At 44.0% G+C, this 61,356-nt stretch overlaps 1 protein-coding gene across 1 annotated transcript; it reads left to right on the top strand.

Annotated features, from left to right (window-relative positions):
- Positions 1 to 25,323: 25,323 nt before the first annotated feature.
- LOC112227074 lies at positions 25,324 to 47,790 on the top strand. Its single transcript, XM_024391895.2, has 3 exons — positions 25,324 to 25,462; positions 25,786 to 26,295; positions 45,461 to 47,790. The coding sequence occupies exons 2-3, from the start codon at positions 25,786 to 25,788 to the stop codon at positions 45,632 to 45,634; spliced, it is 684 nt and encodes a 227-aa protein (XP_024247663.2). The 5' UTR covers positions 25,324 to 25,462; the 3' UTR covers positions 45,635 to 47,790.
- The last annotated feature ends 13,566 nt before the right edge of the window (positions 47,791 to 61,356 follow it).

The raw sequence follows: 61,356 nt of genomic DNA, 5'->3' as shown, positions 1-61,356 counted from the left end.
TGATGGCACTTCGTTCAGTTACGTATTGCTCCCCCTTATCTCAGCTCACTGGTCACCATAGCATCACCCACCTGCCAGCTCGCCAGCTCCATGCAGGTATATCTCTCTGGTCACCCCCAAAACCAATTCTTTCTTTGGCCGCCTCTCCTTCCAGTTCTCTGCTGCTCCTTTCTAGGGAGTTTTTTCCTAGCCACCGTGCTTCTACTTTCCTGCATTGCTTGCTGTTTGGGGTTTTAGGCTGGGGTTTCTGTACAGCACTTTGAGATATCAGCTGATGTACGAAGGGCTATATAAATAAATTTGATTTGATTTGAATGACTGGAACGAACTACAAAAATCTCTGAAACTGGAAACACTCATCTCCCTCACTAGCTTTAAGCACCAGCTGTCAGAGCAGCTCTGAATTACTGCACCTGTACATAGCCCATCTATAATTTAGCCCAAACAACTACCTCTTTCCCAACCCTATTTATTTTATTTTATTTATTTATTTATTTTGCTCCTTTGCACCCCATTATTTGTATTTCTACTTTGCACATTCTTCCACTGCAAATCTCTACCATTCCAGTGTTTTACTTGCTATATTGTATTTATTTTGCCACCATGGCCTTTTTTTGCATTTACCTCCCTTAACTCACCTCATTTGCTCACATCGTATATAGACTTTTTCTACTGTATTATTGACTGTATGTTTTGTTTTACTCCATGTGTAACTCTGTGTTGTTGTATGTAATCGAACTGCTTTGCTTTATCTTGGCCAGGTCGCAATTATGTAAATGAGAACTTATTTCTCAACTTGCCTACCTGGTTAAATATGTGAAATACAATTTTTTAAATGATGATATATACAGGTAAGATAGTCTAGCATTTCTAATTTTGACAGAAAGTGGTTTCATTTCAAGCTAAAGTGTACTGTTAGCTAGCTAGCTAACATTAGCTGACTGGCTCCCTAACTGATGTTATTTATTCGTATCTCACAGCTTTTTGCTTTGGTATTTAGAGCCTAATGTTAGCTAGCTAACATTGAACCTGGATAGTTGGCTCCCATATTCATGCAGGGTAGTAACAACATGATTTGGCACTATGTTCATTGTTGTTTAACGAGCTAAAGTTAACAGGCTGGCTCGTTAGCTAACATTACGTGTGTGATCTTATATGTTTGTTCATTGTTTACCTAGCTAGCTACATGTCCTAAGCTAAAGTCTACATCACTCGTTGAATATGGCCGGTGTCAGTAAGCGTCCGCAAAAATGGCGGAATGAAATTGTTGCCAGCAGAGCTAGTTAGGCTGTTTCATGTTATCAGAGGTAAACAAATCATCCACCAGAGCAGCAAGTGGGCGCTGTGTACGTCCGAGGCGAAACAAGATGGGTGGGGCTAAAGATTAAGAGAGGTGTGAACGATGCTGAATGGGTGTAGACAAAGAAAGAGCTCTTCACTAGATATACAAAACATTCAAAGACCATTTTCTCAAAAGTGAGTTTACAAGTTTATCAAATTTCAAAGTAGAAATACTGTGTATGATATACAATTTTGTAGCTGAGAGTCTCTAATTTTATCAATGTAAAACACTAATGCATGCAGAGCAGAATCAGGACGATACCCGCTAATAATCAAAATCCAGAAAAGTGCTGTTAAATTCTACAACCACCTACAGAGATGAATCTGGAGAAGAGTCCCTAAACAAGCTGGTCCTGTGGCTCTGCAGACAAACACAAACAGACCCCACTGAGCACCAGGACAGCAATACAATTAGACCCAACCAAATCATGAGAAAACAAAAAAGATCATTTATTGGGATCACACATTTAGGAATAATTGTTTTAAAAAGCAGGAGCCAACTAGAATGCTATTTGGCCCTAAACATAGAATACACAGTGGCAGAATTTTAAAAAAGACTGATCCAAAATTAAGGAAAGCTTTGACTCTGTACAGAGACTCTCGAAAGAGAAGACGGGCTATGTGCCACTGCCCACAAAATGAGGTGGAAACTGAGCTGCACTTCAACCTTGCAGTCATTTCCACTCCCTGCCAAACGTATGACAATATTGGAGACACATGTTCCCCTCAGATTACACAGACCCACAAAGAATTTGAAACCAAATCCAATTTTGATAAACTGCCATATCTATTAGGTGAAATACCACAGTGTGCCTCACAGCAGCAAGATGTGTGACCTGTTGCTACTAGAAAAAAGCAACCAGTGGAACACAAACACCATTGTAAATACAAACTATGTTTATCTGTTTATTTTTTTTCCCTTTCATACTTCAACTATTTGCACATTGTTACAACACTGTATAGAGACAGTAATATAACATTTGAAATGTCTATTCTTTTCAAACTTTTGTGTGTAATGTTTACTGTTCACTTCTGATTGATTATTTCTGTCATAATATAATAGAGACAGTAGATCTAGCTGGTCTGTCATAATATACAGAGACAGTTCTGTCATAATATACTAGAGACAGAAGATCTAGCTGGTCTGTCATATTACAGAGACAGTAGATCTAGCTGGTCTGTCATATTATAATAGAGAGAGTAGATCTAGCTGGTCTGTCATATTACAGAGACAGTAGATCTAGCTGGTCTGTCATATTACAATAGAGACAGTAGATCTAGCTGGTCTGTCATATTATAATAGAGACAGTAGATCTAGCTGGTCTGTCATAATATAATAGAGACAGTAGATCTAGCTGGTCTGTCATATTATAATAGAGACAGTAGATCTAGCTGGTCTGTCATATTATAATAGAGACAGTAGATCTAGCTGGTCTGTCATATTATAATAGAGACAGTAGATCTAGCTGGTCTGTCATAATATAATAGAGACAGTAGATCTCGCTAGTCTGTCAAAATATAATAGAGACAGTAGATCTAGCTGGTCTGTCATATTACAATAGAGACAGTAGATCTAGCTGGTCTGTCATATTATAATAGAGACAGTAGATCTAGCTGGTATGTCATAATATAATAGAGACATTAGATCTTGCTGATCTGTCATAATATAATAGAGAGAGTAGATCTAGCTGGTCTGTCATAATATACTAGAGACAGAAGATCTAGCTGGTCTGTCATATTATAATAGAGACAGTAGATCTAGCTGGTCTGTCATATTATAATAGAGACAGTAGATCTAGCTGGTCTGTCATATTACAGAGACAGTAGATCTAGCTGGTCTGTCATATTACAATAGAGACAGTAGATCTAGCTGGTCTGTCATATTATAATAGAGACAGTAGATCTAGCTGGTCTGTCATAATATAATAGAGACAGTAGATCTAGCTGGTCTGTCATATTATAATAGAGACAGTAGATCTAGCTGGTCTGTCATAATATAATATAGACAGTAGATCTAGCTGGTCTGTCAAAATATAATAGAGACAGTAGATCTAGCTGGTCTGTCAAAAAATAATAGAGACAGTAGATCTAGCTGGTCTAACATAATACAGAGACAGTAGATCTAGCTGGTCTGTCATATTATAATAGAGAGAGTAGATCTAGCTGGTCTGTCATAATATAATAGAGACAGTAGATCTAGCTGGTCTGTCATAATATAATAGAGACAGTAGATCTAGCTGGTCTGTCATAATATAATAGAGACAGTAGATCTAGCTGTTCAGTCATATTATAAAATAGAGACAGTAGATCTAGCTGGTCTGTCATAATATAATAGAGACAGTAGATCTCGCTAGTCTGTCAAAATATAATAGAGACAGTAGATCTAGCTGGTCTGTCATATTACAATAGAGACAGTAGATCTAGCTGGTCTGTCATATTATAATAGAGACAGTAGATCTAGCTGGTATGTCATAATATAATAGAGACATTAGATCTTGCTGATCTGTCATAATATAATAGAGACAGTAGATCTAGCTGGTCTGTCATAATATACTAGAGACAGAAGATCTAGCTGGTCTGTCATATTACAGAGACAGTAGATCTAGCTGGTCTGTCATATTACAATAGAGACAGTAGATCTAGCTGGTCTGTCATATTATAATAGAGACAGTAGATCTAGCTGGTCTGTCATAATATAATAGAGACAGTAGATCTAGCTGGTCTGTCATATTATAATAGAGACAGTAGATCTAGCTGGTCTGTCATATTATAATAGAGACAGTAGATCTAGCTGGTCTGTCATATTATAATAGAGACAGTAGATCTAGCTGGTCTGTCATAATATAATAGAGACAGTAGATCTCGCTAGTCTGTCAAAATATAATAGAGACAGTAGATCTAGCTGGTCTGTCATATTACAATAGAGACAGTAGATCTAGCTGGTCTGTCATATTATAATAGAGACAGTAGATCTAGCTGGTATGTCATAATATAATAGAGACATTAGATCTTGCTGATCTGTCATAATATAATAGAGAGAGTAGATCTAGCTGGTCTGTCATAATATACTAGAGACAGAAGATCTAGCTGGTCTGTCATATTACAGAGACAGTAGATCTAGCTGGTCTGTCATATTATAATAGAGAGAGTAGATCTAGCTGGTCTGTCATATTACAGAGACAGTAGATCTAGCTGGTCTGTCATATTACAATAGAGACAGTAGATCTAGCTGGTCTGTCATATTATAATAGAGACAGTAGATCTAGCTGGTCTGTCATAATATAATAGAGACAGTAGATCTAGCTGGTCTGTCATATTATAATAGAGACAGTAGATCTAGCTGGTCTGTCATAATATAATAGAGACAGTAGATCTAGCTGGTCTGTCAAAATATAATAGAGACAGTAGATCTAGCTGGTCTGTCAAAAAATAATAGAGACAGTAGATCTAGCTGGTCTAACATAATACAGAGACAGTAGATCTAGCTGGTCTGTCATATTATAATAGAGAGAGTAGATCTAGCTGGTCTGTCATATTACAGAGACAGTAGATCTAGCTGGTCTGTCATAATATAATATAGACAGTAGATCTAGCTGGTCTGTCAAAATATAATAGAGACAGTAGATCTAGCTGGTCTGTCAAAAAATAATAGAGACAGTAGATCTAGCTGGTCTAACATAATACAGAGACAGTAGATCTAGCTGGTCTGTCATATTATAATAGAGAGAGTAGATCTAGCTGGTCTGTCATATTACAGAGACAGTAGATCTAGCTGGTCTGTCATATTACAATAGAGACAGTAGATCTAGCTGGTCTGTCATATTATAATAGAGACAGTAGATCTAGCTGGTCTGTCATAATATAATAGAGACAGTAGATCTAGCTGGTCTGTCATATTATAATAGAGACAGTAGATCTAGCTGGTCTGTCATAATATAATATAGACAGTAGATCTAGCTGGTCTGTCAAAATATAATAGAGACAGTAGATCTAGCTGGTCTGTCATAATATAATAGAGAGAGTAGATCTAGCTGGTCTGTCATAATGAAATAGAGACAGTAGATCTAGCTGGTTTGTCATATTACAGAGACAGTAGATCTAGCTGGTCTGTCATATTATAATAGAGACAGTAGATCTAGCTGGTCTGTCAACGTATAACAGTGACAGTAGATCTAGCTGGTCTGTCATATTACAGAGACAGTAGATCTAGATGGTCTGTCATATTATAAGAGAGAGTAGATCTAGCTGGTCTGTCATATTATAATAGAGACAGTAGATCTAGCTGGTCTGTCATATTATAATAGAGACAGTAGATCTAGCTGGTCTGTCATATTATAAGAGAGTGTAGATCTAGCTGGTCTGTCATAATATAATTGTGACAGTAGATCTAGCTGGTCTGTCAGAAGATAACAGAGACAGTAGATCTAGCTGGTCTGTCATAATATACTAGAGACAGTAGATCTAGCTGGTCTGTCATATTATAATAGAGACAGTAGATCTAGCTGGTCTGTCATAATATAATAGAGACAGTAGATCTAGCTGCTCTGTCGTAATATAGTAGAGACAGTAAATCTAGCTGGTATGTCATAATATAATAGAGACAGTAGATCTAGCTGGTTTGTCATATTACAGAGACAGTAGATCTAGCTGGTCTGTCATATTATAATATAGAGAGTAGATCTAGCTGGTCTGTCATAATATAATAGAGACAGTAGATCTAGCTGGTCTGTCATAATATAATAGAGACAGTAGATCTAGCTGGTCTGTCATAATATAATTGTGACAGTAGGTCTAGCTGGTCTGTCATATTATAATAGAGACAGTGGATCTAGCTGGTCTGTCATAAAATAATATAGACAGTAGATCTAGCTGGTCTGTCATAATGGACCTGGTATAAAAAAAATCCTTCACCAGGAGACTTCACCAGGTGACTATCCCATGAAATATATAGAAAAAGGAGCACTATGTGTCTGCATTGATGAGTGAGTTTATTCATGGGACAAACAAGTCATATATGAGGCTTTCATCTAAGTCATTAATAGGACCATAGATACAGAACACAGTAACATAAACAGTGCATTCGGAAAGTAATTAGACCCCATGACTTTTTACACATTTTGTTACGTTGCGGCCTTTTTCTAAAATGGATTAAAAACTAAAAAAAGCTCATCAATCTACACACAATGACCTATAATGACAAAGTGAAAACAGGCTTTTAAAAATGTTATCCAATTTATATAAACTCCCCAGAAATACCTTATTTACATCAGTATTCAGACCCTTTGCTATGAGACTCGAAATTGAGTTCATGTGCATCCTGTTTCCATTGATCATCCTTGAGATGTTTCTACAACTTCATTGTAGTCCACCTGTGGTCAATCCAATTGATTGGACATGATTTAGAAAGGCACACACCTGTCTATGTAAGGTCCCACAGTTGACAATGCATGTCACAACAAAAACCAAGCTATGAGGTCGAAGGAATTGTTCGTAGAGCTCCAAGACAGTATTGTGTCAATGCACAGATCTGGGGAAGGGTACAAAAACATTTCTGCAGCATTGACGGTCCCCAAGGACACAGTGTCCTCAATCATTCTTAAATGGAAGAAGTTTGGAACCACCAAGACTCTTCCTAGAGTAATTTGGGGAGAAGGGCCTTGGTCAAAGAGGTGACCAAGAGCCTGATGCTCAATCTGACAGAGCTCCAGAGTTCCTCTGTGGAGATGGGAGAACCTTCCAGAAGGGCAACCATCTCTGCAGCACTCCACCAATCAGGCCTTTATGGTAGAGTGGCCAGATGGAAGCCACTCCTCAGTAAAAGGTACATGACAGCTTGCTTGGAGCTTGCCAAAAGGCACCTAAAAGACTCTCAGACCATGAGAAACAAGATTCTCTGGTCTGATGAAACCAAGATTGAAAAACTTTGGCCTAAATGCCAAGCGTCACACCAGGAGGACACCTGTCACCATCCCTATGGTGATGCATGGTAGTGGTAGCATCATGCTGTGGGGATGTTTTTCAGCAGCAGGGACTGGGAGACTAGTCAGGTTCAAGGAAAAAATGATCAGAGCAAAGTACAGAGAGATCCTTGATGAAAACCTGCTCAAGAGCGATCAGGACCTCAGACTGGGATGAAGGTTCACCTTCCAACAGGAATACGACCCTAAGCACACAGCCAAGACAATGCAGGAGTGGTTTCAGGACAAGTCTCTCAATGTCCTTGAGTGGCTCAGCCAGAGCCCGGATCTGCAGAGAAGAATGAGAGAAACTCCCCAAATACAGGTGTGCCAAACTTGTAGTGTCATACCCAAGAAGACTTGAGGCTGTAATGTGGTCACTGTCAAAGGTGCTTCAACAAAGTAAAGGGTCAGAAAAGCTCATGGAAATGTGATATTTAAAAAACATGTATTTTTATACATTTGCAAATAATTCTAAAAATCTGATTTTGCTTTGTCATTATGGGGTATTGTGTGTAGATTGACGAGGAATAAAAACAATTTAATCCATTTTAGAATAAGGCTGTAATGTAACAAAATGTGGAAAAAGTCAAGGGGTCTGAATACTTCATATATATGGTATATCTCTATGTGTAGGACCCTGTCATGAGGCACCTATACAGCCTCAAAGGGGTGTGTTGTGTACCTATTGAGGAGGTGGTGTTGGTTTCACTGACCAGGCCACAACGCAGCACACTAGGGGGCTCAATTGTCCAACATCAAGCCACACCCAACCAGTGTCAAGATAGAAGGTGGACATCCTACCCATAATGCCCTCTGAGAGGAGTTGTAAAAGTCAGCAGTACTGGAGCTAGACAGCCCGTCGTGCCACTTTGTGGACAACGACTCCCACTGCTAGGGCGGAGAGACATGTATCTTGGCAGTATATCCATAATCTTTGGTTTCCTAAAGTTTGGTAGGATGTTGCATCAAGGTGGTCACTGGTCATGGAGGCTCGTTTGAGACATTCATCCCTCCCTCTGGGGTTGTGTTTTGGACCCTTCCACTTTGAGGTGGTGCCAGAGTGGTGTGGTCGTTGTGACGCCTGAGCGTACAGGTCCTGCCTCCATCTCAGGTCCAGCCAGACACACCTGCTGGCCCAAGCCTCAGAATACCAGGAAGTGCCGTCGCTTAGGTGGCACTGGAGGAGGAGGTGGTGGAGTGGGAGGAGGTGGTTCACTGCCGGCCCGTCTGGGTTTCAGGCAGACCACCACCACAGAGTTCCAACCAGATGCCATGTTGTCCCCCGGGAAGGGCCACAGGGGAGAGGGGATCCCCAGGGCCGAGAGGAGAGAGGGGACATCCAGGTAGACTAAAGAATATACATTGTGTTTACTTCAGTATAGGTTGACTAAAAGTATACATAGTACAGTAGTGGCTTGTGACCATGACTGTAGGTTGTGTGTGGTGTGCTTGCAGTTATATTCCCTCATACCTTTGCTCTTCCCCTCCTTCCCCCTGTTTTCTTTCAGGTGTACCTGGAGTGACAGGGGATGTTGACTCATGAGACCTCCTGGACTGGATGGAATGGCTGGAGCTACTGGACTGGAAGGAGATAAAGGTAAGCTTGTCAATTCTCATGTACAACTTTTAAAGGATGTAATCTGGGTTTATACATTTACAGTCCAAAGTGTGAGCTGCTATGCTATCTGTTATCTCATTTTCTGAATACATCGTTATCTGGTGCTGTTTTTAATCAAATCGCAAATTTGGATCTAAAATAGAATATTCATGCTTGAGACTGATATCTATCCTCATATGTTGACATGTTTCAGCTTTATCTGACAACTTATGCTGACTGGATCGCCTCCAAACTCTTTTCACTACTCTGATAAATCATCCCTTTCAATATAGCTACTGCTGCTAACTTTGTTCCTGCTAATTGCTATCAAAATAATCTGACCAAATGCTTGCTGTATTTTGATGGTAAAGGCTGTAACACCGTATCCAGTGGTTCCCAAACAGTGGAAAAACTTTTCAGTGTAAACTTAAATGACTAAAACCAAATAGAATGTATAATGTATAAAATGTATAAAAGATAATGGACCTATATATTTTTCGATAATAGCCTATAATATTTGAGAATTTACAATCAAGAAAATAGCGCTAGACAATCAGGCCCCCATTGATTTAGTTAAAATGCTTGAGCATAAGAACACCAGCCATGTCAAAATGTGGATATTAGCTTAAAAACAGAAAACAAAATATCTCAGCTCCGTGGCAAAATGCATAGAATTGCAGGGAATTGACTTTAAAATTGCAAAATGTTCTTTCAGCTCCATGGCAGGATGTGAGGAATTTCCGGAGATTAGCTTTGAAACTTCTTCATTTTCTTATCTAGATGCCAAGATAATATTTGTTACTTATTCTTTGGTCTGTGTATGTTTTTTCTTTTTTAACAGCTCAACCCTTATGTTGACTCAAAAGACACCTCAATCGGTGGGTCAGTTTGGGAACCCCTGCTTTATACAACGCTTACAGTTCCTATCAATGCAATAAAACACGGCTAATGCTTGAAGTTAAAATTGCTTGAATTTTGTGAGTTTAGGTCTGAACCTATCTAGACTTTACTACGACTGATTTTAGTTTTGTCAACTGCCCAATCCCAGCTCTGCTTAGGGACAATCTCACCCATTACTACTTGAATGTGCTCCTAAGAGTAAAAAGCCATCATCATTGTTGTGCCATAGAAATATAGCTCCAAGGTCTGTGGGTGATGGTGAGTGATGTATGAATGCATTATATTTTACAGCCTACTGATGTACTAGTCACTAGTGACTGTCATGCTTCCTCCCTGTGACCTGTGATGTTGCCTCCCAGCACTCAAGCCATTGTTTGATGCTACCAAGACAAATAGCTTCAGCTCCATCCCTGACTTCCTGATTTACTGTTTTTGTTTCATTGTTTAATGACTTGTATGTGTTGTATACGTAATTCAGGTTTTAGCTGCCATCTACCACGGCCTACATGTAAATGTATCAAAACTACTACTACTACAAAGTATGTGATATTCATAAAAAACTAAGAGCAGGCCTTCTACAGTTAGAAAATGTAAAGTCACAAAGCAGCACTGTGATGTCACTGGCCCTCTTTTAGAAGTTTAAATCTCCATGGAAACTACAAGTTATACAACATTCTAGAATTCAGTAGCAATCACAGTGGCAGACAGAAACATTTGATTTCTATCAGTTTTCTCTACTGTGAGACCTTTGAGAAGTAAACATAATGTTTATATAAATATTGTCTAATCTTCACTCCATAGAGATGGTAAGGACAGGTGGATGGGGGGAATCCTGCCCCTGAAGAGTCCCAAGAGGGGAGCAGGATCATGACAAACATCCTATAAGAGACCACCATGAAGATGTCAGTGAATCACCATCTCCTGCAATAACATCTTGCCAAGATGATCAGCTGGACAACCAATATGACACCCAGTCAGTCAGCCTGCATCTAGACCTCCAAAAAGGTGGCAGGTCTAATCACCAGCAAGACATGCACGTTATGAGCTATTCTGCCCCACTGATGCCAAAGAGTGAGGATGGTACAATTGATTTGGCCCCACTTCTACAAAAGAGCTAGGGTGGTATTAGTGAAGACTCCACAACCAATTCTGCTTCCATAATGCCTAAGAGCAAAAGAGATCTCAGCAAATTGGATTTCTCGTCATCGGAGAGTGAGGTGGACATGATTGAAGCTGCCACCCAAACTGTCAGCAGAGATGCTTTTCCACTGGATTCTGATGGCTCTCTCAACCAGGGACCAAGAACCCTCCTGGAAGTGGTGTCTTCTGGAGACCCTAGCCCCAGCCTGGAGAAGTCCCAACCTGGCTGTGAGGCTCTGGACGACGGGGGCGGTGTCTATAGCCTCTGTGGAAGCACCGAGACCCTCAATCTGGATCCCAGTCTGACTGTGGATGATGCCCCACCAGTGGCCCCAAGCACTGCTGCTGACTCACCCCAGGATGGGACTGCTCTACCTGGGCAAGCAGGAAGCAGTAGTATCCCCCGGCATGGTGTAAGTGCAGGTAAATGCACCATCAGATGCTGCCCGAAGTGTCTTGAATTGCTTCAAGAGGAAGGCCGACATCCAGCAAGAGACAAAGCCAGAAGAGACCCTCTCAGAACTCTGAGCCGAGCACAGAGCAGGGAGGAGAAGCGAGCTCCGAGCAGGAGAATGGACAGAGCTCTGAGGAGGCTGACACTCCTCCCCAAAACAAGAGGAGGAAGTCGTTATCAGAGTGAAAAAATAAATGGAAACAGTTATCAGGTGTGGTCTATGACCTTCCAAGACCTTCATGATGTTATCTCCTTGGAGTTGGATGGAGGGAGAGCAGGCTATTATTAGATTAACTATTTAAAAAGATATGGCAAAAAGCCAAACATCGATGTGTGGAATAAAAACTCAGCACCGTGATTATTTTTTATTTTTTATTTTTAAGGGGTGGATCAGCATAATATTGTGGAAAGAATGTTGCTTCCATCAATGTAATTGTCTGCATCATTTCCAATCCCCCATATATTTTTGGGGTAAATATATATATCCACATACATACACGCATGCATGCATATACACATATATACATACACATACCTATATAGACATACCTACCTTTTTTTAGAATATACCTTTATTATTCCCTCCCAAACCCTACCAACCATCCCTCAGTTGGAGTAAACCAACAAACACTTAGGCTTCTACCTTCAGTTTATATATCTTATACACATTTTACAGACACAATCTATTTTACAATAGTTCTATTTGGTTTGTTTTTATTCCTTCCTCTATTTCTGATGTCCGTCCAGTTTGATTTCTATTTGTAACTGTGCTATTTCACAAAGTTCTGAACCTATGATAATAGTGATAATAGTGTTGTGTTATCTCATTCAGAATGACTCGCCAACAGCCAATGAAAGTTCAGGGTGCCAAATACAAATCAACAGAAATCTCATAAATCAAATTTCTCAAACATACAAGTATCAGGCACTATTTTAAAGATACAATTCTTGTTAATCCAGCTACAGTGTCTGATTCCAAAAATACTTTACAGCGAAAGCACCACAAACAATTATGTTAGGTCACCACCAAGTTACAGAAAAACCCAGCCATTTTTCCAGCCAAAGAGAGGAGTCACAAAAAGCACAAATAGAGATAAAATGAATCACTAACCTCTGATGATCTTCATCAGCTGACACTCATAGGACTTCACATTACACAATACATGTATGTTTTGTTCGATAAAGTGCATATTTATATCCAAAAATCTCATTTTACATTGGCGTGTTATGTTCAGTAGTTCCAAAACATGCGGTGATTTTGCAGCGAGCCACATCAATTCACAGAAATACTAATTATAAATGTTGATGAAAATACAAGTATTATGCATGGAACTTTAGAGAAACTTCTCCTTAATGCAACCGCTTAGTCAGATTTAGAAAAAACCTTACGGAAAAAGCATACCATGCAATAATCTGAGTACGGAGCTCAGAGCCCAAACCAGCCAAAAGAAATATCCGCCATGTTGCGCAGTCAACTTTAGTCAGAAATAGCATTATAAAAATGCACGTTCCTTTGAGGACCTTCATCAGAATTCACTCCCAAATCAAATCAAATCAAATCAAATTTTATTTGTCACATACACATGGTTAGCAGATGTTAATGCGAGTGTAGCGAAATGCTTGTGCTTCTAGTTCCGACAATGCAGTAATAACGAGCAAGTAATCTAACTAACAATTCCAAAAAAAAAACTACTGTCTTATACACAGTGTAAGGGGATAAAGAATATGTACATAAGGATATATGAATGAGTGATGGTACAGAGCAGCATAGGCAAGATACAGTAGATGATATCGAGTACAGTATATACATATGAGATAAGTATGTAAACCAAGTGGCATAGTTAAAGTGGCTAGTGATACATGTATTACATAAGGATGCAGTCAATGATATAGAGTACAGTATCAACGTATGCATATGAGATGAACAATGTAGGGTAAGTAACATTATATAAGGTAGCATTGTTTAAAGTGGCTAGTGATATATTTACATAATTTCCCATCAATTCCCATGATTAAAGTGGCTGGAGTAGAGTCAGTGTCATTGACAGTGTGTTGGCAGTAGCCACTCAATGTTAGTGGTGGCTGTTTAACAGTCTGATGGCCTTGAGATAGAAGCTGTTTTTCAGTCTCTCGGTCCCAGCTTTGATGCACCTGTACTGACCTCGCCTTCTGGATGACAGCGGGGTGAACAGGCAGTGGCTCGGGTGGTTGATGTCCTTGATGATCTTTATGGCCTTCCTGTAGCATCGGGTGGTGTAGGTGTCCTGGAGGGCAGGTAGTTTGCCCCCGGTGATGCGTTGTGCAGACCTCACTACCCTCTGGAGAGCCTTACGGTTGAGGGCGGTGCAGTTGCCATACCAGGCGGTGATACAGCCCGCCAGGATGCTCTCGATTGTGCATCTGTAGAAGTTTGTGAGTGCTTTTGGTGACAAGCCGAATTTCTTCAGCCTCCTGAGGTTGAAGAGGCGCTGCTGCGCCTTCCTCACGATGCTGTCTGTGTGAGTGGACCAATTCAGTTTGTCTGTGATGTGTATGCCGAGGAACTTAAAACTTGCTACCCTCTCCACTACTGTTCCATCGATGTGGATGGGGGTGTTCCCTCTGCTGTTTCCTGAAGTCCACAATCATCTCCTTAGTTTTGTTGACGTTGAGTGTGAGGTTATTTTCCTGACACCACACTCCGAGGGCCCTCACCTCCTCCCTGTAGGCCGTCTCGTCGTTGTTGGTAATCAAGCCTACCACTGTTGTGTCGTCCGCAAACTTGATGATTGAGTTGGAGGCGTGCATGGCCACGCAGTCGTGGGTGAACAGGGAGTACAGGAGGGGGCTCAGAACGCACCCTTGTGGGGCCCCAGTGTTGAGGATCAGCGGGGAGGAGATGTTGTTGCCTACCCTCACCACCTGGGGCGGCCCGTCAGGAAGTCCAGTACCCAGTTGCACAGGGCGGGGTCGAGACCCAGGGTCTCGAGCTTGATGACGAGCTTGGAGGGTACTATGGTGTTGAATGCCGAGCTGTAGTCGATGAACAGCATTCTCACATAGGTATTCCTCTTGTCCAGATGGGTTAGGGCAGTGTGCAGTGTGGTTGAGATTGCATCGTCTGTGGACCTATTTGGGCGGTAAGCAAATTGGAGTGGGTCAAGGGTGTCAGGTAGGGTGGAGGTGATATGGTCCTTGACTAGTCTCTCAAAGCACTTCATGATGACGGATGTGAGTGCTACGGGGCGGTAGTCGTTTAGCTCAGTTACCTTAGCTTTCTTGGGAACAGGAACAATGGTGGCCCTCTTGAAGCATGTGGGAACAGCAGACTGGTATAGGGATTGGTTGAATATGTCCGTAAACACACCGGCCAGCTGGTCTGCGCATGCTCTGAGGGCGTGGCTGGGGATGCCGTCTGGGCCTGCAGCCTTGCGAGGGTTAACACGTTTAAATGTCTTACTCACTTCGGCTGCAGTGAAGGAGAGACCGCATGATTCCGTTGCAGGCCGTGTCAGTGGCACTGTGTTGTCCTCAAAGCGGGCAAAAAAGTTATTTAGTCTGCCTGGGAGCAAGACATCCTGGTCCGTGACTGGGCTGGGTTTCTTCCTGTAGTCCGTGATTGACTGTAGACCCTGCCACATACCTCTTGTGTCTGAGCCGTTGAATTGAGATTCTACTTTGTCTCTGTACTGGCGCTTAGCTTGTTTGATAGCCTTGCGGAGGGAATAGCTGCACTGTTTGTATTCAGTCATGTTACCAGACACCTTGCCCTGATTAAAAGCAGTGGTTCGTGCCTTCAGTTTCACACGAATGCTGCCATCAATCCACGGTTTCTGGTTAGGGAATGTTTTAATCGTTGCTATGGGAACGACATCTTCAACGCACGTTCTAATGAACTCGCACACCGTATCAGCGTATTCGTCAATGTTGTTGTCTGACGCAATACGAAACATCTCCCAGTCCACGTGATGGAAGCAGTCTTGGAGTGTGGAGTCAGCTTGGTCGGACCAGCGTTGGACAGACCTCAGCGTGGGAGCTTCTTGTTTTAGTTTCTGTCTGTAGGCAGGGATCAACAAAATGGAGTCGTGGTCAGCTTTTCCGAAAGGGGGCGGGGCAGGGCCTTATATGCGTCGCGGAAGTTAGAGTAACAATGATCCAGGGTCTTTCCACCCCTGGTTGCGCAATCAATATGCTGATAAAATTTAGGGAGTCTTGTTTTCAGATTAGCCTTGTTAAAATCCCCAGCTACAATGAATGCAGCCTCCGGATAAATCGTTTCCAGTTTGCAGAGAGTTAAATAAAGTTCGTTCAGAGCCATCGATGTGTCTGCTTGGGGGATATATACGGCTGTGATTATAATCGAAGAGAATTCTCTTGGTAGATAATGCGGTCTACATTTGATTGTGAGGAATTCTAAATCAGGTGAACAGAAGGATTTGAGTTCCTGTATGTTTCCTTCATCACACCATGTCACGTTGGCCATAAGGCATACGCCCCCGCCCGTCTTCTTACCAGAGAGATGTTTGTTTCTGTCGGCGCGATGCGTGGAGAAACCCGCTGGCTGCACCGCTTCGGATTGCGTCTCTCCAGTGAGCCATGTTTCCGTGAAGCAGAGAACGTTACAGTCTCTGATGTCCCTCTGGAATGCTACCCTTGCTCGGATTTCATCAACCTTGTTGTCAAGAGACTGGACATTGGCAAGAAGAATGCTGGGGAGTGGTGCACGATGTGCCCGTCTCCGGAGTCTGACCAGAAGACCGCTTCGTTTCCCTCTTTTTCTGAGTCGTTTTTTTTTTTTTTGGTCGCTGCATGTGATCCACTCGGTTACACTGGTTGTAAGGCAGAACTCAGGATCCGCATCGCGAAAAACATATTCTTGGTCGTACTGATGGTGAGTTGACGCTGATCTTATATTCAGTAGTTCTTGTCGGCTGTATGTAAAGAAACCTAAGATGACCTGGGGTACTAGTGTAAGAAATAACACGTAAAAAAACAAAAAACTGCATAGTTTCCTAGGAACGCGAAGCGAGGCGGCCATCTCTGTCGGCGCCGGAAGTCATCTCAGTTCCACAATAAATGTTTGATTTGTTCGATAAAGTTCATCATTTATGTCCATATACCTGTTAGGGCATTTGGTAAACAAATCGAAACACGAGTGCAACTTCCAGCGGAAAGGTCAGACGAAAATTCCAAAAAGTTATATTACTGGTCATGGAAGCATATCAAACGATGTATAGAATCAATCTTTAGGATGTTTTTATCATAAATGTTCAATAACCGGAGAATTCCATTGTCTGTAGAAAAGCAATGAAACGAGAGCTAATTATCTCATGACCGCACGTCACGAACCGTGGCTCTCTGCCAGACACCTGACTCAATCCCCTCTCATTCAGCCCCCCTTCATAGTAGAAGCATCAAACAACGTTTTAAAGAGTGTTGACATCTAGTGGAAGCCTTAGGAAGTGCAAGATGACCAATATCCCACTGTATCTTCTATAGGGGCTGAGTTGAAAAACTACAAATCTCAGATTTCCCACATCCTGTTTTTTTCTCAGGTTTTTGCCTGTTATACTCACAGACATCATTCAAACAGTTTTAGAAAGTTCAGAGTGTTTTCTATCCAATACTACTAATAATATGCATATATTAGCATCTAGGACTGAGTAGGAGGCAGTTTACTCTGGGCACGCTTTTCATCCAAAAGTGAAAATGCTGCCCCCTATCCCAATGAAGTTTTAATGTCAGTTAAGTGTTCTGAATATTTAAGGTGAAGTATGATATTATTTTTTGCAAACGAAGCGGTCTTCTGGTCAGGCTCCGGAGACGGGCACATCGCGCACCACTCCCTAGCATACTACTCGCCAATGTCCAGTCTCTTGACAACAAGGTAGATGAAATCCGAGCAAGGGTAGCATTCCAGAGAGACATCAGAGACTGTAACGTTCTTTGCTACACGGAAACATGGCTCACTCGAGAGACTCTATCGGAGTTGGTGCAGCCAGCTGGTTTCTTCACGCATCACGCTGACAGAAACAATCTTTCTGGTAAGAAGAGGGGCAAGGGGGTATGCCTTATGATTAACGAGACGTGGTGTGATCATAACAACATACAGGAACTCAAGTCCTTCTGTTCACCTGACTTAGAATTCCTCACAATCAAATGCTGACCGCATTATCTACCAAGGGAATTCTCTTCGATTATAATCACAGCCATATATATTCCCCCCAAGCAGACACATCGATGGCCATGAACAAACTTTATTTGACTCTACGTAAACTGGAAACCACACATCCTGAGGCTGCATTCATTGTAGCTGTGGATTTTAACAAGGCTAATCTGAAAACAAGACTCACTAAATTCTATCAGCATATCGATTGCGCAACCAGAGCTGGTAAAACCCTGGATCATTGTTATTCTAACTTCCGCGAAGCATATAAGGCCCTCCCCCGACCTCCTTTCGGAAAAGCTGACCACGACTCCATTTTGTTGCTTCCAGCCTACAGTCAGAGACTAAAACAAGAAGCTCCCGCGCTCAGGTCTGTTCAACGCTGGTCCAACAAATCTGATTCCACGCTTCAAGACTGCTTCGATCACGTGGATTGGGATATGTTCCGCATTGCGTCAAACAACAACATTGACGAATACGCTGATTCGGTGAGCGAGTTCATTAGAAAGTGCATTGACGATGTCATACCCACAGCAACGATTAAAACATTCCCAAACCAGAAACCGTGGATTGAAGGCAGTTTTCGCCCGAAACTGAAAGCGCGAACCACTGCTTTTAACCAGGGCAAGGTGACCGGAAACATGACCGAAAACAAACAGTGTAGCTATTCCCTCCACAAGGCAATCAAACAAGCTAAGCGTCAGTATAGAGACAAAGTAGAGTCGCAATTCAACAGCTCAGACACAAGAGGTATGTGGCAGGGTCTACAGTCAATCACGGATTACAAAAAGAAAACCTGCCCCGTCGCGGACCAGGATGTCTTGCTCCCAGACAGACTAAATAACTTTTTTGCTCGCTTTGAGGACAATACAGTGCCACTGACATGGCCCGCTACCAAAACCTGCGGACTCTCCTTCACTGCAGCCGATGTGAGTAAAACATTTAAACGTGTTAACCCTCGCAAGGCTGCAGGCCCAGATGGCATCATCAGCCGCATCCTCAGAGCATGCGCAGACCAGCTGGCTGGTGTGTTTACGGACATATTCAATCAATCCTTATCCCAGTCTGCTGTTCCCACATGCTTCAAGAGGGCCACCATTGTTCCTGTCCCCAAGAAAGCTAAGGTAACTGAGCTAAACAACTACCGCCCCGTAGCACTCACTTCCGTCATCATGGAGTGCTTAGAGAGACTAGTCAAGGACCATATCACCTCCACCCTACCTGACACCCTAGACCCAATCCAATTTGCTTACCGCCCCATTAGGTCCACAGACGATGCAATCACAATCACAATCACACTGCACACTACCCTAACCCATCTGGACAAGAGGAATACCTATGTGAGAATGCTGTTCATCGACTACAGCTCAGCATTTAACACCATAGTACCTTCCTAACGCGTCATCAAGCTCGAGACCCTGCATCTCGACCCCGCCCTGTGCAACTGGGTACTGGGCCCCACAAGGGTGTGTTCTGAGCCCTCTCCTGTACTCCCTGTTCACCCACGACTGCGTGGCCATGCACGCCTCCAACTCAATCATCAAGTTTGTGGACGACACCACAGTGGTAGGCTTGATTACCAACAATGACGAGACGGCCTACAGGGAGGAGGTGAGGGCCCTCGGAGTGTGGTGTCAGGAAAATAACCTCACACTCAACGTCAACAAAACTAAGGAGATGATTGTGGACTTCAGGAAACAGCAGAGGGAACAACCCCCTATCCACATCGATGGGACAGTAGTGGAGAGGGTAGTAAGTTTTAAGTTCCTCGGTGTACATATCACAGACAAACTGAATTGGTCCACCCACACAGACAGCATCGTGAAGAAGGCGCAGCAGCGCCTCTTCAACCTCAGGAGGCTGAAGAAATTCGGCTTGTCACCAAAAGCACTCACAAACTTCTACAGATTCACAATCGAGAGCATCCTGTCGGGCTGTATCACCGCCTGGTACGGCAACTGCTCCGCCCACAACCGTAAGGCTCTCCAGAGGGTAGTGGGGTCTGCACAACGCATCACCGGGGGCAAACTACCTGCCCTCCAGGACACCTACACCACCCGATGTCACAGGAAGGCCATAAAGATCATCAAGGACAACAACCACCCAAGCCACTGCCTGTTCACCCCGCTATCATCCAGAAGGCGAGGTCAGTACAGGTGCATCAAAGCTGGGACCGAGAGACTGAAAAACAGCTTCTATCTCAAGGCCATCAGACTGTTAAACAGCCACCACTAACATTGAGTGGCTGCTGCCAACACACTGACTCAACTCCAGCCACTTTAATAATGGGAATTGATGTAAAATATATCACTAGCCACTTTAAACAATGCTACTTAATATAATGTTTACATACCCTACATTATTCATCTCATATGTATACGTATATACTGTACTCTATATCATCTACTGCATCTTTATGTAATACATGTATCACTAGCCACTTTAAACTATGCCACTTTGTTTACATACTCATCTCATATGTATATACTGTACTCAATACCATCTACTGCATCTTGCCTATGCCGCTCTGTACCATCACTCATTCATATATCTTTATGTACATATTCTTTATCCCTTTACACTTGTGTGTATAAGGTAGTAGTTGTGGAATTGTTAGTTATATTACTCGTTGGTTATTACTGCATTGTCGGAACTAGAAGCACAAGCATTTCGCTACACTCGCATTAACATCTGCTAACCATGTGTATGTGACAAATAAATTTGATTTTTGATTTGATTTGATATTAATTTTTGTATTCGAAAATCATTTTGATGCACTGAGAGAGAAAGAGGCGACGATTCTCAGAACATATGTGCTCTACAAATGTTTTATTTCCTTTTGGATGCAGATGCAGGGTGCAGAGAGTCAGTTCTGCTTGATTAAAACTACCTGATCTCCAAAGTCCACGGTTATAGTCTCAATCAACCACACACAACGCAGAGTTACAGCGGTGCAGTATAGCACCGGCTACACATGTATAAAGAGTGCTGCCTTTGCCAAGCAAAAGAGCTTAAAACATCAGATGTTGATGCTGGTGGTTTGAGTGGAAAAACAAAGCTGAAGAGAGAGAAAAACAAAGAGGGAAACATGGAGAAGTTCACTGTACATTTGACAGTATAAGAAAAGGTGTGTGGCTCACTGCAGATTCTACTGGAGGACTTCTCCAAAGGATTGAAAGAGAAGTTGGGGAAACACGTGTACAACATTCAACACCAATGCTCCAAACTGAGAGAATTAAGAAAATCTGGGGAAAGAGGAGATCATTGTGCACATTGACTTTGCAGAGAACTACCTGTGTAAATATACCAGCAAAATCCAGGCAGTTCACTTTGGTGATTCTCACAAGCAGGTGACCCTCCACACCTGTGTTGGATATACCACAAATGATACAGTTTCACTTCGCTCACTTCGCTCTTCTATGCGGCATGACCCCTCTGCTATCTGGGCCCATCTCTCAAAAACACTGGCCTACTTCCTTGAGCTCTGTCCATCGGCTACTGCTGTACACTTTGTGAGTGATGGGCCTACAACCCAGTATAGGTCTGAAATGTTTAACAACTGTTGTTGTTAAAAATGTTTGCAATAAAATATTGTTTTCATACATTTTTTTTTACATAGATGTCATTTCCACCACACCTTGTCATTTCCATTCACAACCCATATTTGAGGTAAATGAGTATATTATGTATAATTGACGTTCATTTATTTTAGATATGGAAATCATATGGTTGTTATCATAATCTCATAAAAAGTTTGGGTGGAAATATCTTATTTTTCATGATAAATATATGTTTTCAGCTGTCACCAAGGCAAGTTTATACATTCAGGCATCGTGTTGAATTATTAATATTAGGAAAAACTTAAAAATCACTTTAAATAATATTCAATACAACTTCATGTACAAGTGTATAAGAAAACCGTTATAAATGAATTGTATCTGTCACGGTGTGACATGGGTGATTTATTGTGTTTCGTCTTGTCTAGGGGTTTATTAGATTTATGGGGTTGTGTTCAGTGTAGTTGTCTAGGTAAGTCTATGGTTGCCTAGAGTGGTTCTCAATCAGAGGCAGGTGTTTATCGTTGTCTCTGATTGGGAACCATATTTAGGCAGCCATATTCTTTGGGTATTTTGTGGGTGGTTGTTTCCTGTCTCTGTGTTCTCTGCACCAGTTAGGACTGTTTCGGTTTTGCCACGTTTTCTTATTTTGTATTTGTATAGTGTTTACGTTTTCGTCTTTATTAAAGATGCTTAACAATAACCACGCTGCATTTTGGTCCTCCTCTCCTTCCCAGGAAGAAAACCGTTACAGTATGATATTTCATTTTCAACTAAAATGAATGTTTACTGACGTGATGGAAATTACATTTGTCTTTGGCTGTCTGGGAAAAATGACAAAAATATATAAATTCCTGAATGATCGCAGCCATTATCAGATATAGTTTCTAGACAAATCAAAGACAAGTACAATACTGGTAAAATGGTGTTAGGATAAGTTTTAATTTCTGAAAGTTTGCACGGCCAAAGTGCCCGAAGTTGCATAATCACCCAATTGACAAATAAAGCATTTGTGTTTAGTGAATCTGCCAGATCAGAGTCAGTAGGGACGACCAGGGATGTTCTCTTGATTAATGTGTGAATTTGACCATTTTCATGCTGCTAAGCATTCAAAATGTATGGAGTAAAAAGTACATAATTTTCTTTAGGAATGCAGTGAAGAAAAACTAAAAGTTGTTCAATATAACTAGTAAAGTACAGACACACAAAGAAAACGACTTAAGTAGTACTTTAAAGTATTTTTTACTAGGTACATTACACCCCTTCTGCTGAAAAGGAATGCATAGACCATTTCAGTTTTCACAGAGAAATAAGTTGCATTTGCAAAGTATTTCAAGACACTGGAAAACATATCAAGCATATCAAAGTCTTATATTCCACTAGTATTATCAGATTAACTTTTTTGTACAGATGATTATCAGACTCAAGTTACAAATGCTGATAAACACTCAAATACATTTAGTTTAAATGTTTTCACAAAAGTAGTGCACTGGGCCTTTACTAATCCTTTATTAGCGGACCAATATAGACGTCTTCAGCGCGGGCAATTTTTTTAAATTCTGCATCACGCCTATATTCTGTTCTTCTAAAATACAGGTAGGTACATGTTCATGATATCACAATGTTTCTTTAGCGCTGATAAAATCAAATACTGGTTGTATTGTGATGGTGTAAATTAAATGTATTTATTAGACTTTACAAAAAGTAGATATTCCAAAGGCACGCAACAGCAGCTTGTGAGCATGGAGGCCTGGAGATGCTAAACATGTTTACGTTAATTAACGGTCAAGTACCATGAGACCTGCAGGCTTTTTCGTGACAATAACCTGATGACAACATTTCATGACCGCCACAGACCTAGCTCCGACCACTGGTAGGTCCTCTGTTTCTATCGTTTTCTCTTCAAAGAAAATCATGGTGTTTTTATTATTTTTTACCCAGTCAAGGACCAATCATGAACATACACATACAGTCAGGTTCTTTCAGAAACCAATCATGAACACAAGATTAAACTGAGAATAGTCTGATGGGTGAAAATATGATCACTTGATGAGAGAACAGCTGTGCAGCCTGAGGGAAAGAACAGAGCACAAGCTTTTTTTGCTACTTTCTCAAATCATCAATAGCCTATAGTCTCATGTGCAGCCCATGTATGTTTTGATTTCTCAGACAGTCAAAGGTTTGTATTATTCACAACTAAAGTTGCCAAATAACTCTAGCATATAGGACCTGTTTCAAATGATCAATTATATTGTCAACATAGCAATAGCCGTGGGAAGTAAGGGTGCTGAGAGTACTGCAGCACACCCTGAAAAATTGTAATAATAAAAAAATGAATACAAATATATTTTTTAACAAACGTAGTGCACTGGGACTTTACTAGTATTAGCAGACGATAGAGAGGTCTGTGGCTGGGCATTTTTTTTCTTCAGAATCTACCTTTGGCACAAAAAAAGTAGCTGTATAATTAGGAACAGCATCGTGCAGGATTCAATAGTTGTATTTGAAAAAGTATTTGCTCTGTCCCTTTCTCTGGGGTTGTCATTCTAATGGAATTCCGAAAGAACAAAACCCTGTCCTCAGGGTGGCTCAGTTGGTAGAACATGACACTTGCAATGCTTGGGTTGTGCGTTTAATTCCCACGGGGGACCAGTACCAAACATGTACTATATGCACTCACTACTGTAAGTTGCTCTGGATAACGGTGTCTACTGAACAGTGCTGGAAAAAGTACTCAATTGTCATCCTTGAGTAAAAGTAAAGATGCTTTAATAGAAAATGACAATTGAAAGTCCTCCAGTAAAATAATACTTTTGTAAAAGTATTTGGTTTTAAATATAACCAAATATAGTAAATATTGATAATAACACCCGAGGGGATTGCTGCTGTTTTATGTGCTCTTAACCAACCGTGCTATTTTTTTTCCGCATTGTATTAATTCATGTATAAGCATTTCACTGTAAGGTCTACTACACCTGTTGTATTCGCACATGAGACAAATACAATTTCATTTTAAAAGTAATAGCTAAAATATACTTAATTATCAAAAGTAGCTACAAGTAAACGTGTAAATCATTTCTTATTCGTTATATTAAGCCAATTTCCTTGTTTTTATTTATTTACAACACTCAGACATAATTTACAAATAAAACATTTGTATTTTGTGAGTCCGCCAGATCAGAGGCAGTAGAGACGACCAGGGATGTTCTCTTGATAAGTGTGTGAATTGGACCATTTTCCTGTGCTGCTAAGCATTCAAAATGTAATGAGTACATTTGGATGTCAGGGAAAATGCATGGAGTAAAAAGTACATCATTTTCTTTAGGAATGTAAAAGTAAAAGTTGTCAAAAACATAAATAGTAAAGTACAGATAGTAAAAAAATTAAGTAGTACTTTAAAGTTTTTTTACACCTCTGCTACTGAAAATGAATGAATAGACCATTTGTTTTCACAGAGAAATAAGAAAACATGTCAAGCATATCAATAAACTTTTATATTCCACTAGTAGTATCAGATTAACTTTTTTGTACAGTTGATTATCAGACTCAAGTTACAAATGCTGATAAACACTCAAATACATTTAGTTTAAATGTGTTCACAAAAGTAGTGCACTGGGCCTTTACTAATCCTTTATTAGCGGATCAATATAGACGTCTTCAGCCAATTTATCAATTTTTTTCTGCATCACGCCTAATTTCTGTTCTTCTAAAATACAGGTACATTTTCATGATATCATAATGTTTCTCTAGACCTGACTAAAATAAATGATGGTGTTTATTTAATTGATTTATTAGACTTTTAAAAAAGTAGATATTCCAAAGGCACACATCAGTGAATTGTGAGCGTGGAGGCCTGGAGATGCTAAACATGTTTATGTTAATTAACGGCCAATTACCATGAGGCTCTACTTTAATTCATTTGTCAAGTGTTCTACTCCGCTACCCAGCCAGCCCAGCCCAGCCGACCCAGCGCCTTACCTAAATAGGTGTGCGTTTCTTTAGCCTCTAAATTAACGGTCAATTACCATGAGACCTGCAGGCTTTTTCATGACAATAGCCCGCTGACAACATTTCATAACCGCCACAGCTCTACGTCCGACGGCTGGTAGATCATTTTTTTACAGCTTTTTCTCTTCACACGGAATCAGTTTTTTTTTTTTACCCAGTCAAGGACCAATCATGAACATACACATAGTCAGGCTCTTTCAGAAACCAATCATGAACACACACGTACAGTCATGACAACAGGTTTCTATAAAAGCGTTGTCTTGTTTGAGCCAAACATCTTTTCTTTTCTAAATCTGACATTTGAGTGACACTGTCAACTTGCTTTGCTCAGGCTCATCCTGTGACTTGACCAGTTTTCAGGTAATTTGTTTTATTTGATTAAGACTGAATGTTATGACACTGTACAATTTTACATTGTTTACACTATAGACATGCAACCTCAAAGCAATGATTTTAGATATTGTTATTTGTATCTACATGTTGGCTGAACAACAACCTCAGTGCTTGATGTTTATCAGTGCCTATTCTACAGTATATGTCAAACAGCTATAAGTATACGATAGTTTGATCTGAGAAAATTGGTTGCTCTGCATTCTCTAGCAATTGTTCAAAAGATTCAACAATTATAAAATGGAAAAACATTTTATTAACTAAAAGCAGTGTTGCTCTTCCACTGACTTCAGATGGATTTCTACACCAGCAACAGACGTGCCACACTTGCTCTTCTGGAGATGGTCGATTTCATCGATGATCTGATGGATGCTCTGCTCGATGATCGGATGGGTGTTCAGACCGAAGCTCTGATCCATGCTCTGATCCATGCTGGGCTCAATGTTCTGGGCAATGTTTGGATCGGTTTTGGGAAACCTGCTCTGATCGATGATCTGATCGTTGCTCTGATCAATTTTCAGACGGATGATCTGATGCATACTCTGATTGAAGCTCTGATCAATTTTCGTATTGAAGCTTCGATCTGTGCTGCTCCGATCTATACTTTCCCCACTCTGCGCTCAACGTTCCTTTGTATCTTCGATCAGCCACCCAAAAATACTCTTCAGCTCTTCTTCTCCGCCATGCCATCTGATCCAGGCCAGAAGCAATGGGTAGACAAGGGCAGATGCTTGGTGCGACCACAAAAAGACCAAATTGCTACTACTCCTCCTCCGGATGTGTGGTTTTCAGCCTCCCCTTGGGTAAATATATTAATTATACATATTCCTCTACTGTAATGGTCACTGAACACTTCCCAGCTAGCACATAACGGCCATATGTTTCTTAGAGCTTGGTGAAAGCGTGGTTGTCCTATGGTTATTTTGTATACAACATTCCCACAACTTTCTGGGAGTGGTGCAGGATAGTTGCTTGGCTTTGGAACATTCTCAGCACACTTAAGGAACTTGACAAATTACTTTACTTTAACAGGACCTTACCTGAAAGTTCAAATGTGTAATAGGTTAAGGTTGTAGCCGCTTCAGCACCTTTTTATACGAGGTGAGGACCTCTAATAAATAACTAATTACAACTAAACATTAACAAAACAGGTTCTTCACATCAGGGGTGGAGCATGGAAATTACGACGTGATTGCAATTGAAACGCTATTTTAATTTCTTAGCTAAGGGTTTCCATTCTCAGAGTTCACAGCTCATTCCATTGACATTAAGTGCTCAGCATAATGTAGATACATGATATAGTTACATTAAAAACATCCGTACCAGCAATCTCAGGGAGGCGTGCCTAGGACTGTTGCAGTCACAAAATGCCGGTTTCAGGGTAACTGACCATTAATGAACATAAACACATTTAACATTAGTCAATGCCGGCAGGAAATTAGAGGACTGAGCCTATGGAAATGTTGTGTAACATGAGCTCAGGTGCTCTCGTGAAGGCTTTGATTTGATTTTGGATTGCATTGATGTCAGAGTGATTAGATGGACAATAGAGCGCTGAGTACCAGGCCATTAGCAACTGGCAGTTTGGTAGCTGGCTACTAATGACCATCAGTTGCATCAGGGAGCAGTTTTGGAGAAGCCTAGACTTCTTCCACATTTTTAGGTTACAGCCTTATTCTAAAATTGATTACATTGTTTTTTTCCCCATCAATGTACACACAATACCCCATAATGACAAAGCAAAAACAGGTCTTTAGAATTGTTGCACATTTATAAAAAAAACAACAATGAAATGAAATATCACATTTACGTAAGTATTCAGACCCTTTACACAGTACTTTGTTGAAGCACCTTTGGCCTCGAGTCTTTTTGGGTGTGAAGCTACTTTCTTGGCACACCTGTATTTGGGGAGTTTCTCCCATTTTTCTCTGCAGTTTTGCTCAAGCTCTGTCAGGTTGGATGGGGAGCGTTGCTGCACAACTATTTTCAGGTCTCAAGTCCGGACTCTGGCTGAGCCACTCAAGGACATTCAGAGACTTGTCCCAAAGCCACTCCCATGTTGTCTTGGCTGTGTGCTTAGGGTCATTGTCCTGTTGGAAGGTGAACCTTCACCCCAGTCTGAAATACTTTGCTGTCTGTAGCGGGTTTTCATCAAGGATCTCTCTGCTACCCCATGCTTCCCTGTAGGGATGGTGCCAGGTTTCCTCCAGACGTGACGCTTCGCATTCAGGCCAAAGAGTTCAATCTTGGTTTCATTAGACCAGAGATTCTTCTTTCTCATGGTCTGAGAGTCTTTGGGTGCCTTTTGCCAAATTCCAAGCGGGCTGTCATGTGCCTTATACTGAGGAGTGGCTTCCGTCTGGCCCCTCTACCATAAAGGCCTGAATGGTGGAGTGGCTTCCGTCTGGCCCCTCTACCATAAAGGCCTGATTTGTGGAGTGCCTTAGAGATGGTTATCCTTCTGGAAAGTTACCCCATCTCCACAGAGGAACTTGGGAGTTCAGTCAGAGTGACCATCGGGTTCTTGGTCACCTCCCTGACCAAGGCCCTTCTCCCCCGATTGCTCAGTTTGGCCAGGAGGTCAGCTCTAGGAAGAGTCTTGGTGCTTCCACACTTCTTCATTTAATAATAAAGGAGGCCACTGTGTTCTTGGGGACCTTCAATACTGCAGAAATATTTTGGTACCCTTCCCAAGATCTGTGCCTCGACACAATCCTGTCTCGGAGCTCTACGGACAATGTCTTCGACCCAATGGCAGTTTTTGAACTGTCAACTGTGGGACCTTGCATAGACAGGTGTGTTCCTTTCCAAATCATGTCCAATCAATTGGATTTACCACAGGTGGACTCCAGCCAAGTTGAAGAAACATCTCAAGGATGATCAATGGAAACAGAATGCATCTGAGCTCAATTTCTAGTCTCATAGCAAAGGGCCTGAACACTTATGTAAATATGTTATTTCTGTTTTTCAATTTTAATAAATCTGCAAAAAAAGTCGAAACCTGTTTTTGCATTGTGATTATGGGGTAATGTGTGTAGATTGAGGATTTTTAAAAATTTCATACATGTAAATAAATCTGTAGGCTGTAAGGCTGGAAAGTAACAAAATGTGGAAAAAGTCAAGTGGTCTGAATACTTTCTGAAGGAACTGTATATCAGCCAACCCTGCCCCTAATTGCAATGAGGTGCACCTGGAGACAAATACATACACCTGGGTTAATTAAGACCGCTCAAGTTGTGGGCAGGCTAGTGGAGGATAGCTTGAGGGAGGATGGTTGCTGGCTTGCCTGTGGCATGATGTTTTGCATGGACAATGCACAACTGCATGGAATGGTGGCAAGTAGTACTGTTGAAGCGATGATGCGAATGGAGGAAAAGTTGGATAAGCAACAGCTATGCTGGAATGCGATCAATATGGGTGACAGCTCTGACGATATGGACCGGGAGGATGAAGGTCAAGGATCTGAATGAGAAGAACAAAGATCACAATGCTGAAAGCAGTGGCGCATAGAAAGCGTAAAGAGGGCCATGGTAGGGAACAAGAGAAAGAATGCTTTGGATTAACCAATGCCATGAAGAAAATAGATTAGTGAAGTCAAAATAGCCCGGTTCATTGGAAATGGTAGTTTACTAATATTTTGTGGTAGCCAGGCTCCGCAAGGAAAGCTTAATTTGAACATTAAAAGCCATGTCCCTGGTGATTATTCTAGGTTGAGGGGAGTCATCTCTGGTGTCCCAATATCTATGTCCATAGATGATATTAATGAAAATGTGAAGGGAGGCAGAGTGATTGAGGACAAAAGGTTAATCCGTAGGAAAGCGGGTCAAAAAAGCTTCAGTGCTGCTGAGGTTTGAGAAGGTTTTGCCTGGAAAATTACAGATTGAAACTAAGGAATCCTATGTCAGAGAACGTGTCCCATCCCCATTGCAGTGTTTTAGATACCATGTGGGTGTCACGACTCCGACCGAAGGACACTCCCCTTCCCATTCGGGTGGCGCTCGGCGGTCGTCATCGCCAGCCTACTAGCTGCTACTGATTATTTCCTCCCCCTCCTTATGTGTTGATTGTGTGCACCTGTTTTGAGTTAGGTAGTAGGCTTTATTAGTCAGCCGGCCCGCAGGGTTCCTTGTGCGGGATTAATTATTGTGATCGTCTGTTTGGTGTACTTATGTGCACGTCTATTGGGTTTTGTGTTTTCCCATTTTGTGGGTTTTCCCTGGACGGTTTAAGTCCCCCTGTTTGGGGCATTTGTTTGTTCAGTACGCCCTGTGTTTTTGTGAGGGTTGGCTTATGTTCAGCGTTTGTATCAGTGCATTAAAATAGCACTCCCTGAACTCTCTGCTTCCTGCGCCTGACTCCTCACCCACTACACTCAGACCGTTACAGAATCCCGCACCCCCTGGAATGGAGTCAGCAGGAGCAACAGCCACTCCCCTCCCATCGATGGAAGAGAGGGTTCTACATCACACCACCGTTCTCCATCGGACTGGAACGGCGATGGATCTGGTGATGGAGAGAATGGACCGATGGGAGAGAAGCGGTCTCCTCTCTCCACCTTCGGCCCCTCCTCCTCAGGACTCCCCATCTCCCGACTCCAGCACCCTCCGTCTTACGCTCCCAAGGGTCTATGATGGAACGGCAGCAGGGTGCCAGGGGTTCTTACTCCAGCTAGAACTGTACCTGGCCACCGTCAGACCTACTCCCTCGGGAGCGGAGAGGGTGAATGTCCTCATTTCCTGCCTCACGGGTCGTGCTCTGGAGTGGGCAAATGCAGTTTGGAATGGCCCAGACTCAGCGAAGGAGCACTACCCCGAGTTTTCTCGCCGTTTCCGCTCCATGTTTGACCATCCTCCAGATGGCCGAGCGGCGGGAGAACGACTATTCCATCTCCGGCAGGAGAAAAGGAGCGCCCAGGATTACGCGTTGGAGTTCCGTACCTTGGCAGCAGGATCCGGGTGGAACGACAGGGCCCTTATCGACCACTACAGGTGTAGTCTCCGGGAGGACGTCCGCAGGGAGCTAGCGTGTCGGGACACCGCTCTTTCCTTGGATGAGCTAATTGACATGTCCATCCGACTGGACAATCTGCTGGCGGCCCGCGGGCGTTCGGAGAGGGTCCTGTGTGTTCCACCACCCAGCACCTCCACTCCTGTTCCGATGGAGTTGGGAGGGGCTTTGCCGAGGGGTACCGGAGGAGGAGGCTCCCTCTGCACCAACTGTGGTCGGAGAGGACACACGGCCGATCGGTGCTGGGAGGGTCCGTCTGGGAGTCGAGATGGCAGGCGGAACATTTCTCGATCACCCCAGGTGAGTCAGCACCAAACTCACCCAGAACCCCCTGTTGGTCACATGTTTGTCTTGATTTTTTTTCTTAACTTTTTCCCCTCTTCCCAGCATAGGGCGCTAGTCGATTCAGGCGCAGCTGGGAACTTTATGGATCGCGGACTTGCTATTAAATTAGGTGTTCCGCTTGTGCCGATAGATTCTCCCTTTCCCGTGCACTCCCTAGATAGCCGGCCATTAGGGTCAGGGGTGGTCAGGGAGACCACAATCCCACTGGACATGGTAACGCAGGGGAATCATAGGGAGCGTATCAGTCTCTATAATATTGATTCGCCTGCGTTTCCAGTGGTGTTGGGGATTCCCTGGCTGGCCCGGCACAATCCTAAAATTTTGTGGAGACAGGGGTTCTCCAGGGGTGGTCAGAGGAGTGTTCTGGAAGGTGTCTGGGAGTTTCCGTCGGTGCCACCTCGGTGGAAAGTCCAGACCAGGGTCCCACAGTGTGCATTCCCCCGATTATGCCGATTTGGCAATCGCTTTTAGTAAAAAGAAGGCGACTAAATTACCACCACATCGACCGGGAAGGGATTGTGCGATAGATCTCCTTGTAAACGCTGCGCTTCCCAAGAGTCACGTGTACCCATTGTCCCAAGAGTTGGCTATGGAGACATATATCACGGAGTCTCTGGGACAGGGGTACATTCGGTCCTCCATTTCACCCGTCTCCTCGAGTTTCTTTTTTGTGAAGAAAAAGGAGGGAGGTTTGCGTCCTTGTATTGATTATAGAGGTCTAAATGCCATCACAGTGGGGTTCAGCTACCCACTACCTCTCATTGCTACGGCAGTGGAATCCTTTCAGGGAGCGCAGTTCTTCACAAAATTGGATCTCAGGAGCGCGTATAGCCTGGTGCGTATTCGGAAGGGAGACGAGTGGAAAACCGCATTTAGTACCACATCGGGCCACTATGAGTACTGCGTCATGCCGTATGGGTTAAAAAATGCTCCAGCCATTTTTCAATCCTTTGTAGACGATATTCTCAGGGACCTGCACGGGCAGGGAGTGGTTGTTTATATCGATGACATTCTGATCTACTCAGCCACTCACGCCGCGCATGTGTCTCTGGTACGCAAGGTGCTTGGTAGACTGCTGGAGCATGACCTATACGTCAAGGCTGAGAAGTGTGTGTTCTCCAAACGAGCCGTCTCCTTTCTGGGTTATCGCATTTCCACCTCGGGGTGGAGATGGAGGGTGACCGCAGTAAGGCCGTGCGTAATTGGCCGACTCCAACCACGGTAAAAGAGGTGCAGCGGTTTTTGGGTTTTTCCAACTACTACCGGAGGTTTATCCGGGGTTTTGGCCAGGTAGCGGCTCCAATTACCTCACTGCTAAAGGGGGGCCCGGTGCGGTTGCAGTGGTCAGCGGAGGCGGACAGAGCTTTCAACAGGTTGAAGGCGCTGTTCACGGATGCACCCGTGTTGGCGCATCCGGACCCCTCTCTAGCATTCATAGTGGAGGTGGACGCGTCCGAGGCTGGGGTGGGTGCCGTGCTATCACAGCGCTCGGGTACGCCACCAAAACTCCGCCCCTGTGCTTTCTTCTCCAGTAAGCTCAGCCCAGCGGAGCGTATCTATGATGTGGGGGACCGGGAGTTGTTAGCGGTGGTCAGGGCTCTGAAGGTGTGGAGACACGGGCTTTTATGGGGCTAAGCACCCCTTTCTCATCTGGACCGACCACCAGAATCTGGAGTATATTCGGGCAGCTAGGAGACTGAACCCGCGGCAGGCAAGGTGGGCCATGTTTTTACTCGATTCCGGTTCACTTTACCATATAGACCGGGCTCCCAGAACGGGAAGGCGGACGCACTGTCCCGCTTTTACGACACGGAGGATAGGTCCACCGAACCTACTCCCATCCTTCCGGCCTCAAAGCTGATGGCACCGGTGGTATGGGAGGTGGACTCGGACATCGAGCGGGCGTTACGGGCTGAACCAGCGCCTCCTCAGTGTCCGGCGGGGCGGAGGTACGTGCCGCTTGGTGTTCGGGACCAACTGATTCGGTGGGCTCACGTCCTACCCTCCTCGGGTCACCCTGGGGTGAGGAGGACAGTAGGGAGCCTTCGGGAAGGTATTGGTGGCCTACCTTGGCTAGGGACGTTAAGGTTTATGTCTCCTCCTGTTCGGTATGCGCCCAGAGTAAGGCTCCTAGGCACCTTCCTAGAGGGAAGTTACAACCCCTCCCCGTTCCACAACGGCCATGGTCACATCTATCCGTAGATTTCCTGACCGACCTTCCCTGTCTCAGGGCAACACCACGGTTCTGGTGATTGTGGATCGGTTCTCTAAGTCCTGCCGTCTCCTCCCCCGTTGCCCGGTATCCCAACGGCCCTACAGACTGCGGAGGCATTATTCACCCACGTCTTCCGGCACTACGGGGTGCCGGAGGACATCGTTTCTGATCGGGGTCCCCAGTTCACGTCCCGAGTATGGAGGGCGTTCATGGAGCGTCTGGGGGTCTCGGTCAGCCTGACCTCCGGTTATCACCCTGAAAGTAATGGGCAGGTGGAGAGAGTAAACCAGGAGGTGGGTAGGTTTCTGCGGTCGTACTGCCAGGACCGGCCAGGGGAGTGGGCGAGATACATCCCCTGGGCGGAAATGGCCCAGAACTCATTACGCCACTCCTCTACTAATGTGTCCCCCTTTCAGTGTGTGTTGGGGTACCAGCCGGTCCTGGCACCGTGGCATCCGAGCCAGCCCGAGGCTCCTGCGGTGGAGGAATGGGTGCAGCGCTCCAAAGAAACCTGGAGGGCCGTCCAGGAATCCCTTCAACAGGCTAGTGGACGGCAGAAAAGGAGTGCTGACCGCCACCGCAGTGAGGCCCCGTGTTTGTACCAGGGGACAGGGTCTGGCTCTCGACCCGAAACCTGCCCCTCCGCGTGCCCTGCCGGAAGCTTGGGCCGCAGTGTGTAGGGCCGTTCAAAGTCCTGAGGAGAATAAACGAGGTGTGTTATCGATTACAACTCCCTTCCTATTATCGTATTAACCCCTCGTTTCATGTGTCTCTCCTCAGGCCGGTGGTAGCTGGTCCCCTACAGGACGGTGAGGTGCTGGAGGTCCCTCCTCCCCCTCTGGACATCGAGGGGTCCCCGGCGTATACGATACGGGCCATTCTGGACTCGAGACGCCGGGTGAGGGGCCTGCAGTACCTCGTGGACTGGGAGGGGTACGGTCCGGAGGAGAGGTGCTGGGTACCCACCAGGGACATTTTGGATTTGTCAATGTTGAGGGATTTCCATCGCCTCCATCCGGATCGCCCTGCGCCTCGTCCTCTGGGTCGACCTTGAGGCCGGTGTCGGCGCGCTGCGGGAGCCACGCGTCAAGGGGGGTACTGTCACGACTCCGACCGAAGGAAACTCCCTTCCCGTTCGGGTGGCGCTCGGCGGTCGTCATCGCCGGCCTACTAGCTGCTACTGATTATTTCCTCCCCCTCCTTATGTGTTGATTGTGTGTACCTGTTTTGAGTTAGGTAGTAGGCTTTATTAGTCAGCCGGCCTGCAGGGTTCCTTGTGCGGGATTAATTATTGTGATCGTCTGTTTGGTGTACTTATGTGCACGTCTATTGGGTTTTGTGTTTTCCCATTTTGTGGGTTTTCCCTGGACGGTTTAAGTCCCCCTGTTTGGGGCATTTGTTTGTTCAGTACGCCCTGTGTTTTTGTGAGGGTTGGCTTATGTTCAGCGTTTGTATCAGTGCATTAAAATACCACTCCCCTGAACTCTCTGCTTCCTGCGCCTGACTCCTCACCCACTACACTCAGACCGTTACAGTGGGAGCAATATGAAGTGTTGTAATTGCACCTGGCATTTTGTGGTTGTCAGGTGCAGAGCGAGGCTAGAGAAGCTCAGAGATATAAATTCAATCATGATGTGTTATGCAGAGGCTGTGAAACAGATTGGTAGAACTAAAGGATGGCCTGATGTAGCTTCCATTGCTGTTCCTCTAGTAAGTGGACCTACTGTCGGGGCTGGTACTTATGCTGGTCCTGGTATGGTTTCGAGGCCTGTTCAGAAAAGCTCATGCATGTGTTGTGTCAAAGGACACTTTGATAGTGAATAAAGTTGACTATGTAGCTTTCATTGGTAAGCATATCATGGAAATTGTGGAAAGCAGAAATGCCAGGTTGAAGGTTATTTTGCATATGGCAAAAGAGTTATTGGGGTAACATATGTTATTGTCCAAATTGTTGTTGACATGCTGAATAATCCTAAGGGTGGATTGTACGTACATAGCCCAACCAGAAGCCATGGATTTCAGGCAACATTCACACTGAGCTAAAGGGTAGAGCTGCCAATTTCAAGGTGCGGGACTCTAACCTGGAAGCTGACAAGAAATCCCGCTATGCCCTGCAACGAACCATCAAACAGGCAAAGCGTCAATACAGGGCTAAGATTGAATCATACTACACCGGCTCCGACGCTCGTTGGATGTGGCAGGGCTTGCAAACTATTACAGACTACAAAGGGAAGCACAGACGCGACCTGCCCAGTGACACGAGCCTACCAGACGGGCTAAATCATTTCTATGCTCGCTTCGAGGCAAGCAACACTGAGGCATGCATGAGATGCATCAGCTCTTCCGGACGACTGTGTGATCATGCTCTCCGTAGCCGACGTGAGTAAGACCTTTTAAACAGGTCAACATACACAAGGCTGCGGGGCCAGACGGATTACCAGGACGTGTGCTCCAGGCATGTGCTGACCAACTGGCAGGTGTCTTCACTGACATTTTCAACAAGTCCCTGATTGAGTCTGTAATACCAACATGCTTCAAGAAGACCACCGTAGTCCCTGTGCCCAAGAACACAAAGGCAACCTGACTAAATGACTATAGACCTGTAGCACTCATGTCCGTAGCCATGAAGTGATTTGAAAGGCTGGTAATGGTTCACATCAACCCCAGAAACCCTAGACACACTCCAATTTGCATACCGCCCAAAAAGCTCCACAGATGATGCAATCTCTATTGCACTCCACACTGCCCTTTCCCACCTGGACAAAAGGAGCACCTATGTGAGAATGCTGTTCATTGATTACAGCTCAGCGTTCAACACCATAGTACCCTCAAAGCTCATCAACAAGCTAAGGATCCTGGGACTAAATACCTCCCTCTGCAACTGGATCCTGGACTTCCTGACAGGCCGCACCCAAGTGGTGAGGGTAGGTAGCAACACGTCTGCCACGCTGATCCACAACACTGGAGCTCCCTAGGAGTGCGTGCTCAGTTCCCTCCTGTACTCCCTGTTCACCCACGACTGCATGGCCAGGCACGACTCCAACACCATCATTAAGTTTGCTGACAACACAACAGTGCCTGATCACCGACAATGACGAGACAGCCTATAGGGAGAAGGTCAGAGACCTGGCCGGGTGGTGCCAGAATAACAACCTATCCCTCAACGTAACCAAGACTAAGGAGATGATTGTGGACTACAGGAAAAGGAGCACCGAGCACGTCCCCAATCTCATCGACGGGGCTGTAGTGGAGCAGGTTGAGAGCTTCAAATTCCTTGGTGTCCACATCAACAACAAACTAGATTTGTCCAAACACACCAAGACAGTCGTGAAGAGGGCACGAAAAACCCTATTCCACCTCAGGAAACTAAAAAGATTTGGCATGGGTCCTGAGATCCACAAAAGGTTCTACAGCTGCAACATCGAGAGCATCCTGACCGGTTGCATCACTGCCTGGTACGGCAATTGCTTGGCTTCCGACCGCAAGGCACTTCAGAGGGTAGTGCGTACTGCCCAGTACATCACTGGGGCAAAGCTGCCTGCCATCCAGGACCTCTACACCAGGCGGTGTCAGAGGAAGGCCCTAAAAATTGTCAAAGACCCCAGCCACCCCAGTTATAGACTGTTCTCTCTACTACCGCATGGCAAGCGGTACCGGAGTGCCGAGTCTAGGACAAAAAAGCATTCTCAACAGTTTTTACCCCCAAGCCATAAGACTCCTGAACAGGTAACCAAATGGTTACCCGGACTATTTGCATTGTGTGCCCCCCCAACCCCTCTTTTATGCTGCTGCTACTCTCTGTTTATCTTATATGCATAGTCAATTTAACTATACATTCATGTACATAGTACAGTGGGGCAAAAAAGTATTTAGTCAGCCACCAATTGTGCAAGTTCTCCCACTTAAAAAGATGAGAGGCCTGTAATTTTCATCATAGGTACACTTCAGCTATGCCAGACAAAATTAGGGAAAAAATCCAGAAAATCACATTGTAGGATTTTTAATGAATTTATTTGCAAATTATGGTGGAAGATAAGTATTTGGTCACCTACAAACAAGCAAGATTTCTGGCTCTCACAGACCTGTAACTTCTACTTGTTATCAGTATAAAAGACACCTGTCCACAACCTCAAACAGTCACACTCCAAACTCCACTATGGCCAAGACCAAAGAGCTGTCAAAGGACACCAGAAACAAAATTGTAAACCTACACCAGGCTGGGAAGACTGAATCTGCAAAAGGTAAGCAGCTTGATTTGAAGAAATCAACTGTGGGAGCAATTATTAGGAAATGGAAGACATACAAGACCACTGATAATCTCCCTCGATCTAAGGCTCCATGCAAGATCTCACCCCGTGGGGTCAAAATGATCACAAGAACGGTGAGCAAAAATCCCAGAACCACACGGGGGGGGGGACCTAGTGAATGACCTGCAGAGAGCTGGGACCACAGTAACAAAGCCTACCATCAGTAACACACTATGCCGCCAGGGACTCAAATCCTGCAGTGCCAGACGTGTCCCTCTGCTTAAGCCAGTACATGTCCAGGCCCGTCTGACGTTTGCTAGAGAGCATTTGGATGATCCAGAAGAAGATTGGGAGAATGTCATATGGTCAGATGAAACCAAAATATAACTTTTTGGTAACAACTCAACTCGTCGTGTTTGGAGGACAAAAGAATGCTGAGTTGCATCCAAAGAACACCATACCTGGGGTGGAAACATCATGCTTTGGGGCTGTTTTTCTGCAAAAGGACCAGGACGACTGATCCGTGTAAAGCATGGGTGTCAAACTCTGGCCCGTGGGCCAAATTTGGCCCGAGGGGTAATTATATTTGGCCCGCGAGACAATACCAAATTACTACTAGAGCTGGCCCGCCGGTATTATACAGCGCATTCACCACTAATACTACGAATCCCATAATGCTCTGCTGTTTTCGCGCGCCAATCAGGACAGGACCCAGAAACGCTCTCTCTCTGTGACAGTAGTCATAGCAACATAGACGCTACAACTGTCAGCGAGCTAACCCTTCCCAAAAATGGCGAAAAGAAAGGCAGAAAACAGGAGCTTTCTGGACAAGTGGGAGGCAGAATATCTGTTTACATATGTAAAAGACAAACCTGTTTGTCTTGTTTGTGGAGTCAACGTGGCTGTAAGTAAGGAGTACAACATTAGACGACACTATGAAACGAAACACCATGACAAATGCAAGGACCTGGACATGACTCAAAGGAGCCAGAAAGTAGAGGAGATGAAAAGAAGTTTGGTTTCACAACAGAATATGTTTAAAAAGCCACATCACAAAGCGAGGCTGCTGTAAAGGCTAGTTATATAGTGGCAGCAGAGATCGCAAAATCAGCCCGGCCCTTTAATGAGGGAGAGTTCATGAAAAAGTGCATGATGAAGGTTTGTGACCTCGTATGCCCAGAGAAAAAACAAGCATTTTCAAACGTGAGCCTGAGCAGGAACACAGTAGCTGATCGCACATGTGATCTTGCCACCAATCTGTATGACCAGCTGATGGAAAAGGGAAAAGATTTTGTTGCGTTCTCCCTCGCTGTGGATGAGAGCTGCGACGCATCTGATACTGCTCAGCTGTCAGTCTTCATCCGTGGAGTGGACTCAAATCTGTGTGTTACGGAGGAGCTATTAGGATTCAAATCAATGCATGGCACAACCACAGGAAAGGAAATCTTTGAGGAGGTTTCCAAATGTGTAACTGAAATAAAGCTGCCGTGGGATAAACTCGTTGGATTAACAACAGATGGTGCGCCAGCGATGTGCGGTAAAAAAGAGTGGACTGGTGGGCATGGTTCGGGAGAAGATGCGGGAAGAGAACTGTGCAGGTGAGCTAACTGTTTACCACTGCATCATACATCAGGAAGCACTGTGTGCCAAAGCCCTAAAGATGGAACATGTTATGACCTCAGTAACACAGGTAGTTAACTTTATAAGAGCCAAAGGTCTAAATCACCGCCAGTTTAAATCTTTTCTGGAGGAGTATGGTTCGGAATATGCAGACGTGCCGTATCACACAGAGGTGAGATGGCTAAGCAGAGGAAAAGTACTGAACAGATGTTTCGAGCTGCGTGAGGAAATATGTCAATTCCTGGAAACCAAAGGGAAGGATACAGCAGAGCTCCGGGAGCAAAAGTTCCTGTGTGAGCTGGCCTTTCTCTGTGACATCTCAAATCAAATCAAATCAAATCAAATTTTATTTGTCACATACACATGGTTAGCAGATGTTAATGCGAGTGTAGCGAAATGCTTGTGCTTCTAGTTCCGACAATGCAGTAATAACGAGCAAGTAATCTAACTAACAATTCCAAAAAAAAAAAACTACTGTCTTATACACAGTGTAAGGGGATAAAGAATATGTACATAAGGATATATGAATGAGTGATGGTACAGAGCAGCATAGGCAAGATACAGTAGATGATATCGAGTACAGTATATACATATGAGATAAGTATGTAAACCAAGTGGCATAGTTAAAGTGGCTAGTGATACATGTATTACATAAGGATGCAGTCGATGATATAGAGTACAGTATCAACGTATGCATATGAGATGAACAATGTAGGGTAAGTAACATTATATAAGGTAGCATTGTTTAAAGTGGCTAGTGATATATTTACATAATTTCCCATCAATTCCCATGATTAAAGTGGCTGGAGTAGAGTCAGTGTCATTGACAGTGTGTTGGCAGTAGCCACTCAATGTTAGTGGTGGCTGTTTAACAGTCTGATGGCCTTGAGATAGAAGCTGTTTTTCAGTCTCTCGGTCCCAGCTTTGATGCACCTGTACTGACCTCGCCTTCTGGATGACAGCGGGGTGAACAGGCAGTGGCTCGGGTGGTTGATGTCCTTGATGATCTTTATGGCCTTCCTGTAGCATCGGGTGGTGTAGGTGTCCTGGAGGGCAGGTAGTTTGCCCCGGTGATGCGTTGTGCAGACCTCACTACCCTCTGGAGAGCCTTACGGTTGAGGGCGGTGCAGTTGCCATACCAGGCGGTGATACAGCCCGCCAGGATGCTCTCGATTGTGCATCTGTAGAAGTTTGTGAGTGCTTTTGGTGACAAGCCGAATTTCTTCAGCCTCCTGAGGTTGAAGAGGCGCTGCTGCGCCTTCCTCACGATGCTGTCTGTGTGAGTGGACCAATTCAGTTTGTCTGTGATGTGTATGCCGAGGAACTTAAAACTTGCTACCCTCTCCACTACTGTTCCATCGATGTGGATGGGGGGTGTTCCCTCTGCTGTTTCCTGAAGTCCACAATCATCTCCTTAGTTTTGTTGACGTTGAGTGTGAGGTTATTTTCCTGACACCACACTCCGAGGGCCCTCACCTCCTCCCTGTAGGCCGTCTCGTCGTTGTTGGTAATCAAGCCTACCACTGTTGTGTCGTCCGCAAACTTGATGATTGAGTTGGAGGCGTGCATGGCCACGCAGTCGTGGGTGAACAGGGAGTACAGGAGGGGGCTCAGAACGCACCCTTGTGGGGCCCCAGTGTTGAGGATCAGCGGGGAGGAGATGTTGTTGCCTACCCTCACCACCTGGGGGCGGCCCGTCAGGAAGTCCAGTACCCAGTTGCACAGGGCGGGGTCGAGACCCAGGGTCTCGAGCTTGATGACGAGCTTGGAGGGTACTATGGTGTTGAATGCCGAGCTGTAGTCGATGAACAGCATTCTCACATAGGTATTCCTCTTGTCCAGATGGGTTAGGGCAGTGTGCAGTGTGGTTGAGATTGCATCGTCTGTGGACCTATTTGGGCGGTAAGCAAATTGGAGTGGGTCAAGGGTGTCAGGTAGGGTGGAGGTGATATGGTCCTTGACTAGTCTCTCAAAGCACTTCATGATGACGGATGTGAGTGCTACGGGGCGGTAGTCGTTTAGCTCAGTTACCTTAGCTTTCTTGGGAACAGGAACAATGGTGGCCCTCTTGAAGCATGTGGGAACAGCAGACTGGTATAGGGATTGGTTGAATATGTCCGTAAACACACCGGCCAGCTGGTCTGCGCATGCTCTGAGGGCGCGGCTGGGGATGCCGTCTGGGCCTGCAGCCTTGCGAGGGTTAACACGTTTAAATGTCTTACTCACTTCGGCTGCAGTGAAGGAGAGACCGCATGATTCCGTTGCAGGCCGTGTCAGTGGCACTGTATTGTCCTCAAAGCGGGCAAAAAAGTTATTTAGTCTGCCTGGGAGCAAGACATCCTGGTCCGTGACTGGGCTGGGTTTCTTCCTGTAGTCCGTGATTGATTGTAGACCCTGCCACATACCTCTTGTGTCTGAGCCGTTGAATTGAGATTCTACTTTGTCTCTGTACTGGCGCTTAGCTTGTTTGATAGCCTTGCGGAGGGAATAGCTGCACTGTTTGTATTCAGTCATGTTACCAGACACCTTGCCCTGATTAAAAGCAGTGGTTCGTGCCTTCAGTTTCACACGAATGCTGCCATCAATCCACGGTTTCTGGTTAGGGAATGTTTTAATCGTTGCTATGGGAACGACATCTTCAACGCACGTTCTAATGAACTCGCACACCGTATCAGCGTATTCGTCAATGTTGTTGTCTGACGCAATACGAAACATCTCCCAGTCCACGTGATGGAAGCAGTCTTGGAGTGTGGAGTCAGCTTGGTCGGACCAGCGTTGGACAGACCTCAGCGTGGGAGCTTCTTGTTTTAGTTTCTGTCTGTAGGCAGGGATCAACAAAATGGAGTCGTGGTCAGCTTTTCCGAAAGGGGGCGGGGCAGGGCCTTATATGCGTCGCGGAAGTTAGAGTAACAATGATCCAGGGTCTTTCCACCCCTGGTTGCGCAATCAATATGCTGATAAAATTTAGGGAGTCTTGTTTTCAGATTAGCCTTGTTAAAATCCCCAGCTACAATGAATGCAGCCTCCGGATAAATCGTTTCCAGTTTGCAGAGAGTTAAATAAAGTTCGTTCAGAGCCATCGATGTGTCTGCTTGGGGGGGATATATACGGCTGTGATTATAATCGAAGAGAATTCTCTTGGTAGATAATGCGGTCTACATTTGATTGTGAGGAATTCTAAATCAGGTGAACAGAAGGATTTGAGTTCCTGTATGTTTCCTTCATCACACCATGTCACGTTGGCCATAAGGCATACGCCCCCGCCCGTCTTCTTACCAGAGAGATGTTTGTTTCTGTCGGCGCGATGCGCGGAGAAACCCGCTGGCTGCACCGCTTCGGATTGCGTCTCTCCAGTGAGCCATGTTTCCGTGAAGCAGAGAACGTTACAGTCTCTGATGTCCCTCTGGAATGCTACCCTTGCTCGGATTTCATCAACCTTGTTGTCAAGAGACTGGACATTGGCAAGAAGAATGCTGGGGAGTGGTGCACGATGTGCCCGTCTCCGGAGTCTGACCAGAAGACCGCTTCGTTTCCCTCTTTTTCTGAGTCGTTTTTTTTTTTTTTTTTTTGGTCGCTGCATGTGATCCACTCGGTTACACTGGTCGAGCCATCTCACCTGCAGCTTCAGGGGCGGGGGCGCATCATCACAGACATGTACGCTGCAGTGAGGGCCTTCAAAACTAAACTGTGCCTGTGGGAGAATCAGATGCTGCAAGGAAACCCTTGCCATTTTCCCTGCTGCCAATCCATAAAAGCGCAGATCTCTACCGCCGTGTTCCCATGCGCACAGTTTGCTGAAAAACTCAGTGTTCTCGCCGCTGAGTTTAGCCGGCGATTTGCCGACTTCGATGCCCAGAAATGCAAGTTTGAACTGCTTAGTAATCCCTTCGCAGTTGATGTGGAAAATGCACCAACCAACATCCAAATGGAGCTAATTGAACTCCAGTGCAACGACACGCTGAAGTCAAAGTATGATGCTGTGGGCGCCGCACAGTTTCCATGGTTCATCCCTGACACAATGCCTCAGCTCCGCACCCAAGCTGCTCAGATGCTCTCCATGTTCGGCAGCACTTATCTATGCGAGCAACTTTTCTCCTCGATGAAGATGACCAAAACAACTCACAGGAGACGTCTGACTGATGAACATCTTCGCTCGATACTGAGGATTTCTTCAGCTCAGAGCTTGAGCCCAGACATTGATGAACTAGCATCCAAGAAGAGATGCCAGGTATCTGGCTTGGGCACATCAGATTAGACCAGTGTGCAATAATTTACGTTTTCTTTATGCACTTTTTCTTGCTACAAGGCATGGGCTTGAATGGTTGATTGATTTATTATCATTTTATTTGTAAAATTATTAGCCAGTGGAAAAAGTTTATTTTGGTATTTAAATCAGAAGGCTGCAAATAGAAAAGAGGCATACAATTTTTATTTAAATTTTATTTATTTAATAAATGAATGCCATTGATGTTTTTTCATTTGAAATTCGATTTTGCATGTCTCCACTATTAAATTATATATTGTATGGTAATAAGCGATGCTTGTTCCATATTCAATGTTAAAGCAAAACTTGTTTGGGTCCATATTAAAAGGTTAATTTGTTCAATGTTGGCCCGTGACTTTGTTCAGGTTTTACATTTTGGCCCACTGGGTATTTGAGTTTGACACCCCTGGTGTAAAGGAAAGAATGAATGGGGCCATGTATCGTGAGATTTTGAGTGAAAACCTCCTTCCATCAGCAAGGGCATTGAAGATGAAACGTGGCTGGGTCTTTCAGCATGACAATGATCCCAAACACACCGCCCGGGCAATGAAGGAGTGGCTTTGTAATAAGCATTTCAAGGTCCTGGAGTGGCCTAGCCAGTCTCCAGATCTCAACCCCATAGAAAATCTTTGAAGGGAGTTGAAAGTCTGTGTTGCCCAGCAACAGCCCTAAAACATCACTGCTCTAGAGGAGATCTGCATGGAGGAATGGGCCAAAATACCAGCAACAGTGTGTGAAAACCTTGTGAAGACTTACAGAAAATGTTTGACCTCTGTCATTGCCAACAAAGGGTATGTAACAAAGTATTCAGAAACTTTTGTTATTGACCAAATACTTATTTTCCACCATAATTTGCAAATTCATTAATGTGATTTTTTTTTTCTCATTTTTTTTCTCAAATTACAGGCCTCTCATCTTTTTAAGTGGGAGAACTTGCACAATTGGTGGCTGACTAAATACTTTTTTGCCCCACTGTACCTAAATTGGCCCGACCAACCAGTGCTCCCGTACATTGGCTAAACGGGCTATTTGCATTGTGTCCCACCACCCGCCAACCCCTCTTTTTACGCTTCTGCTACTCTCTGTTCATCTATGCATAGTCACTCTAACGATACCTACATGTACATAATACCTCAATAAGCCTGACTAACAGGTGTTTGTATATAGCCTTGCTACTCTTTATTCAAATGTCTTTTTACTGTTTTATTTCTTTACCTACACACACACACACACACACGCCTTCCTGCACCATTGGTTAGAGCCTGTAAGTAAGCATTTCACGGTAAGGTCTACACCTGTTGTATTCGGCGCACGTGACAACTACACTTTGATTTGATTGTCTCTGGATGATGTAGATCGGGTTTGGTGGGTTTGGGATGTTTTCTTCTTCTTAGTAGTACATTATTAGCCAGACCATGATTGCTCACACACTCCAGCACAGTTGGTGGCGGCATGCACTTTAAACAACTGCCATGATACCATAGAAGAATTAAGACACGCACATGTCACACACATGGTTACATTTTAATTTCAATTTTGGTAATGTTCTCAGATGGTTCATAGAATGTTAAGAAACAATGTTCTTCTGTGGGAATTTCAGTACTTCAGCACAACGTTTCCTACAGGGTTACTCATCGTTCTATTTAAAGTAATGTTGCAAATTTGTTCAGAGAACTTTAAGAACTTTTCATAAAAACCAAGGAGAACTTTAGTAATGTTCAGAGAACATTCTAAGAATGTTATTTAAAAACATATACATTCCGTTCTCAGCATCAACAAAACTCTCTATCCTCATCAAAGTGTGTTCAGGTGTGTTGGCCATGGCCACACCTGATATTAATGAATGCTTGTTTACTTTGAAATGGATCTATTTGAATAGAATACAATTAACAGCTTTGTATGTTTAAAAAATGTCAGATTATCTCTATCCTGGTGGCGCAGTGAACTAATTCCGTTGATAGAGAATGAAAGACAATAGGTTCAAATCTTGCTGTTGCACTGTCCAAAAAATTAAGATGTGTTTTCATTATTAATGCCTAAGATATGACTTTCCAATATGTTTATCCAATATCTAATGTTTTTAATTTTCCAATGCTCTATTCTGTTGCATGGAAATATTGTCAATTGTTATGTCAACCCTCAGTATCGTCACCTTCATATTTATCGCTATCAGCGAATTCATTATCCATAACATACTGTTCAGACCTAATTATTGATTGTTTGAGTGACAGAACATGTTTTTGAACGGAGAACCTTTCTTTCCACTGCAGGGCGAGGGCTATAACAAGGACCAGGACCAGGACTATAACCAGGACCAGGACTATAACAAGGACCAGGACCAGGACTATAACAAGGACCAGGACCAAGGTAGCGGATGGAGAACACATGGACCATATGGAGACCTATGTGCCATCGCTGCCCTCCTGTTTCTTGGTTGTCAGTAGTTAACATAGCCACACAAAGTCAAAACTGGCTAAAATGTAAACATTTATAAAGACAAAAATGTGCTTTTTGGTCTTAATTTAAAGTTAGGGTTAGGCATAAGGTTATCAGTGTGGTTAAGGTTAGGGTTAAAATCACATTTTAAGAAGATAAACTGTAGAAATAGGTGGGGTTTTGACTTTGTGGCTGTGGTAACTGGTGACGAGCGATAGCACCAACCCCCAAGGGAGATTAGCTGACGTCATGGAGTCAACTAATGGGTATCTTAATAAAAAGTTCACTCTGTTGTCTTTTTCGCTCTCTCCATATATTTTTCTGTGGTTCTCTCTCTTGCGGATTACCTTCATTTTGATGTGAGGTGAAGCGATGAAGACTGATAAAAGAGTCTACGTTTACTCCCCTTCATGCATCCAAGACTTAACAAGCGCCCACTTACTAACATTACACAATTCAGCTTTGCTTTGACATCCGCTATCAGATCCATGAAGGGGAGTGAACAGGGACAGGAGAGAACATCTTCCTGGAATGAAACAGGTTGAGTTTAAAGTGTGACCATGTTATTTTGTAAATATATTGTATAGAGTATTGTAGTTCAGAATATCTCTACTCCTGTCAGGTCAGTCTATTTTTGATTGCTACTGGTGACCCTGTAACCCGGTACTATCCTGTGTCAGTAATTTGAGATATATATGGTTAAATTAAAAAAGATTTGTAATATTGATATTGTGCGTGACAGAAAAATGTCCTTTAGAGTGGAACTTGAGGCAGCAGATGTTTCTGACTCTGAGCAGGCGCCAAAGATTTTGTACAAACTCAAACGTAGGAAAAGCATGGATGAGCCTATATTTTTTAGCTCAGAAACAGAGATCTACATAAGTAAAGATGCAGATTATCAGACATTGAGAGTTAAAAACAATGGCATAGACTCTTCTCAACGCAAACGTAGGAATAGCTTAAATATTCCACCAGATTTTTGAGCAGTGCTGTAACATGCACACTGCAACATATACATGCTTTATGTATACTTCCGAGATACATAGTCACACTTTAAACCAAGTATACTGTATCTAATAAAGCCTTCATGACACCTTCATAATGTCCTACATAGAGGCTACACAAATCATTTGAAATCAAATGTCATGCTGCAAGAAAAGGTGATGTAACAGGTCCTTTGTTATAGTCCCTCCCCAAATGTATAACCCCAAAAAGGTTGAGACAACATGTTCTAAGTCGCCGATGATGCAAATGTTACATCAGGTCTTAGGCCTGAAAGAGACCGTTGTTTTAGTCTATTTCTGACTCACCTAGGGTGTTTTTAAGTATATTAGCTTAAAGGGCATCTCCAACACTTTTTAACCTCATTCTCATTATGTCCAGCACAATACCAGTGTCAACATATGTGAAAATGGCACATTTGTGTGTTTTGTAGAAAAATGATTTAAAAAGACATCAAAAGTTGAAACATTTAAAAATCTGTGATTTTCAAGGTAACCTGGGAAGCAAGATAATACTCTCCCTTGGGCTAGAAACTTGTTGAAGATTTTGAAAATCACTTTTAATCCTAACCTCTGCATTTTTAAGGACCTTGTCTTTTAAACCACAGATCATAGAAATGCCCTGTTTTCACATATTTAGACACTGTTTTTTCTTGGAGTTGATGAACATAAGGTTGAGAAATAGCAGAATTGCTCTTTAACATTGTTCAGAAAATCCTGGAATGCATTGAAAATGTATCATTCAAAAGCACATTGCTTTTGAACCAGCTAACAAATTGTTAATTGTTTAGATGAATCAACAACACCCTAGATAAGTAAGAACTGTCCCTTCAACAGATTATTTATATATTTTTAAATATATTTATATTTGTTTGATGTAATTTGCATGTATATATGGTTTACTTGAATTCAAGTGACTGTCAGATCACAATTAACATTGCATGGAGCATGAGTTATACACGAAGGAGGTAGACAGAAGGACGGCATACTAACCATTTCCTCTTCATTGCTCTGTAGAAAATGTGCCCTACATCAAAAACTGTTTGTCACCCTTGATAGAGTATAAGGTTAAACTACTGTCATACTAACATCGATTATTGCTCCTATGTTTTAAATGTATATATCTTTTGTATTTGTAATGTTAATAAAAATCTGCTATTTTATTTTTGTCCCCATGCAGTCCTAATTTTAAACTGAGTAAATTAAGAATGATTAATTGTTTTAGAACAAAATACAAATTTCCTGCATCAGTAGCACAACCTTGTTATATTGGGACAAAAACCTATCCAATGTAGAACACTTTTTGAATCCTCTTAGAAAGGCTCTCAGTAAATGTACTGGGAGGATCATGTCTTAAAATATGGTTGACACTAAGAAATACAATTTATTGGGATTAACATCTAAAGCACTAAATGGATGACTGACTAGAAAAATAACTGTCACTGGACAATGATATGAAATAGTCAGATCAGAGTTTACAATCTGTCAAATACTTACTGTTTAAAACATTCAGGAACTACACTGAAAACATGATGGAAACCTGCTCTTTCCATGACATACTGTAGACTGACTGAACAGGTGAATCCAGGTGAAAGCTATGATCTTTTATTGATGTCACTTGTTAAATTCACTTCAATCAGTGGAGATGAAGTGGAGGAGACAAGTTAAATAATAATTGTAAGCCTTAGGACAATTGAGACATGGATTGTCTATGTGTGCCATTCAGAGGATGAATGGGCAAGACAAGTATTTCCTTTACTTCCGGCGCCGACAGAGATGGCCGCCTCGCTTCGCGTTCCTAGGAAACTATGCAGTTTTTTGTTTTTTTACGTGTTATTTCTTACACTAGTACCCCAGGTCATCTTAGGTTTCTTTACATACAGCCGACAAGAACTACTGAATATAAGATCAGCGTCAACTCACCATCAGTACGACCAAGAATATGTTTTTCGCGACGCGGATCCTGTGTTCTGCCTTACAACCAGTGTAACCGAGTGGATCACATGCAGCGACCAAAAAAAAAAAAAAACGACTCAGAAAAAGAGGGAAACGAGCGGTCTTCTGGTCAGACTCCGGAGACGGGCACATCGTGCACCACTCCCTAGCATTCTTCTTGCCAATGTCCAGTCTCTTGACAACAAGGTTGATGAAATCCGAGCAAGGGTAGCATTCCAGAGGGACATCAGAGACTGTAACGTTCTCTGCTTCACGGAAACATGGCTAACTGGAGAGACGCAATCCGAAGCGGTGCAGCCAGCGGGTTTCTCCACGCATCGCGCCGACAGAAACAAACATCTTTCTGGTAAGAAGAGGGGCGGGGGCGTATGTCTTATGGCCAACGTGACATGGTGTGATGAAAGAAACATACAGGAACTCAAATCCTTCTGTTCACCTGATTTAGAATTCCTCACAATCAAATGTAGACCGCATTATCTACCAAGAGAATTCTCTTCGATTATAATCACAGCCGTATATATCCCCCCCCCAAGCAGACACATCGATGGCTCTGAACGAACTTTATTTAACTCTCTGCAAACTGGAAACGATTTATCCGGAGGCTGCATTCATTGTAGCTGGGGATTTTAACAAGGCTAATCTGAAAACAAGACTCCCTAAATTTTATCAGCATATCGATTGCGCAACCAGGGGTGGAAAGACCCTGGATCATTGTTACTCTAACTTCCGCGACGCATATAAGGCCCTGCCCCGCCCCCTTTCGGAAAAGCTGACCACGACTCCATTTTGTTGATCCCTGCCTACAGACAGAAACTAAAACAAGAAGCTCCCACGCTGAGGTCTGTCCAACGCTGGTCCGACCAAGCTGACTCCACACTCCAAGACTGCTTCCATCACGTGGACTGGGAGATGTTTCGTATTGCGTCAGACAACAACATTGACGAATACGCTGATACGGTGTGCGAGTTCATTAGAACGTGCGTTGAAGATGTCGTTCCCATAGCAACGATTAAAACATTCCCTAACCAGAAACCGTGGATTGATGGCAGCATTCGTGTGAAACTGAAGGCACGAACCACTGCTTTTAATCAGGGCAAGGTGTCTGGTAACATGGCTGAATACAAACAGTGCAGCTATTCCCTCCGCAAGGCTATCAAACAAGCTAAGCGCCAGTACAGAGACAAAGTAGAATCTCAATTCAACGGCTCAGACACAAGAGGTATGTGGCAGGGTCTACAGTCAATCACGGACTACAGGAAGAAACCCAGCCCAGTCACGGACCAGGATGTCTTGCTCCCAGGCAGACTAAATAACTTTTTGCCCGCTTTGAGGACAATACAGTGCCACTGACACGGCCTGCAACGGAAACATGCGGTCTCTCCTTCACTGCAGCCGAAGTGAGTAAGACATTTAAACGTGTTAACCCTCGCAAGGCTGCAGGCCCAGACGGCATCCCCAGCCGCGCCCTCAGAGCATGCGCAGACCAGCTGGCCGGTGTGTTTACGGACATATTCAATCAATCCCTATACCAGTCTGCTGTTCCCACATGCTTCAAGAGGGCCACCATTGTTCCTGTTCCCAAGAAAGCTAAGGTAACTGAGCTAAACGACTACCGCCCCGTAGCACTCACATCCGTCATCATGAAGTGCTTTGAGAGACTAGTCAAGGACCATATCACCTCCACCCTACCTGACACCCTTGACCCACTCCAATTTGCTTACCGCCCAAATAGGTCCACAGACGATGCAATCTCAACCACACTGCACACTGCCCTAACCCATCTGGACAAGAGGAATACCTATGTGAGAATGCTGTTCATCGACTACAGCTCGGCATTCAACACCATAGTACCCTCCAAGCTCGTCATCAAGCTCGAGACCCTAGGTCTCGACCCCGCCCTGTGCAACTGGGTACTGGACTTCCTGACGGGCCGCCCCCAGGTGGTGAGGGTAGGCAACAACATCTCCTCCCCGCTGATCCTCAACACTGGGGCCCCACAAGGGTGCGTTCTGAGCCCTCTCCTGTACTCCCTGTTCACCCACGACTGCGTGGCCATGCACGCCTCCAACTCAATCATCAAGTTTGCGGACGACACAACAGTGGTAGGCTTGATTACCAACAACGACGAGACGGCCTACAGGGAGGAGGTGAGGGCCCTCGGAGTGTGGTGTCAGGAAAATAACCTCACACTCAACGTCAACAAAACTAAGGAGATGATTGTGGACTTCAGGAAACAGCAGAGGGAACACCCCCCATCCACATCGATGGAACAGTAGTGGAGAGGGTAGCAAGTTTTAAGTTCCTCGGCATACACATCACAGACAAACTGAATTGGTCCACTCACACAGACAGCATCGTGAGGAAGGCGCAGCAGCGCCTCTTCAACCTCAGGAGGCTGAAGAAATTCGGCTTGTCACCAAAAGCACTCACAAACTTCTACAGATGCACAATCGAGAGCATCCTGGCGGGCTGTATCACCGCCTGGTATGGCAACTGCACCGCCCTCAACCGTAAGGCTCTCCAGAGGGTAGTGAGGTCTGCACAACGCATCACCGGGGGCAAACTACCTGCCCTCCAGGACACCTACACCACCCGATGCTACAGGAAGGCCATAAAGATCATCAAGGACATCAACCACCCGAGCCACTGCCTGTTCACCCCGCTGCCATCCAGAAGGCGAGGTCAGTACAGGTGCATCAAAGCTGGGACCGAGAGACTGAAAAACAGCTTCTATCTCAAGGCCATCAGACTGTTAAACAGCCACCACTAACATTGAGTGGCTACTGCCAACACACTGTCAATGACACTGACTCTACTCCAGCCACTTTAATCATGGGAATCGATGGGAAATGATGTAAATATATCACTAGCCACTTTAAACAATGCTACCTTATATAATGTTACTTACCCTACATTGTTCATCTCATATGCATACGTTGATACTGTACTCTATATCATCGACTGCATCCTTATGTAATACATGTATCACTAGCCACTTTAACTATGCCACTTGGTTTACATACTTATCTCATATGTATATACTGTACTCGATATCATCTACTGTATCTTGCCTATGCTGCTCTGTACCATCACTCATTCATATATCCTTATGTACATATTCTTTATCCCCTTACACTGTGTATGACAGTAGTTTTTTTGGAATTGTTAGTTAGATTACTTGCTCGTTATTACTGCATTGTCGGAACTAGAAGCACAAGCATTTCGCCACACTCGCATTAACATCTGCTAACCATGTGTATGTGACAAATAAAATTTGATTTGATTTGATTTGATTTGAAGTATTTAAGTGCCTTTGAACGGGGTATGTTAGTAGGTGCCAGGTGCACCGGTTTGTATCAAGAACTGCAACACTGCTGGGTTTTTCAGCCTCAACAGTTTCCTGTGTGTATTAAGAATGGTCCACCACCCAAAGGACATCCAGCCAACTTGACACAACTGTAGGAAGCATTGGAGTCAACATGGGCCACCATCCCTGTGGAACGCTTTCGTCTCCTTGTAGAATCCATGCCCCAATAAATGGAGTCTGTTCTGAGGACAAAAGGGCTGGGGGGGGGTGCAACTCAATATTAGAAAGTTGTTCTTAATGTTTTGTCAACTCAGTGTATGTTAACAGTTCCATTATACAGGTGTGCTATTCAGAGGACAAAAGGACCCGTATCATTTTATGAAATTGTTGTAATTGAACTTTTTTGGTTTAATAAGGATCCAAACATATTTTTTAAAATTTTAAATGGCCTAAAATGACATACCCAAATCTAACTGCCTGTAGCTCAGTACCTGAAGCAAGGATATGCATATTCTTGACACCATTTGAAAGGAAACACTTTGAAGTTTGTGGAAATGTGAAATTAATGTAGGAGAATATAACACATTAGATCTGGTAAAAGATCATACGAAAAAAAAAACATGCGTTTTCAGTTTATGAATTGCTTGTTTCTTCATTTTTTTAATGATTTGAGCCGGTCGACGACGATCATAAAATGGCACAAATAATCAAGGTTGATAGATTAATGAGCCACTATGGCTTTCAGACTGGGATTCAAATATTGAGAGGTTGTTCTGTTTTATTTTGTTGCTGTCTAAAATAGGAAGCAGAATGGGATTTGCCCTGACATTCAATTATGGGTTAACTGCCTTGCTCAAGGGAAGAACGGCTGATTTTTCTTGTGTCTTGCTGCATGAGGCAAATGGTGGTCACACCAGATACAGACTGATTTTCTGATCCCTGTCCCTACTTTGTTTAAAGGTATCTGTGACCAACCGATGCATATCTGTATTCCCAGTCATGTGAAATCCATAGATTAGGGACAAATTTATTTATTTAAATTGACTGATTTCCTTATGAAGTGTAACTTAGTAAAATCTTAGAAATGTATTGCATGTTGCATTTATATTTTGGTTCAGTGTATATGTGACACACTCTATCATAATCAGTCACAATGGCTAATTTGCATATACATTGTATATATTCAAGTCCCCAAATAATTGATTTAAAACACACTGTTTTGCATTAAAGGCCTACAGTAGTCTCAACAGCACTCTGTAGGGTAGCGCCATGGTGTAGCCAGAGGAAAGCTAGTTTCAATCCTCCTCTGGGTACATTGACTTCAATACAAAACCTAGAATGCTCATGGTTCTGACCCCCTTCCATAGACTTACACAGTAATTATGACAACTTCCGGAGGATGTCCTCCAACCTATCAGAGCTCTTGCAGCATGAACTGACATGTTGGCCACCCAATCAAAGGATCAGAGAATGAATCTAGTACTGAAAGCATAAACTACAGCTAGCTAGCACTGCAGTGGATAAAATGTGGTGAGTAGTTGACTTAAAGAGAGACAAAGACAATAGTTGAACAGTTTGAAACAAATTAAATTCTTAAATGAAGGAGAAGCAAGAGAGAGATAGAGGTTTCCTCATTTTTTTTCAGTTTCACTTAACTAGCAAATGCAGCTTGCTAGTTTAGCCTACTCAAACACCCAGCTCAAACAGAGGGATGCTATGTTAGCCAGCTGGCTATGACTATCCAACCCAACACTGGAACTCTTCCAAGTCAAGGTAAGCTTTTGGTTTTACTAATTTATTGCCACCGGGGCCAGCCGGTGTAACTGCTAAATTGCTTACTGACTATACATTGTAAAGTTACTGCATGATTGTAGCGGGTTTACTAACGTGTTAGTTCTATTAGCCATGTTGACTATGATGTTACTTTAGCTAACATGGCGACAACGATGTAGGCTGTGTGTAGCAGTGATGATTTGGTTTGGTTTGGAAATGTTTTTTCACCTGATCACCTACAGCTAATGTGTTGTGCATTGAAGTCCACAAATGATGGGAAAAGTTGAGAGGAGGATAGCGCATAGATGCGAGAAGGAATACTACGTGGCTGCTATGAATGTGAACTGTGTTTACCAGGGGTGTATTCATTTCACAGATTCTGTTGGAAAGCATTTCTTAAACAGGAGCAAACGGAACGAAACGGTAATATACTGTACATACCTGAATTTGTCTAATAGAAACTCTCGTTTGCAACTGTTTTGACTAATGATTTCACCCCAGATCAGCTAGATGTAGGCAAGAGTGTGCAAGGTGGTATTAAATGTGTCACTGTCTGTCAATGTGTCACTGTCTATAGCCTCAACCTACATTGTAATATTTCATTCATAGGCTAGGCTGTAGCAACCTCATGATGGGTATAGGGAACATGTTGCATCATGTAGTAGCCTAAAGCTGTCGATGTTACTTTGAACTGGGTGAATGGAATATGAAGAACAGTCATCCAATATGCTGTAAAAATTGTCCTCCCTCATCTTTAACAGCACTGACCGCCACTGTTGTCTAGCAGGAATCAACTTGACAGAGCTTGAATATTTACACAAAAAATAATAATTGGCAAATATTGTACAATCCAGGTGTGCAAAGCTCTTGTGTGTAGATGGATGAGAAAATAAATATAGTGAACAAAAATAAAAAAATGCAGCATTCAACAATTTCAAAGATTTTACTGAGTTACAGTTTATATAAGGAAATCGATTAATTGAAATAAATAAATTAGGCCCTAATCTATGGAATACAGATATGCACCTGTTGGTCACAGATGCCTTACAAAAAGGAAGGATTAGAAAACCAGTCAGTATCTGGTGTGACCACCATTTGCCTAACACACGCGACACATCTCCTTCTCATAGAGTTGATCAGGCTGTTGATTGTGGCCTGTTACTCCTCTTCAATGGCTGTGCGAAGTTGCCTGATATTGGCGCGGAACTGGAACACACTGTCGTACATGTCAATCCAGAGCATCCCAAACACGCTCAATGGGTGATATGTCTGGTGATAATGCAGGCCATTGAAGAACTGGCACATTTTCAGCTTCCAGGAATTGTTAACGGATCCTTGTGACATGGGGCCGTGCATTATCATACTGAAACATGATAATGCGGCTAATGAGACGCTCAAGTGTTTTAGTACTATATCTCTTGACACAATGATGAAAATAATCATGGCCTCTAAACCTTCAAGCTGCATACTGGACCCTATTCCAACTAAACTACTGAAAGAGCTGCTTCCTGTGCTTGGCCCTCCTATGTTGAACATAATAAACGGCTCTCTATCCACCGGATGTGTACCAAACTCACTAAAGTGGCAGTAATAAAGCCTCTCTTGAAAAAGCCAAACCTTGACCCAGAAAATATAAAAAACTATCGGCCTATATCGAATCTTCCATTCCTCTCAAAAATGTTAGAAAAGGCTGTTGCGCAGCAACTTACTGCCTTCCTGAAGACAAACAATGTATACGAAATGCTTCAGTCTGGTTTTAGACCCATTCATAGCACTGAGACGGCACTTGTGAAGGTGGTAAATGACATTTTAATGGCATCAGACCGAGGCTCTGCATCTGTCCTCGTGCTCCTAGACCTTAGTGCTGCTTTTGATACCATCGATCACCACATTCTTTTGGAGAGATTGGAAACCCAAATTGGTCTACACGGACAAGTTCTGGCCTGGTTTAGATCTTATCTGTCGGAAAGATATCAGGTTGTCTCTGTGAATGGTTTGTCCTCTGACAAATCAACTGTAAATTTCGGTGTTCCTCAAGGTTCCGTTTTGGGACCACTATTGTTTTCACTATATATTTTACCTCTTGGGGATGTTATTCGAAAACATAATGTTAACTTTCACTGCTATGCGGATGACACACAGCTGTACATTTCAATGAAACATGGTGAAGCCCCAAAATTGCCCTTGCTAGAAGCATGTGTTTCAGACATAAGGAAGTGGATGGCTGCAAACTTTCTACTTTTAAACTCGGACAAAACAGAGATGCTTGTTCTAGGTCCCAAGAAACAAAGAGATCTTCTGTTGAATCTGACAATTAATCTTAATGGTTGTACAGTCGTCTCAAATAAAACTGTGAAGGACCTTGGCGTTACTCTGGACCCTGATCTCTCTTTTGAAGAACATATCAAGACCATTTCAAGGACAGCTTTTTCCATCTACGTAACATTGCAAAAATCAGAAACTTTCTGTCCAAAAATGATGCAGAAAAATTAATCCATGCTTTTGTCACTTCTAGGTTAGACTACTGCAATGCTCTACTTTCCGGCTACCCGGATAAAGCACTAAATAAACTTCAGTTGGTGCTAAATACGGCTGCTAGAATCCTGACTAGAACCAAAAAATTTGATCATATTACTCCAGTGCTAGCCTCTCTACACTGGCTTCCTGTCAAAGCAAGGGCTGATTTCAAGGTTTTACTGCTAACCTACAAAGCATTACATGGGCTTGCTCCTACCTACCTCTCTGATTTGGTCCTGCCGTACATATCTACACGTACACTACAGTCACAAGACGCAGGCCTCCTAATTGTCCCTAGAATTTCTAAGCAAACAGCTGGAGGCAGGGCTTTCTCCTATAGAGCTCCATTTTTATGGAACGGTCTGCCTACCCATGTCAGAGACGCAAACTCGGTCTCAACCTTTAAGTCCTTACTGAAGACTTATCTCTTCAGTGGGTCATATGATTGAGTGTAGTCTGGCCCAGGAGTGGGAAGGTGAACGGAAAGGCTCTGGAGCAACAAATCGCCCTTGCTGTCTCTGCCTGGCCGGTTCCCCTCTTACCACTGGGATTCTCTGCCTCTAACCCTATTACAGGGGCTGAGTCACTGGCTTACTGGGGCGTCCCTGGAAGGGGTGCGTCACCTGAGTGGGTTGATTCACTGATGTGGTCATCCTGTCTGGGTTGGCGCCCCCCCTTGGGTTGTGCCATGGCGGAGATCTTTGTGGGCTATACTCAGCCTTGTCTCAGGATGGTAAGTTGGTGGTTGAATATATCCCTCTAGTGGTGTGGGGGCTGTGCTTTGGCAAAATGGGTGGGGTTATATCCTTCCTGTTTGGGCCTGTCTGGGGTGTCCTCGGATGGGGCCACAGTGTCTCCTGACCCCTCCTGTCTCAGCCTCCAGTATTTATGCTGCAGTAGTTAATGTGTCGGGGGCTAGGGTCAGTTTGTTATATCTGGAGTACCTCTCCTGTCCTATTCGGTGTCCTGTGTGAATCTAAGTGTGCGTTCTCTAATTCTCTCTTTCTCTCTCTCTCTCTCTCGGAGGACCTGAGCCCTAGGACCATGCCCCAGGTACTACTTGACATGATGACTCCTTGCTGTCCCCAGTCCACCTGGCCGTGCTGCTGCTCCTGTTTCAACTGACCTGAGCCCTAGGACCATGCCCCAGGACTACCTGACATGATGACTCCTTGCTGTCCCCAGTCCACCTGACCGTGCTGCTGCTCCAGTTTCAACTGTTCTGCCTTATTATTATACGACCATGCTGGTCATTTATGAACATTTGAACATCTTGGCCATGTTCTGTTATAATCTCCACCCGGCACAGCCAGAAGAGGACTGGCCACCCCACATAGCCTGGTTCCTCTCTAGGTTTCTTCCTAGGTTTTGGCCTTTCTAGGGAGTTTTTCCTAGCCACCGTGCTTCTACACCTGCATTGCTTGCTGTTTGGGGTTTTAGGCTGGGTTTCTGTACAGCACTTTGAGATATCAGCTGATGTATGAAGGGCTATATAAATAAATTTGGGCTTCAGGATCTTGTCACTATATCTCAGTGCATTCAAATTGACATCAATAAAATGCAATTGTGTTCATTTTCCGTAGTTTATGCCTACCCAAAGCATAACCCCACCGCCACCATGGGACACTCTGTTCAAAATGTTGATATCAGTAAACCTCTCACCCATACGAGTCCATACATGTGCTCTGCGGTTGTGAGGCCGGTTGGACGTAGTGCCAAATTCTCTAAAATGATGTTGGAGGCAGCTTATGGTACAGAAATTAACATTAAATGATCTGTCAACAGCTCTGGTGGGCATTCCTGCAGTCAGCATGCCAAGTGCACACTCCATCAAAACTAGAGACATCTGTGACATTGTGGTGTTTGACAAAACTTCACATTTTGGAGTGGCCTTTTATTGTTCCCAGCACAAGGTGCACCTGTGTAATGATCATGCTGCTTTTTATCAGCTTTTGGAACATTTCTGGGATCTTTTATTTCAGCTCATGAAACATGGGACCAACACTTCACATGTTGTGTTTATATTTTTGTTCAGTATAGTTTGTTTGTTAGGCTAACTTGCCACTTTGAGAAAATGTTCACTGCTCTCTCCCTCCCTCTTATTGAAGTGACGAATGAAAATCATTTGTCGTCCAAGCAAGTAGCACATACAGTATACTAGTGTGCATCTGGCTCCACCAGACCCACTCCCAGAGCCTGACACGGTGCAACGTGTGTCCCTCTGTCTCCTTGGTGATCAACCCCAGGTGTCCATATGTGGAAGCAAATGATCCTCGACTGCCTCACCACCTGGAAGACCGTAAGCAGACAACAGGGCTACAACATGGTTTTCTTTTTTTTTATAGTGCTTGGTGAATGTTGTGTTTTTTATTATTATAATTTGAGGAAAGTTATAGAGTAGTGTGTTGAAGTGTGTGTTTGTGTCTGTGTTTATTGCTCCAAGTGTGTGAGCATGCATGGGTTGAATGGAGTGGCATTGAAGAGAGACAGTACTGTAGCACCATGAGCAATCTACTTTAACAGTTTGTTAGAAATGCGTCTGTCACGTAGAGTAGGCCAGATGGCTAAACTGGATAACCTAACCTCTATAAAATAAAAAGATGGCGGAACCGCAAAAGTTCTTCTGTGCAAAGGTGTTTATTTACAAGTGATTCCGGAACAGAAAATAACAGTACTGCCATCAACGTCTACCTTCTGGGACAGCTTAACAACCATGCTGCCCCATCCACAGCTCAATCCAAAAAATCCCCCTTAGAGACTAGAGAGGGCTCCTTTTGTAGGGCTAGCCCCTCCCCTCAGAACAATTAACCCTAATTAATTAATCAATTAACAATACAAATCTACATTTTCCATAAACTAAACATACTAAAGGATATACATTGCAACACGGTTTTAAACAATATCACAACATAACATTTACAACATTACCTCATTACTGACAATATCTTTCAATATGCCCATATGCATTAATGAGCCATTTGGGACAGGCACCATAAAGCCAACCCAATTCCCTTAGCTCGGGTCCTTTTCCAGCATACCCAGAAGCTACAGAGATGGAGAGAGAGGAACAGAACAAACAAACAATGCGCTCATCCACAACATTGATAAGTATAATAATTATTGTATCTCTCAAATATGAACATTGACAAGTGTGAAATGCATGCACCAAGACAGAAGTTAAATTGTGTGTCGACCCACATTGTTAACTTATGGTATAATGGCGCAGGGAGGAGTGATGAATATGTGTGTGCGTTAAAGAACCAAATGCTGCCTGCGGCCAGTGACGGACTTCTACGTCACATTACCTTCCTCCTCTCCTGAAGCGACCATGTTCGGGAGCCTTGATAGGTAGTCCGCAGTAACGTTCTCTTTTCCTGCCTTGTGACGGACACAGAACCTGAAGGGCTGGAGCTCCAGATACCACCTGGTCACACGAGAATTCCGGTCCTTCATGGTCTGGATCCAGGTCAGTGCTCTGTGGTCCGTGTGCAGGTCAAATTCCCTCCCAAGAAGGTAGTAACGGAGGCTATCTAGGGCCCACTTTATAGCCAGGCACTCCTTTTCGATTGTAGAATACCTGGTTTCCCTGGGCAACAGCTTCCGACTCAGGTACAGCACAGGAAGCTCTTCTCTTGGCTCCCCTTGGGCCAGTACAGCTCCAATTCCTACAGCCGAAGCGTCCACCTGCACGAGAAATCTCTTCTTAAAATCAGGGGTCTGGAGAACAGGGAATGAGCACAGTCATTTTTCAGTGTCATGAAGGCTTCCTCACACTCCTCAGTCCACTTCACAGGGTTGCTGGCCCCCTTCGAAGTGAGGTTGGTCAGAGGGACAGCGATGGTCGAAAACTGTGGAATGAATCTCCGGTACCACCCTGCCAGACCTAGGAAGGACTTCACCTGTGTCTTGGTTCTGGGTTGAGGGCTATTCCTGATGGACTCCACTTTCTCCACCTGAGGCCGAACTTCACCCTTACCCAGCTGGTAACCCAGGTACTTTGTCTCCTGTTTCGCCCACTCACACTTCAGGAGGTTAAGCGTGAGGCCTGCTTCATGGATCTTCCCCAGGACGCTGCTAAGATGCTGTATGTGCTCCTCCCAGGAGTGGCTGTAGATCACCACGTCGTCCAAGTAAGCAGCACAGTAATCGTCACAGTCCTGGAGGACCTTGTCCATCAGCCTCTGGAAAGTCGCAGGGGCCCCATGAAGGCCAAACGGCATGACCTTGAACTGGAACAGGCCCATTGGTGTCCGGAATGCAGTGTAGGCCTTGGATTGTTCATCCAGGGGCACCTGCCAGTACCCTTTGCAGAGATCCAATGTGGTGATGTAATGAGCTCTACCTATTCTCTCCAGTAAGTCGTCAATGCGGGGCATGGGATAGGCATCAAACTGGGAGATGGCATTCACCTTACGGAAGTCCATGCAGACGCGCAAAGAGCCATCCTTCTTTGGGACAATGACAATAGGGCTGCTCCATTCACTTGAAGATGGCTCGACAACATCCATCTCTATCATGGTGTGGACCTCTTCCTTGAGGGCTACCACCAGCCTCTCAGGCACACGGTAAGGATGCTGGCGGACAGGGTTCTGGACAGGTTTCAAACGAATGACGTGTTCCAGGACTTTGGTTCTTCCTGGTCTCTGACTGAAGAGGGCCGGATACTTGCCAAACAGCTGCTTCAGCTCATCTTGCTTGTCTTCTTCCAGGTGAGCCAGTATGACTTCTGCTCGTTCTTTCCATGCCTCTGTGACCCCATCCGACTCATCCTCTTCTACTCTGCGGACCAGAAAGGACTTTCCTTTGGAGAGTTCCTCTTTCTCCTCCCAGGCCTTGAGAAGGTTCACATGGTAGGTTTGCTTCTTCTTACCCTTGTCCGGGTGCAGCACCTCGTAGGTCACTGGGCCCATCTTCCTCCCGATTAGGTACGGTCCTTGCCATTGCGCAAGGAGCTTGCTGGTAGACGAGGGAAGGAGGAGCAGGACTTTCTGTCCTGGCTCAAACTCTCTGTGGCGAGCGTGCTGGTCATAGCCTCTCTTCTGGGCCTTCTGAAGGTTTGCTCTAGCTTCCTCTCGGTACCGTTCCAACCTGTCTCGCATCTGGAGGACATACTGGACAATCCCCTGTCCTGAGGTAGCTACTGGGGAACCTTCCCAGCACTTCTTCAGCAGGTCCA

Source organism: Oncorhynchus tshawytscha, linkage group LG28 (assembly GCF_018296145.1).
Source record: "Oncorhynchus tshawytscha isolate Ot180627B linkage group LG28, Otsh_v2.0, whole genome shotgun sequence".
Classification (NCBI taxonomy): Eukaryota; Metazoa; Chordata; class Actinopteri; order Salmoniformes; family Salmonidae; genus Oncorhynchus; species Oncorhynchus tshawytscha.
Note: the sequence above shows the minus strand (reverse complement) of the source record. Positions and strands in the feature narration are given on the sequence as shown.

Bases quoted from the DNA above. Each gene is read 5' to 3' on its own strand.
- LOC112227074 (XM_024391895.2), top strand. From the start codon at position 25,786: ATGGATTTCTACACCAGCAACAGACGTGCCACACTTGCTCTTCTGGAG. The intron at 26,296-45,460 runs GTAAATATATTA...TTTCCACTGCAG, and splicing joins GGTTTTCAGCCTCCCCTTGG to GGCGAGGGCTATAACAAGGA.